We start from the raw sequence: 72,089 nt of genomic DNA on the forward strand, positions 1-72,089 counted from the left end.
CAACTATGTATAATTAATACATATACATGCACGATTAATCCAGATGCAAGGAAAACATATAGCGTTAAAGAGTACATTTCTCAGTTGATTCCAGGTCTTTACTGAATTATGTTAGATATAATGCATTATTATACAATTTATTCTTAACTGTTTATTCACTGCTTGTTAGGATTTCTTTGCCGATAAATCCGCCACACAGAAAGAAAAATAAATGTGCTTATTTTTGCTTATTTTGGTGAGGCAAGTGGCTTATTTTGGGCTTGTTTTCCAGAACATGTTGCTTGTTTGGCCAGTGAAACCTGGCAACACTGCAATAGGACTTTCACCAACCCATTAGCACAGTGTATTGTCATTTAAAAAAGAACATTATTAACCTTTATTTTATTTTGCTCTAACTGGTAACCTTTTGGAAAGGAAGGTGTGGAACTTCTGAACTAGAATGAAAAAATACTTTAAGTGTATATCAAGAAATGTAAAAATCAGGATGAATTATTTGTCAATAAAAAAAAAACTAAAAAAAAAAAAATCAGGATGTATATCGTGTACTCTCTCTCTCTCTCTCTCTCTCATCACACACACACACACACACACACACACACACACACACACACACACACACACACACAGTGAACGTTACGCATAGCTGGCATATCAAGAAATGCATGTATTTTATATATGTGTTATATATAATATATACGATTTTGTTAATATATCTTCATTAGATATTATTATACAAAATTCAGTAGTCAAAACACAGAACATATAACAGAACATAAGTTGTTTATTTTTTACAACATTATGTGCTTATTTTTTTATGTGCAATCTTCATCTTTATAACAGAAGATACAATACAACAATCCTTTACCTTTTCATTGTGGTAGGTTATATACAGCTTCCTTTGCTCGTCAAGTGCAAGGTCGATCCGAGATTTTCCAAAGGTTTTCAGTGTAATTTGACACTGGATGTGAGCTGACGACTTTTCATGCTTGGTTAAAGCTGCGGGCAGGTTGTTCAAATCACAATATCCCGCTGAAGTCCAAACAGTCTGACTGGTTGAAAAAAGCAGGCAGGGATAGCTGTACAGCCGCTGATTGTTAGCACAGCCACATAGCCAATCTTTTCTTACATACCATCAGTTTGAAATGATCGGATAATTTTTGTGCCCTTTTGCTGTACTAGTCAATCTAAGGCTGGCATAGACCTCCCTCTTGCAATTAACTAATATTTGGAATTAAAATCGAGCTTGGAAAAAATTCTTAATTCCGTGATTACGGCTGGTGCTGTCATTTTGATTTTGAATTTTGCGGGGATTAGGCATGTACGCTAGCTGTGGTATAATGACGTTAGCTACGCAAATGTCCAGGAATATCTCGATTTTAATTGGTCCATGTCTGATACGTAACGGAGATGATTACGGGCATAACATATTTACGTCAAAAGGCACAGCAGATTTGTGCTTTTTGCCGTACATGTTAAAGAATACAGGATCGAAGTGCGCATGCGCAACATGGGTTTTCCGCGTGTCGTCTGCAATGAATGGACCGTAAAACCACTGCTTATTCTACCATTTGTTTTTAGTTGATTATGCGTAACTGCTACATTTGTCATCATAACGTCTAAAACAATTGGAATAACACACATATTGCATATATAAATCACAAGAATAAAAAGTAAAAATACAAATACAAGTTTATTATTTAATAAACATTTTATTTTTGAATTTTGGCAGGGTAGGCAGTGCCTAGTTTGCCTACCCAGACCGCACGTCAGTGATTATTGTTAATGATTAATCTATTGTCATTCAAATAGTTAGCAATTGTCGATTTAGAAAATGTCCAAAAATGTGCTTCCCTACATCAAATATCCTCAAAAACAAGATTTTAAAGTTATGTTATGCCTTCAGAAGACTTGGAATATTAAACATTATGTCATATATGATTCATTAAAGAAAGAAAGCCAGGGTTTGGAACAGGTTTGGAACATCATGAGAGTGAGTAAATTATGTTTTTTTTTTTGAGTGAACTACATCTTTAAGAACACAATCTCTTGTTCTCCAACTAATTTTTATCTACCTTTTTCTAACTCTTTGTGTTGGATTTAAGTTCACTGAGAGGACAATAAAACAGTCCAGAAACATTACAGAGATACTATTGTGGAGTATTTTAGTGGCTTCATTAAGAGATTTCACTCTCTTTGGATTTCTGGACCTATAAAACCTTGTAGAACACTTTGTGAACTGTTTACAATACACAGTTAATTCATTTGATGTTCCTCATGGTGACAAATTTAACAATTGGACAATGTTGTTTGGGGCTGATAGTTCATTGCAATATGGCACAGATATTCTATTTAAAATCTCATATTTTCCATAACAGTAGCGCCGAATATAACCTAAAATGAGCTTCCAACCTGCGTCAGATCTGCAAAGGCCATCACAAACAATCTTTTTTAAAAAGACCTATAGTCTTTTGTGAGCTTCAAATGTATTAATTACCATAAACAAAGGTACATCATATAACTTCTACTTTTCTGCAGTTACATTTCTGTTCTAGCTTCTGTACTACTCTGGTTTACTCTTGAATCTCAGTATAGGGGTATTGATGGCCCCATCTGTTAAATTTATTGTATAGTTTTCTCATATGTAATCTGAAGTTGGAGGAAATTCTCCGCTAAATGCTATTCTGGATTACTTTTCTGAAGTTTTTTCCATTTATCTAAAATTTAAAGAACGTTTTTAAGCCTTTGGTAACCATTTAACAGTGCATATGTTGGTGCAGCTATCCTTCTGGCTCTCCATAGGCACAATGGTTTGTATACTGTATGAACTACAGATTCTATACCCTAACCGTAATCCTAAATCTAACCCTCACAAACATTTTCTGCATTTTTACATTTTCAAAAAACATTTTTTTTTTTTTTTTTTAGCGTTTTGAGTTATGGGGACACATTTATAGCATAATAATTTTGTAATTACCAGTTTGTTACCTAAAAAAAATGTTCCTCGTAAACCGCCCACACACACACACACAGAGAGAGAGAGAGAGAGAGAGAGAGAGAGAGAGAGCACTGAAGCGATGATAGCAAAGATTAATCTGCTAAAAGGAATGTGTAAAATGAGACCGTCTGTTTGCTCACTAACCTTCATTTTGAACATTGGTAATATTGTACAGTACGGTATTTGACAAATAGGCTTCTGGTTCCGTTTCCTTAACGGTTCTATTAACAATTATTTTAGTACTTATAAGCAATGCATACAGTATATAGAAAAAATAAATGCAATTATTACTGAATTTACTGCCCTCAGCTGGCCATTACTGAATGATGATTTCATATTTCATATTTCATAACAGAACATATTCTTGCATTTGTATTTACACAGACCTTTTAATACAAATATTTTCATTAACTTTTTAAATATACCACTAATTACAACCAAACTCATAATGTGTATCTTATCACTAGGGCTGCAACTAAAGATTATTTTGATAATCGAATAATCTTAGATTATGTCTTCGATTAATCGGATAAAAAAAATATTTTTATTTCCTGTATTTTATTTAAAAGTGGCTAAAAAAATTATAAAGGGTGTAAGGATTTGTTTCGATTTATACAACTGAATTCATGATTCTATATCTCACAAAACTTTAAACAATAGACTAAAACCTATTCATGAAAATGATACATGAAATGTTTTTATTATTATTATTCATTTCAGGAAATATACAAAACAGTTCCTTTCCTTTCCTTGTAAAACCATTCATTAAAGAGTAAAATGATCCATCAGGGATGGAGTGGGACTAACAATCAGTCCAGCAGAGAGCAATGGTGTCACCAGAATATAAATATGAATAATTCTGCCCAGCTGAAAATACACTCACCTAAAGGATTATTAGGAACACCTGTTCAATTTATCATTAATGCAATTATCTAATCAACCAATCACATGGCAGTTGCTTCAATGCATTTAGGGGTGTGGTCCTGGTCAAGACAATCTCCTGAACTCCAAACTGAATGTCAGAATGGGAAAGAAAGGTGATTTAAGCAATTTTGAGCGTGGCATGGTTGTTGGTGCCAGACGGGCCGGTCTGAGTATTTCACACTCTGCTCAGTTACTGGGATTTTCACGCACAACCATTTCTAGGGTTTACAAAGAATGGTGTGAAAAGGGAAAAACATCCAGTATGCGGCAGTCCTGTGGGTGAAAATGCCTTGTTGATGCTAGAGGTCAGAGGAGAATGGGCCGACTGATTCAAGCTGATAGAAGAGCAACTTTGCCTGAAATAACCACTCGTTACAACCGAGGTATGCAGCAAAGCATTTGTGAAGCCACAACACGCACAACCTTGAGGCGGATGGGCTACAAAAGCAGAAGACCCCACCGGATACCACTCATCTTCACTACAAATAGGAAACAGAGGCTACAATTTGCAAGAGCTCACCAAAATTGGACAGTTGAAGACTGGAAAAATGTTGCCTGGTCTGATGAGTCTCGATTTCTGTTGAGACATTCAGATGGTAGAGTCAGAATTTGGCGTGAACAGAATGAGAACATGGATCCATCATGCCTTGTTACCACTGTGCAGGCTGGTGATGGTGGTGTAATGGTGTAGGGGATGTTTTCTTGGCACACTTTAGGCCCCTTAGTGCCAAGAAAACATGCCTACCTGAGCATTGTTTCTGACCATGTCCATCCCTTTATGGCCACCATGTACCCATCCTCTGATGGCTACTTCCAGCAGGATAATGCACCATGTCACAAAGCTCGAATCATTTCAAATTGGTTTCTTGAACATGACAATGAGTTCACTGTACTAAAATGGCCCCCACAGTCACCAGATCTCAACCCAATAGAGCATCTTTGGGATGTGGTGGAACGGGAGCTTCGTGCCCTGGATGTGCATCCCACAAATCTCCATCTACTGCAAGTTGCTATCCTATCAATATGGGCCAACATTTCTAAAGAATGCTTTCAGCACCTTGTTGAATCAATGCCACGTAGAATTAAGGCAGTTCTGAAGGCGAAAGGGGGTCAAACACAGTATTAGTATGGTGTTCCTAATAATCCTTTAGGTGAGTGTTAGATACATATGCTTGTACACTATCGCTTATTATTTACATTTTAAGTATATTAAATTAACATTCAAGTTTTAAAATTTTATTGTCACTGATTAGGCTACATGTTTTTAAACTATTAATTTCAAGAATACATTTTTAATGGTAGTGTATGCTAATCCAGTAAAATAATATTTGCCATAGAAATACTGGTGAAATCAGACATTACATATTTGGCATTATCAGGGCTATCAAATAGGACCCTTAGCATTATTATACATTACATTCAGCTTTAAACACAGTTTAATATATCACAATCATCTGTAAAGGCAGTGCAGATTCACTCTCATGCTGAAAAGTCCCACTGGCGGGGATGAAACGTTTGCCACCGAATTCGTCACTCCCATTTCTTGCGAGATGCCGCCGGCGATCAGACGGCGGGCCGCCCGCTTCATTTTCTCTGGCGGTTGCCTCGGGCTGATCGACCGCGGAATACAAGGATTTCTACTCTCAAAATCGACCAGCCATGTTGGCTATTATTATTTTTTGCTCCAAAGCCATTAGGGTTTATAACAGAGTCTTGACTCTTGATTCCATGATAAGGTAAGGTTAAGGAAATGACATTTAAATTACTTTGAAACTCTGAAGCGCTTATACAGTAATATATGTAAAATATATTGAATTATTTTATGCACTTGAAAATTGTTTACATTTCTTTGATTGCTGCGCATTTGAGACATGCACCAATAAACCAAAAAGAATTACTTTTGTAAAACTTACTTGGCAATAAATATCTTTATGATTCTGATTAGGTTTTAAAATAGATATTTAATTCATGGTATGAACAATTTAGCAGAATAAATTGATGAAGTTAGACTTTTCACGAATGCCTGACTATCAGTGAACAGTGAAAGACATCTGCAACATGGCCAAAATCTCGGGTATACTTTAATTTTTTTTATTAATTTGCAACCATGGTGATATCTGTCATAAACATGAAAATCCCTGTTTTGACGTGAAGGATAAACTCAATGAAAAGCGAAATTATCCTCTGGTTTCACAGTTGCGTAGAAATTTCGTTTACGTCTACATTTTTTCCAACCTCGACTTTTTTTGTTATTTTACCTTTTACAGGTTTTGCAATTATGACCTGTACAAATGTTTAAGAAAGTGTTAAAGTCCCTGTAAAGGCAATAAAAAAATCTAAACCCATTATAAATGTTAAATGTATTGCTAAAACACATTACAAAGACTGAACTGTGAAGTTCCGCTGTCGCCATATCTGTTTCCGGTTTACTTGCGCGTACGCCTAAAATGTCTGTTTTTACTCGATGTCTCCAGAATCTTCCGAAAATACGCGTCAGCGATGTTCATCGCATTGTTGATGCCTGGTCACCTGCTCCGACAAGCAAGATGGACAAGGGCTTTAAACTCTACATATCGAAGTTATCTGCACAACTACAAGGGTAAGTATTTTAATCTAATGTGGTGTGTCGGCAGATAGCGGCTAAGCTAGTTCAGCCACGTGTTCATTTTTTATGTAAGGTTAGTATAGAAGCTTGTTTTTTCTTAGTTTTAAAGCAGACTGTTTGTTAATTTTTGTGATAATTGTAATATAAATTATATTAACTTGCTCTCCTCTCAGTTTCTAATAAAGATCAGGGCACAGGTGAAGTCACTGTCAGGGCATTGTGCTACAGGTCCACGAGGAAAACAGATAAACCTCACAGTTTGAGTGTATGGTGAAGCTAGAATTGATAAGACCGCAGTTACAGGCTTGTTACTTTAATAGCCCGGTGTTCCTGGGGACTCGGCTAAGGTTATTCATGTTTAATGTAACTCAAATCAAATGAAAACAGTTATTGTAGGCAGGTAAGTTTCCCTAACTGGTCCCCTCTAAAATGCAAAATGCGTTCTTATTCAAGTTTTCAACTCAGTCATTCGTTTAAGATGCAATCTTGTGTTATAAGTATTAGGCTATCATGAATATACAGTGAGCAAGCTATATAAATAAGTATTTAATATAATAAAAGTGTAGTGGTGTAGGTGGTGGTGTAGTGGTCTAAGCACCATAACTGGTAATCTGATAATCAGAAGGATGCTGGTTCGAGCCCCACGGCCACCACCATTGTGTCCTTGAGCAAGGCACTTAACTCCAGGTTGCTCCGGGGGGATTGTCCCTGTAATAAGTGCTCTGTAAGTCGCTTTGGATAAAAGCGTCTGCCAAATGCATAAATGTAAATGTAAATGTAAATGTAGTGCAACAACCGAGGGTGTAAGGTAAAGGCTGAATATTGTAGATTTATTACAATATGTTGCATGTTTGAATTAAAATACCTGTGGATATGCAGGAGCACACACTCTACAAAGGCCTGACTGGAGATTTGCCTGATCTATCCATCCTTCAGGTGAGTAGGGATACAACAATAGCAAATTTCACTGTACAGTAAGATATATCAACCAAAATCTGTATACCAATATTTCATTATTTTCTTTTTCCTCCCCTTTTACAAACAAATATTCTGCTTCAAAGAAAAAAAATGAAATTGATGTTATCATAAAGGTTCTTCATTATGAACTTGTATGCCATGCATAACATACTGTGGATAGAAATTACAGGGAAAGTTACTGGTATGATAAATGTGGTTATATTATATTACTATTATATTTAGTGTATTGCTAATCAATATATTGCTACTTCCCAGGTGACAGCGGCTCACTTCAAGAGCAGGTGAAGCAAGTTGGGACAATGTTGAAGACATTTGCTCACACTGGGCAATCGGATACAACTTGCAAACAACACCTGTGGTTGTTGGTTTAATTCCCACTGGGGCCACCTGTACATGTAGTAGACCTAGATATAAATGTCATAGTTTAGTAGTTGAAGGACCAGGACTGACTACTTTATTCTTTTATTCTGGGAACCACTGTAGGTGCAGATCAAACCCTAATGCTGCGACGTCTTGGAGTTTGGCGATGTTGTGCGTAGCATGGACAACAAAATGCTATGCTGCAACATTTCAGTGCCAATGTGTCTGTTGGAGAGTTATCCCTGCCAGGGGATCTGTTACTCCCCCTTAGACACCCAGGAAGATTTGGCGTTGCTTGACAACAGTTTGAGGCAGGATAAAGAGCTCCAGCAACGATTTGTAAGTGTGCTGATTTCGTTTATAACGCCATAGGGTTATAAAATTAAGATCGTACACTGCATATTCTACAGTCTGAATTCACAGCCTGTCACATTTTAAATTTATGAGAAGCTTCAGAGAAATGTAATTTGTAACATGTTTTTTTTGTATTTTCAGCTTTGGTTTTTGGCAATCAAATGTGGGAGGGACCTAAAGACAACCGTGTGGCGAATGCTTCAGAGTATCTTCTCTAATCACCTTTCCATCAATACAACCTGGACTGGTGTAGGGGATAAAGCATGTTTTAGAGACATGTTCCTGAAGACCATTGTTCAAAGTAAGTTGGATATTTTTTTTAAGTAGATGTGTATGACCTTATGCCATTCAAATGGAATGACAGATCTTTATTTTCTTCAGGAGCCATCCGGAAGAACCCGGCAACCCAGGATGCCACTGATGAGGCGATCCAGGTTAACGTTACGCGTTACCTGAAAGGAGCATCTGAACATGAAGGTGGAAAAAGGCGCCGCACAGCTGAGAGGGACCCACAGCCGACCCCTTAAACCTAGGCTGACTACTGACACCTCAGCATCACTGACAACTGGAACCCTTTCTTTATCCTGCAGTCAGTAACATCAAGACCCCTAAAAAAGCCTGCTAAAAGTGTCAGACTACACTCACCCAATCCACACTGTTCACTGTGGAAATTGCTTTTTTTTTTTCTCTCGTGACCCTGCTTTGAGGGCAGCTCCTTGGATGAATATGGGATGGTTTGTCCTTTTATACAGGCGCACGAGGAATCACTGAAGATATGCCAATTTGCACTGCCTCATTCTGGAGGTCGGGGAAAACCGGTGATTCTTAGCCCACTACACCACGCAGTCCCCAACCTCTCCAGACATTCTGATTGGCTGTGTTCTCTACAGCCAGGTTTTCTGCTGTTAATTATATTTATTCATACTTGTTGTCATGTGTAAGTTGAATGTCAAAATGTATATTATACCTGTTATCCTGCACATTCCTTGATACCAAATATCTCAATTATTTCATATACAATTTGCTGCTTATTTCATTGTTACAGTGCTTAACTATTCTATTTTTAAATATAGCTTGTAAATCCTAGATTATACATCTAATACTTTATATTTGCACATTATCTGGTATCAAATATTCTACTTACCGTGACTTTAGTATTGGCTTATTTCATTCCGTCAGTGCTTAACGATTCTATTATAGTTTGTAAATCCTATTTCATGCCTGATATTTGATATTGCACATTAACTAGTACCAAAAATTCTACTTTCATTCCGTCACAGTGCTTAACTGTTATTCTATTGTTAAATATAGCTTGTAAATCCTTGTGCCACAGGTCAGCATTGCAGTTATAATGGTATATTCTACTCCAGAGCTTTACTCTAAATTATTACCACTTAACCTATTGTTAGAAATGACTTGTAAATATGATGTTATACCTCAATTTATTTGGTATCCTGCACTTTATTTGGTACCAAATATCCTCATTGCTTATGTTTACTGGTAATTCTTTTCATCCCAGAGCTGACCTCTTTATATTATTAACAATTATTTTAAGTGTTACAATAGTGTTTTTAAAAAAAAAAATTTTTTTTTTTACCAAAATTGAATTGGAAACATGCATGTTCTTTAGTGTGTGTGTGTGTGTGTATATATAATGTTTGTATTTTTCTGTTATTTATATTTCAGTGATCTGACATCTTGTTTCAATAACAGTTACTGTACTTTGAAATGTGGAATTAAAACGCCAAATGGAAATTTGTCTGGTTTGATCAATCATTATTCTTGATAAACTGCATGCTATAAATATATATATATATATATAAAAAAAATTATATATATATATATATATATATATATATATATATATAATAAGCGGGCAGATCGCTCGAAAAAAGCGTTTGCCTCCGACGGTCTGCCTTCGATATAACGGCGGCGGAACGGCGGATAGCCAGCGGGCCGGCCGCGAAACGAAGGTGGTAGGAAGGCGGCTGCCGCCGGCGGTGCGCCGTCAAACGTGTTTGCGATATCGCCATTCTGCCGCTTCTACTGCCGCCGGAGCACCGCCAGCGGCCCGCCGACTTATTGCTATCTGGGAAGGTGTGCATGCTAACATTTACACGTTCACATGTCAAATTATGTAATAAAAAATGGATTAAAGATATTGCAATGCTCACCGTCAAGTCTCCACAGCAAGGATGCATAGATTTATGGGCGTGGTAACGCAGAACAAAACTGTGAGTCTGCACATGCGCATAACCAGTAAGTAGCACATATCGATGGGTAGCACAAATCGTCAGAACACCGGCACACTTTGACATCTCAGAAATCAGTGTGACATCCATGAAAGCTGCACAATATATTACATTGAAACTAAAATCGAGGTATGCTGTTGCAAGGTTACTAAATCGCAATGCACAGTTGATTCAAAATGATTTCGCTCCCTTTCTCTTTTGCAGTCGATTTGATTGACGCGGATGTGCGCGCTAACTTGCTCATTTAAAGGGATAGTACACCCTAAAATTAAAATTCACTCATCATTTCCTCACCCTCATGTCATCCCAAGTGTATGACTTTCTTTATCCTGCAGAACACAAATTAACATTTCTAAAATAATATTTCAGCTCTGTAGGTCCAAACAATGCAAGTGAATTGTGCCAAATCCTTGATGCTCCAAAAAGCACATAAAGGCACCATAAAAGTAATCCATATGACTCCAGTGTTTTAATCCATATCGTCAGAAGCAAATGGCAGTGATGGGTGAGAAACAGATCAATATTTTAGTCCTTTTTTTGCTTTAAATTCGTCTCCTGGCGATATGCATGAAGAATGTGAATCTCCAAAGAAACAAGAAAAAGTGTAAGTTATGTGCGGGAGAGAAACAACTCTTAAGCATATCAAACAGCACACGCACTCTGTCAACGCACCTAAAGCAGCAACCAGTCCATATAAATCTGTATGCTTATTATGATCTTATATTAAGTGTTTATAAAGTGCTCTCATGCGCTGGACAACTCAGGTCATGTTTTTCCACTTCACGTTGTCTACACTTTGTCTTCTGTCATTTTTCATACGAGTTTCATCTTGCAACACATATTCACTAGGCTGTAAAGTGAGGTCACAGACGGAGCTTCTCATTGCTTGAAATATCCAACTGATCAATAATGAAATTTCTTGTCAATGATTTTATTATTGATTTTATCGATTCGTTGTTGCACTAAACACCTTGTCATATCAACATTCATTCAGTCATTAAGTCTCATGAGCCATAACCAAATGTTACAAAGTAACAATGACTTGCAGTTCAATAATTTTTTCTTTCATTAATAAGAAACAGCTGATAAGAGGCATTTTATTCGGCAAGTAGCGCTGAATGTTTTTTGGTGTATATTTCAAGAACCGGCCCATAAGAGACATTAGTTTGGAAGTCGGACTACACTGAATGTACTGTATGTTTCGTGCTGATGATTTAGTAGCATTGTAGCACTTTTGGAATGACATGAGGGTAAAAGATGACAGAATTGTCATATTTGAGTCAACTACTAATTTAAAACTAGTTGACAGCTAACAGATCTTTTTAGGTTTCAAAATAATATTTATCAAAAGCAACTCAAATTCTGGCTATCCTGACTGACTGAACTATAGTCTTCTAACAACTGACATTAGTGACAGTCCCTCAGATAAGAATACTTCAAGGTTGAAATCAAGAACAGATTCATAAAGATTATCAGGAAGAGGACTTCACATTCAAATTCCAATCACTATTCTGTAGTCTATCACCTAACAATATTTAATTGTAATATGTTCGCTATTGACTTGTTTCATGTGACGTCACTGTATGACGAAGGAAATTCCATATACCTTTAACGTGCTGTGCTGTGGGATGCAACAAAAGCCTTCTTCAGGAGTTAAAAGGAGCTCTTACATTCAACCAGACAGGATCATCTCAGACATTTTGTTATATTGTGACCAAATCATAAGACTTGAAAACCACACAAAAATATTTGTAACGTCTGTATGAGAGATGTTTATGGTGATGTACCGGTGGGAACACTGTCACACATAAGATTTGCCGTGTACAGAGATGAAACATGGATAAAATATATTCAAATATCAACGAAAGTCTAATTTGGCAATATCTTCAGACCTTCATGAACTTTCCTGGGATTTGCTATGGATAAAAAGCAATTATGTATGTTTTTTCATTCACTGCCATTGATTCCTCCCGCTGATGGTAACAAATATGGCGGCTTTGTGGAGAAGTGATGTCACTGAAACATGTATTCCATGAAAAAGGAACTAATAGGCCTACTTCATTTATAGAACTTCCTTTCTTCCTCATTCCAATACAAATAAATAAATAATCAAATAAAATAAACAAGTTTGTGTTCTTTGATGCCAAATCTAGGCTTATTTTGGAGTCAGTTGAAGAGGTCGCACAATGAGAGAGCAAGTGAAATAAAAGCATGTTGAGATGTTGTAAATGCAGAACAAGGCCACCTCTCATGCGTGCAGCGTCCTTCACACAGTTCAAATGGGTTGGCCACTCATCCGTAAATACAAGAGAGAGAGGTGAGTGAGAAAGAGATAGATAGATAGATAGATAGATAGATAGATAGATAGATAGATAGATAGATAGATAGATAGATAGATAGATAGATAGATAGATAGATAGATAGATAGATAGATAAAAAAATCTATTGTGCCATAATTACATTATTATAGCTCTTATCATCCATCACAAGAAATCCATAGCATCCTATAATCCATCGAAAATGCATCTCAGAAAATGCCGGCTTCCTCTAAAACGTCCATCCGATGCAGAAAGGCTTCAGTTTATCATTTTACATGCTGTCATATCACTTTATTAAATTACATGTGTTTGAGAACGTTTACTGTGGTGTGTGGGGTTTTAATCTATCCCTGAGATCATAATTATCTCCACGATTCTCGCTCACTCTCTCATTTTCTTCGGTAGGTGCCGGGTCTGCTTCTGGCCTAAGGTATAGAATTCTTTTACAGTAGTTCAGCAAAATCACTTTATTCTGGGACTTCAGTGAGAGCCTTCAAATGGACACATGCAATGAAAAAAATAGCTTCCATCCATGAGAAGTTATCACAAATGCACAATAATTGTAGATTATAGGCATTAAAAGACAATGTTGAGAAACATTCTCACAGATGTGTACTACATTAATCGTGAAATCAAAATTGGAGTTTTGTAGCTCCTTTAGGCCAAGCTTTGAAGTCATCGATATGCTGGTGTGCTCCTAAAAGTTATTACATTTAAATGGGAACAAAGTGATTTTAAATTGTTCTGGAGAGAAAACGTAATTTTTAAATGCGGGTAACTGGTTATAACCGGTTAGTTTCATTTCACAAAAGTTTTTTATGAAGCCAAAGGGTTTATCACAGTAAAATTTTCTTCAACTACACCACTTCATGTTGCCCGACAAAATTAAACATGTGCTTTGATCCTGAAGAAACCTCTGCATCACACATTTCTTTGCCAAACTGCCTGCTGGTTCACATTCTCTGAATGAAGACCTTTTTAACAACTATGTATAATTACTTCATATACATGCAAGGCTAATCCAGATACAAGGAAAACTTAGAATTAAAAAGTACTTTTCTCAGTTGTTTCCAAATCTTCACTGAATTATTGTTAGATATAATGCATTAATATAGATCTGATGCTGTCAGGTTTTGACTGAGAAACAGATTTGTAATTCAAATTATACTTAACTGTTAACTAACAGCATGCTTGTTATGATTTCTATGATGATATATCTACCACACAGGAAAAAAGTCCCTGTTTGTAAATTAATTATTAGTCATTAATGAACCCCCTTTATAAACTCTTAACAACGGGAAAATTAATGTACATATCAGTGATACGCAATAGCATGTCACACCTCAAATTCCGATTTTAATAGAAAATATTTCACAACGGGACAGAACAAAGTGTGTTTATCAAACACTTTCACAGTGTAATGTTTGCTGAGAAATGAGACGAGTGAGACTGGATCTAAATGCAGGCTATTTAATAAAGACAGAAAATAAACACTGGAAACACAAGAAACTAAAGAACACTAGAAAACTAAACAACCCATTACTGCCAGGGCATATATATACAAAAGGACTAATAGGGTTAACAAGACACACCTGGGAGTAATACACACAAGATTAACTGAACAAAGACAAGGAAAAGAACTACAATACCCAAAATGCAACCATTTTGGGTTTTGAGCGCTGGAGACCACAGGGGACCGGAGGGTGCTGGAGACAATGGAGGACCTGATGGGTCTGGAGACCACAGGGGACCAGAGGGTGCTGGAGACCGGCGTGAACCAGGAGACCTGGTCGAAGCCAATGGAGGACCCAGAGACCAGTGTGAAACAGGAGGCCAGAGGGAGTCGGCGTAGGACCCAGAGACGACATGGTCCAGGTAAGACAGGGCATAGAGCATGGCCTGGTGAGACAGGGTGTGTAGCATGGCCTGGCGAAACTGTGTGTGGCTGGCATGGAGGCCTTAAAGGATTCAGCCATGGCATCTTGTGGACCATGGCCGGCATGGAGGCCATGATGGGGGATTCAGAGGTCACAGCAACCGGAGAAGCAGAGGGATAAGTCAAGTCAAGTGGTTTTTATTATCGTTTCAACCATATACAGTTAGTACAGTACACAGCAAAACGAGACAACGTTCCTCCAGGACCATGGTGCTACATAAAAACAACAAAGGACCAACACAGGACCACATGAGACAACACAACGAAATAAAATACCTATATAAAAAAAACCTACATATACCTATATAAAGTGCACGTGCAAACATGTGCAAAAAGTACAGGACAGTACAACAAATTTCTGACAATGAACAGGACAATAGACAGTGCAGCACCGACCAGTACTCAGTAGTGCAAAAAGATGACAGTTTCTAAAAATGTAAACATAACATACTATGAGATAATGTTCTATGCACATAGCAGTTATTGAGGTAGCAGACAGTTATAAAGTGACAGTAATTAAAGTGCAACTCAGGACACGTGTGTGTCAAACCAGTCTCTGAGTATTGAGGAGTCTGATGGCTTGGGGAAGAAGCTGTTACACAGTCTGGCCGTGAGGGCCCGAATGCTTCGGTACCTCTTGCCAGACGGGAGGAGGGTAAAGAGTTTGTGTGAGGGGTGTGTGGGGTCGTCCACAATGCTGGTTGCTTTGCGGATACAGTGGTCAGGGCAGCTGGGGATTCAAAGGGCACCGAGATCCAGGCAACAGGAAACTCAAAGGCCAAGACAACATGGGACTCAGAGGGCTTAGAGGTCTGGACAACAGGGAACTCAGAGGGTGGTGCAACAGGGCACTCATGGCAACAGAGGACTTAAAGGTCTCCGCAATGGAAAACTCAGCTGTCAGGAGTACAGGGGATTCATATGGCACAGAGGCCATGGCAGCTAGTAACGCAGAGGGCTCAGAGGTCAGGGAAGCTAGGGACTCAGAGTGCTCAGAAGCCAAGGGCAATAGAGAGCCAGGCATGAGGGGACTCAGAGAGCAAAACACTAAATAGCAAGGTTCAAGACAGCAAGATACTAGGGGACTCTGAGGGCAAGGCACTAGAGAGCATAGTGCTAAGGGATTCAGGGAGCAAAACGCTAAAGAGTAAAATGCTAGGGGACTAAACGGAGAGAGCTACTGGAGATTTAGTGGACAGAGCCACTGGGGATGACAGGGTCTTTATCAGGTGGTCCTCCATCCACACCTTGATTGACCTGGCTGTGTGGCATGGAGTATTGTCCTGCTGGAAAAAACAATCCTCAGAGTTGGGGAACACTGTCAGAGCAGAAGGAAGCAAGTTTTCTTCCAGGGTAACCTTGTACGTGGCTTCCTTCACAAAGATGAATCTGACCGATTCCAGCCTTGCTGAAGCACCAACAGATCATCACTGATCCTCCACCTGGTCATCTAATGGTTAGACTGAGACCTGGGGAGGCCTTCAAGCAATAGTGTATCGCACCCACTGTGAAATTTGGTGGAGGGCCTGTGATGAAATGGGGGTGCTTCAGCAAGTCTGTAATCAGGCAGATTCGTCTTTGTGAAAAAAACAAGTTCAAGTTCTTTTATTTATATAGCACATTTAAAAACAGCATCAAGGCTGACCAAAGTGCTGTACAATACAAAATTATAAAAACACACAACAATTTAAGACCAGGACATTACATACTATTAAAAGCCAGTGAAAAGAGATGAGTTTTAAGAGAAGATTTAAAAACAGATAATGAATCTGATACTGATAGGCAAACCTTTCCATAAAATAGGACCCACAATAGAAAAGGCTCTCCCTTTAGCCTCGAGGGTGGGACATCGAGGAGATATTGATCACAGGATCTCAGACTTCTAGGTGGATTGTAAGAATGTAATAAGTCAGACAAGTAACTGGGAGCTTGGTTGTGTAATGATTTATAAATAAACAATAACATTTTAAAATCAATACTAGCTTGAACCGGCAGCCAGTGAAGTGATTTTAAAATGGGGGTAACTTGATCGTACTTCCGACCACCTTTTAGAAATTTTGCTGCTGCATTCTGAACTAATTGAAGTCGAGCATTGAGTGATTTGGAAATTCCACAATAGAGAAAATTAAAGTAGTCCAGACGAGACGTGATGAAAGCATGAACTGCTATCTCCAATGATTTCTCAGACAAAAAGGGTTTAACTTCACTGAGTAGATGTTGCTGAAAGAAACTGGAACCTATGACAGCACTAATGTGTTTGTCAAATTTCAGCAGGCTGTCAAACTGGACACCCAGGTTTCATACTTGAGGCAAGACAAAAGCATTGAGATTTCCACAATCAGTGTTACTGACATCAAAATTGTCTGTAGGACCAAACACAATCACCTCTGTCTTGTCTTTATTCAGAAACATAAAGTTTATATTAATCAAGCCACGTACAAGGTTATGCTGGAAGAACTCTGAACACTTCATAAGTTAAAACATTAGTATTTTGTTGTTTAAAAATTAATATGAATGTTCTTTACATTATTGGATGTCTGAAAACACTGCATCTTTTTTGTTACTTTGACCAGTTGTCTTTTTCAAGAAAAAATGCTCTAAATTACAGTATTTTTATTTGGAATTTGGGAGAAACATTGTCAGTAGTTTATAGAATAAAACAAAAATGTAAATTTTACTCAAACACATACCTATAAATAGTAAGTCCAGAGAAACTCATAATTTTTCAGTAGTCTCTTAATATATTTCCAGTGGATATACACAAGGACTAAAAGGCTTATTAACAAGACATCCCTGGGAGTAATAAACACAAGAACCAATGAACAAAGACATGGAAAAGAACTACAAAACCCAAAATGGAACCAAACTCACAAAGAGCACACTGAACATATATGGCGGCCCCTGGTGGTCGCCGGGGAACCCCTGACACACATGATCTTCACTAATAATTCATTAATAGTTCAGACAAAAATTAAAACTCTGTCATCTGAGGGGATGCTTTTCCGGAAATAATGACTTGCAAATTACTAAGCAAATTAATGTCTGTTCCTCACACAAAGCTTTTTTATGACTTTAGAAGACTTGGAATATAGCACATGGGCAGCTTTATAGCGCTTTTAGGGTGTTTTTTGGAGCCTAACAGTTCATTGTATGCTTTCATTTTATAGAAACGAGTGCAATCAATACTCTTCAAAATATCTACTTTTGAGAAGAACACAGAATTATGTTTGATAGCGTCAGGGGTGAAGTTAAAAACCTCTGAGATGGTTTCTTTCTAATCTAAAGCTCCACAGAGCTGAGAAATCAGATGGATAGTGGGGTTTGTCAGATAATTAATAGCTGGTTTAATAGCTAATTGCTGGTGATACTCAGGTGCTTCTCTAACAGTGTATTTATGTATTCACCATGTAGGTGAAACACAGAGGAACTGAATGCTCCCAACTGTTTAGTGGAGAAACAGCATATTTGAGTCTTGCACGTACTATTCAAAATGCACTCTAAAAGATAATACAGTGTACCTGAAGACAGCCATGTCAGGACAGCAATTCAAACAGAATCTCCACACAGATACCTCTGTTTTCTTCTTAAAATGTGATTATCGATGTGAGACTCAATAAGATGTTCACGTAATGCTCAAAAAATTTTGTTTTAAAAACCTTACAGCCCCCTGCTTCAAAATGATACATCTTAAACATCTAGAAAATGGCTCAAATATAGTGTGAAACATGCTGAACATTATTTTTGCATTCTGTAATGCTTCTTGTCTAATGATTTACATTATTGTAACCATATCTGTTTAAAATGGTTTAATTGTGCACTATCTTGCACCTGAACGTAATGGAGTACAAATATCTATCTTCTGTCTTGGTCAAACAGATCCACACAATCCCTTCATGCATTAGTAAGTGTTCACTGCTCTGATATTCTCCGTGTGAGAGTTACCTGTCCTGACCCTCAAATAAGCCTAGGGTTAACTACATGTGATATGGCCATCTTTTATTCTTTTATTCATAAATTAGTTATTTCTACAGTGAATGTGGTGTGCTCTGTACATGTTGTCTGGATTTGTTCAGACTGTGTGTGTGCCAACACTACGCTTTTTTGTTTTACCTCTCTGGCCACCTACACCACCTCCTCATATTGTGGGATGAAACGTCTTCCTCTCTCTTTCTCCCTCTCTCATTCTCTCTCTCTCTCTCTCTCTCGCTGGCACTCACGCGGTGTAGGATATTCAGTGTCACCAAAGAGGATCTTCACTGACTGAGCTTCCTAATGACTCTTTAGGTATCTATGATTTTTATTTTTTTATTTTTTTGGGGGTGCTTCATAAAGGTCTCTACTAAAATATTTAATCAATTACATTTTCAAGAATACTCAGTTGCATTCATTTCTTCGTATACTGAAATCAATCATTGCAAAAGTGCCAGTTAAAAAAGATAAATAGCAAACAAACATTACATACCGGTTTCTGCAACCTTGAGGATGGTCTCTTTTGACTTAGGCCTGTAAGAAACACCCCAGCGACACCCTAGTAATCACTCTAAACACCCTGAAATTGCACAAATATAAATAAGTATCATAAAAATGTAATACAATTTTTCTTTTACTTATTGATTTATTATTGGTGTGGAAAATCTAAAGGCATTTTGACCAAATACAAATACAAGATTAAGATTTGTTATTATTTTTTTACTCTTAAATGGGTCAAAAATGACCCAAACATAACAGGAGGGTTAATCATATATAGGCACATAAAAAGCATTAGGACAATCCACAGTTGAAACCATTTGGAATGTAATTGCATTAAATAAATAAAATATCAACCACGTGGTTTTCAAAGGTAGATGGTACTAGCACATTTTGTGAGCAAAACATTTCACAAAAAGAAGTTTGTTAGGTTTTATGGCGGGTTAAATTCAATCGACAGCATATGTGGCATAATGTTGATTACTTGTCCCCTCATTTTCTTAAGGAAAAAAAAAAAAGAAGCAGCTAAATCTGGGGTTACAGTGTACTTCGTTGCCATGACGACACAACTCCTTAAACCCTAAAACAACCATAAAAACAATTATTTAAAGTAATATTACAGGTTCCATACAAGTAGCGATAGCATTTGTGGCATAATGTCAATTACCGTAAAAATGTATTTCGATTCATCCATTCTTTTCTTTAAAAAAGCAAAAATCTGGGTTACAACGAGGCACTTACAATGGAAATTAATGGGGCCAATCTATAAATGTTAAAATACACACTTTTTCAAAAGTATATCCACAAGACATAAACAATATGTGAGTTACTATGATTTTAGTGTGATACAATCGCTTACTAACCTTTTCTGTGAGAAGTTATTGCCAATTTTATCACTTTGTTGCCATGACGATGCTTTCTTGTGAAGAAATACCCTTTTCACTGACGTCAAACTGTTCAGGTAATAAAAGCTCACAGTTTACAATGAGTGCCATAACTGAATTTTTCATCTGTTTAATCCACTTACGAATGAGAGAGCCATTTGCAATATGACTATACTTAGCAACTGGAGTAAATAGGGAAAGGCTGCATAGTGATGATCTATAAGTAAATTAAAGAGCATGTCTCCGTGGACCAATGATAAGAATTGTATTTCCATTAGGTCGATTGCTAAGAGTACCAATCGCATAAAAAATGGGTTTCACATGCTCTTCCTGTCTCTCTACCCCTCTTTATATCTTTCCTTCTGGATCTGGATGCAAAAAGTGCATTGTTTCATCATACATGTTTAAGTCGTTGAATGTGTTTGTATTATCCACCTCCACACATTCGTGGGACAATAAAACGGTGATGAAAAACGACACAAAAGAATTCAAACTTCTTAACGACTCCAGCCTAAAGCTCTGCGTGTGCTGGTATTGATCCGTCCCTTGCAGCTCCCGTGGCACGCCCCTGACCTTGTCCCAAGTTAATGTAATTAATTAAAATCTGGAAAGGCGTTGACGCTTGATGGATTGTTCCTTCTTGTTTGTTACAGCTGCGGCAGTAATCTCACAGTAGCGTTTCCCCTGAAGCTGCCTGCCTCACTCTTATGTATCTACTGTATTTACTGTCATGACAGCATTGAAAGTCTCTCATTGACTGAGAGCAGGAGCCACTTCATTAAAACATTTTTATAAGAAACTTCCCAAAACACATGTGAAAACGTTCCCTAAAGGTCTGGTTTTGTTAAAATGTTAAAATGTTCTGGTTCACTCTATCTATTGGAATCATTTCAAGTGGTGCAAGTCACATTAAACATCATAAACACCCACAGCCCCTCACTGCACATCACTACATCAGAATGCATTCAAAAGAGGATTCGCTATTCATCAACGGATCACTTATGCTGAGCAAAATCACAGAGAGCCCACTCCAACAGCCAAAAGCCAATTAACTTGTACATTTATGCAATCATTGACAACTATATAGATCCTAGACCTTGGGCAAGAATGAAATCTGTAATGAAGTCTTATTCAGTCCAACGCTTTGCGGCTTTTGTCAAATGTAATAGCTCACTTACTGGAGAATCGGTCCAGCTTAGTGTCAGTAAACTCCGACTTCAGTCTCATTGTTCTCACATCATATTTGAACAACACCAGTATTCCATGTCGAGCAGTGTAAGGTTGGATTTATGAGGGCTGAGTGAGGTTTACACTTTTTAAATTGTTTGATAGTCACTGTCCAAAATCAAACACACCAAGGCCAAACTCATTCCAGATATCATTTTGCAGAATGATGTTACTGAGCGAGACAGAGATGAATAGAGAACAATTATGGGTTGACGGGAGAATCAACAGATTCTCATAATATCTTGGCAAATATCATTTAATTTCTTAAAATGGCAAAATATCATTACCTCTGTCCTCCTCTCCAACACATTGGCACTGATTTCATGTAATAGATGTGTTTATAGTGTAAGGTCAGGGGGCAAGAGAAAAAGGGGTTAGTCCAACTCCCGTCATCTTCATGCTGCTGCTTGACATACTGATTGATGTAAGGAACACAAATTGATCTATCAAAGAGAAAGAGAGTGTGAGATAAACATATATTGAAAACCCTAATAAGTTGATGCTACTCTATTAATTGAGTAAACCCATTCTCTCAATTTAATTAAGTAATCACGTTTTTAAATCTTGTGCAATTAAGTTCACCTAACTTGGTGTTCATATAGAATGAACTTAACTATTTAAGATAAGGTAGCTAGATGCAAGTACACTTACAGGGATAGTTCACCCAAAAATTAAAATTCTCTCATCTTCTGCAGAACACAAATTATGATTTTTAGAAGAATATTTCAGCTCTGTAGTCTGTATACAATGAAAGTGAATAGGTAACAACTTTTTTACACTCCAAAAAGCACATAAAATCATCTTAAAAGTAATCCATACGACTCCAGTTTTTTTATTCATATCTTCAGAAGAGATATATGATAGATGTGGGTGGGAAACAGATCAATATTTAATTCCTTTTTTTTTTTTTTGCTAGAAATTATTATCTCTTTAATCTTCTAAAAATAGCAGATTACAACAGTCTCTCTGATCAATCTGTAAATCTTTTGTAAAACTGTCAATATTGTTTATTCTTTTGTGTAAATCAGAATCTCTGTTTATGAAAGAAGCATCTCGTTATTTTCTTAAATTGTCTGTTTTATGGCTGTCTCTTAAAACTGTACCAATCATCTTCAAACTAGTGGAGTTAGTAGTCATAAATGCATATTTTACAGCCCCTGAAAATTACTTTCGCATTATAGCTCTTTAATTATACATATCTCTCTTTACAGCCTTGATAATCATATCCAAGTACAGCCAGGGCAGGGAGGAAATTGCCAGACTTAAGAAACCGCTGGGCGGCGCTGTTGTCTGTTAAAAAATGTATGTGGAGTTGAGAAACCTGAAGCCTTTGCGGAATTTCCAGATGTTTTATTTTATTTTATCTGAGGCCAATTGTAAATTATGCATAGTAAGGAGCAAATTCTAGCTTTATGTTCTATATGGCATGAAATATGTTGCTCTTTTTTTAGTATTGCAATATTTGCTGAGTCTTCCCCCTCAACGTGATACTGTACAGGCTCCCAGAATCAGTACTAAGAGCAAGCATTCGCCTAACACAAGCTCTCTCCACGACATTCCTCAAACAAGGGACGTTAAACCATAGGGAAAATAAATATAGAAGTATATTATGCATTCTTCGTCATATTTGCCCATTTGGGATGGACTTCAAACGAGACAGCATCTGTCATTGCCTCGAAATCAATAAATGTCCGCTAGAGGGCGTATAGTGAATGTCGGAGAGGCGAACAGAACAGCCAAAGCTTTCACGGGCCAACAACTCATTGCGACACGAACGGAGACCGTCAGAGAACTCGGAATTTATATGACAAGAGCTTAACGCAGCAACACATACCAGGGTTCATAACAGAGGAACGGAGATACGTGCAGAAAGGGTGCGTTCTGAGATGACAGTTGTTGTTGTTTTTATGTCAAACAATCAGTTAGCCTGTCGCAGGCATGCAGCAGTCAGTCAAAAGGGAAACGTAGGAAATGACGGATTAAGAGACAAATCTTGAATCTATGAAACTCCCCGGTAAACAATCGGATGCATGACTAAATCTCATTAGCTTCAGACTTGACCGGCGCACGAGCCAGGATTCCTTCACATACACACGCGCCCGGCATGCGCGCGTGGACTGCATACTAAAACACACACACACACACACACACACACACACACACACACACACACACACACACACACACACACACACACACACACACACACACACACACGATACACTATGAGTAGCCCAAACATTATGGAATCATTATAGAAAATTATATAAGCTTTGCTAATGATCGCATTCACTGAAGTCGTGTAAAATTTATATAATTATATAATTAATAAAATTAATAAAACGCTAAAAATGGCCACTACTTGCAAAAAAAAGACTGAAAACAACAGAAGGATTTTCTAAGCTCCGGGAATCGTGTTCTCTCGTGCAAATATTTACCTTGAGTGCTACTGTTTGACTTTATAAGACATGTAAATCAATTCTCATTCTCCCTTAAAGAGAGGAGCTCTGGAGTGGGGATGTGAGAGCTCACTAAGGAGGGAGCTCTGATTGACATTCCCGTGCTCTAATCAGGTGGCGCAGCTCTGGCAGTCCGGGACGTCCATTGGCTGCTGGTGGCAAGAGCTCTGCGCAAAACAACGCGCTGACGCTCACTCTCTTTGCAGAACTCGAGAAGAGGAGACCCACGGATTTCTAAGCATTCCCTATATATTATGTTCCATTTGAAATGTGTTTAGATAAAAATACTATTTATTTGCATTAAATCGCGTTCGGGATTGTATTAATTTATTTAGGCCTATACCAGAGGAACAGATTCATCCACTTTCTGGACAAAATAGTTTTGGAAAGATTTTCCTCCCCACTATTAAGGACTGGGGCATCTGTAGGTTTTGCAATGTCTTGTTCTGACGCATGGACTACTAAATTGTTCTCTCCCTGAGACAGTGCTGTTTCAAATGGCTAAAGATCTTGCGCATATGGCGACGTGGTTTCAGGCTGACACCATACGACACAGGAGCTTTCTCGTTCATTTGAGAAGTTGTACATTGCATATGTTTTCCTGGACAAAAGCAATGGGAAATTCCTAAGCTGCGACTGGAGAATTAACTGTGTAAAGACAGACGCGAAGAGCACGCGCGCAAGAGAGAGAGGGAAAAAAGAGGAGTGCACTTGTTGTTTGGAAATGATTTTGATATTTCTCTTTTTCTCGATCTTGGATGGAGGGCTATCGCAGCTGCACTTCTCGGTACCGGAGGAGCAGGAGCGCGGGACGATTGTGGGAAATATCGCCGAAGATCTGGGGCTGGACATCACCAAACTTTCCGCGCGCCGTTTCCAGACCGTGCCTAGCTCACGCACGCCGTACCTGGAGGTAAACTTGGAGAACGGCGCGCTGGTAGTGAACGAGCGCATTGACAGAGAGGAGATATGTCGCCAGACCGTCCCGTGCCTCCTGCACCTCGAAGTGTTTTTGGAGAACCCGCTCGAGCTGTTCCGCGTCGAAATTGAGGTGATGGATATTAACGACAATCCTCCAAGTTTCCCGGAGACGGACATCACCGTGGAGATCACCGAGAGCGCCACACCGGGCACCCGGTTCCCGGTGGAGAACGCCTTCGATCCAGATGTGGGGACTAATGCCCTGAGCACCTACGCCATCACCACCAACAACTACTTTTACTTGGACGTACAGACACAAGGCGACGGCAATCGCTTCGCGGAGCTCGTGCTGGATAAACCCTTGGACCGGGAGCAGCAGGCGGTGCATAGGTACGTGCTTACCGCCGTGGACGGAGGGCAGCCGCAGAGGACCGGCACCGCATTGCTGGTGGTTAAAGTACTGGACTCCAACGACAACGCGCCCACGTTCGATCAGTCTGTGTACTCCGTGAGCTTGCGCGAGAACTCTCCCGTTGGCACGCTCGTTATTCAGCTGAACGCCACCGATATGGACGAGGGCCAAAACGGAGAGATTGTTTATTCTTTAAGTAGTCACAATCCGCCGCGCATTCGGGATCTGTTTAACATTGACTCGCGCACCGGGAGGATTGAAGTGACCGGCGAGGTGGATTACGAGGAGAGCAGCACCCATCAGATATACGTGCAGGCGAAAGACATGGGAGCTAACTCGGTGCCAGCGCACTGCAAAGTTCTGGTCAAACTCATCGACGTGAATGACAACACTCCGGAAATCAGTTTCAGCACCGTCACCGAGTCGGTGAGCGAACAGGCTGTCGCAGGCACGGTGATCGCTCTGCTGAGCGTCACAGACCGTGACTCCGTCGAGAACGGACAGATGACCTGCGAGCTGCACGGCGAGGTGCCGTTCAAACTCAAATCGTCTTTCAAAAACTATTACACCATCGTCACGGACGGTCCGCTGGACCGCGAAAAAGCGGAGTCGTACACGCTCACGGTGGTGGCGAAAGATAAGGGAGTGCCCTCTCTCTCCACGAGCAAGTCCATCAAAGTTCACGTTTCGGACGAAAATGACAATGCCCCTAGGTTCATGCAATCGGTTTACGACGTGTACGTGACGGAGAATAACGTCCCGGGCGCTTACATTTATGCGGTAAGTGCCGTGGACCCTGATGTTGGACAGAACGCCTTTGTCACTTATTCCATATTGGAGTGCGAAATACAGGGTATGTCCATTTTAACCTACGTGTCAATCAATTCTGAGAACGGCTATCTGTACGCGCTGCGCTCTTTCGATTACGAGCAGATCAAAGAGTTCAGTTTCATGGTGCATGCCAAAGACTCTGGTGCCCCCGAGTTAACGGCCAATGCCACCGTTAATGTCATCATAGTGGACCAAAACGACAATGCGCCGTCTATAATTTCGCCTGTTGGCAAAAACGGCACCGCGAGGGAACATTTACCCCGGTCAGCCGAACCGGGCTACCTGGTGAGCCGTATAGTAGCCACAGACGCGGATGATGGCGAGAATGCCCGCCTGTCTTACAGCATCCTCCGGGGTAACGAGCTCGGGATGTACCGGATGGACTGGAGAACCGGCGAGCTGCGCACAGCACGTCGTGTGTCCGGCAAACGGGACCCCCCGCACCCATACGACCTGTTGATTGAGGTGCGCGATCACGGGCAGCCGCCGCTCTCCTCTTCGGCAAGCATTAACGTGGTGCTCGTGGACAGTGTGGTGGAGGGCCGGAGTGGCAATCGGGGGTCTGTAAAGTCCAAAGAAGGCTCTCTGGATCTAACACTCATCCTCATCATCGCGCTCGGCTCCGTGTCCTTCATCTTCCTCCTCGCGATGATTGTGCTGGCAGTGCGCTGCCAGAAGGACAAAAAACTCAATATCTATACATGCATGGCTGGAGACTCGTGCTGTCAGTGTTGCAGTCGCCAGGCGCGCGGGCGCAAGAAGAAGCTCAGTAAATCGGACATCATGCTCGTGCAGAGCACTAACGTGACCAGCACGGCGCAAGTGCCGGTGGAGGAGTCCGGGAGCTTCGGCTCGCACCACCAGAACCAAAACTACTGCTACCAGGTGTGCCTGACACCGGAGTCCGCCAAAACCGACCTGATGTTTCTCAAACCTTGCAGCCCATCCCGGAGCACAGACACAGATCACAACCCGTGCGGGGCCATTGTTACAGGATACGCGGATCAGCAACCAGATATCATCTCCAACGGGAGCATTTTATCAAGCGAGGTGAAAACATCTTTCATTACTTTGATGGGTAACACTTCATATTACCTTAATTGATAACATGAACATATTTATGCATACTTTATATCACTCTTATGTCATTAGGTATCATTAGCATATCAACATTGATCACAGACATATTTGTATGCATTCAAATGTATATTTATATTGGAATGCATAACTGACTGATCTGTTAAGCATTGTGTAATGTTTGTAAATCATAATGACAGTTATTATAGTGTTGACATTTGTTGACATCGTTTTACATGCTGTGATTGCAAAATGACACAAATGATTAAATTCATCAAATTAAGTTGTTACAGTTCACCTTCCCATGTTTGTAATTGTCAGATTGCAGTCAACTGCTTGCTTGTGACTCATGTAGAGCTTCTAATGCTGAACCTTAAGCTCAGGGCTGTGGCGTGCTATTTTCAGGCATTTTAATTACACTGCAATGCTTCAGGGTCAGTTACATATGATGCCTCATAACCTGCCAACATATTCCTCCTCTTCTTCTACCAACTTTTCTCTTAGGCAGCAGACAAGCCATGTTATTTTAAGGAAGCCCTCATATCCTACATGTACTATATTACTATCTGTTGGCACTCTCTGAAAGGTGGAGTCTGCTGGATCTAAGTCCGACGAGGGAGGGGGCGAGTGCAATGGATGGGGTTTAAGTATGCTAAGCACACAGTCACTGGGTATCAGCGGAACAAAGGTGGTTCTATGGTTGAGGTGCTCTGGTCAGAGCAGAACATGGAGCTGACCTGTTTATCAATGAAAAACACAGAATGTTAAATACACTTTTTAATAATTTTTATTGATACTATTGTCTTTCAGACCAAACACCAGAGAACTGAGCTCAGCTACCTGGTGGATAGACCACGTCGCGTAAACAGGTAAGATTGATTTCCCCAACTGATCCTACACACCAGGGTTAGAAATGAACTTTTTCCATTAAGGGGTAATATTTGCCAACTGGATTATATTCTTAGGGGCATATTGTACCTGTTATAAGGCATTTTTTTCTAACCTAATAAAAACTATAAGGTGTTACTCTTTCATATCAAAAACTTAAATGTAATCATTGATTAACACAAATGTGAATAACAAGATTGAGAATTAATTACCTCTTACCCATACAATTTTATCAACATTAACTCATACTGTATACATCAATGGGTATAATTAGGCCTAAATAGTGGAATAATTTATGGGACATTTTGTACCCCAATATTTTGGATATTGGGGCCATTTTTGTCACTTTCAGAAGCAGTTTTGCCAAGAGCACCCCTACATTTCTAACCCTGATGTACACACACACACACACACAGAAAGAGAGAGGGAGAGAGAGAGTAAGAGATTAGAATAACTCAGTTCTGCATGTTTCATAGTTGTTTTGATACTACATTATTGTCTGATTCAGAATTTGATATCGAATTTAATTAGCAGTTTAAACTGTAAAACTTTGATTGCCAAAACGGTACAAGAATGAACAATCAATACTCATAAGCTGTGAAAAACTGCACTGTTAGAAAAAATGTACATAGCTCCAATTATCAATGACATTAATTGACTAAATTACATCAATTCTTTTACAGTTCAGCATTTCAAGAGGCAGATATTGTCAGTTCTAAAGACAGTGGACACGGTGATAGTGAACAAGGCGACAGCGACCATGATGCCACCAACCGCGGCCACACAGCTGGTGAGTTGATTTTCAGTTTCTCATCTGCTGTCGACCCCAAAATTGTATAAATAATAGATTATATGGTGAAAGACCGAAGGGCCTGAATGCTGAGGGGAATTAAGGCAGAGATAGGCATTGGAAAATTGTTTGGAGTGCCTTGTGCATATTGTGGTTATGAAAGAAATGCGACAAGCCTTCAACCGAATTCAGAAGTGGATCAATATGGGGGTGTATTGGAAATTATACATCTTTTAACAGAGCTGAACAGATTTCAGTCAATGCCGCGAAAGAGTCTGTTCTGTCTGATGGACAGGCTTTCTGAAGCATTTAATGAGCATTTGAAAGCTTCCACGGTAACAAACCCGAGCAGCTGCCGTCACCCACCCTGCCTCCACGCGCAAACACAATTATTTTTCCATTCATATCAAATGCCATAAACGTTTGATTTAAGCACAGAGAAATGGCATTCATTCATCTCAGGCAAATTTGATTTTGTTTATTCTTTATTTATTTATGAGCTTTTATTACTTTCAGGTTCTATCTTTTATTTCTGCTTGTTTATTGATTAAGGCGAAGCCAGAGATTAGCATTACGGCTTCAACTGGATAAGGCTCTGACCTTTTCTCCAAAGAATCATGACATTCAGCCTTCGGTTTGGCAAACAGCTAGAAGATGGGTTGCCAGATATTACATACGTGCCACACACAATGGAATACATATGCAATTGGTGGTTTGCAATGAGCGTGGGTTTGGAGATCGCATTTGAGGCAGCTACAGAATGAAGCAACTTTACAGTAGGAGGGTCTTTGATGTAATCCTTTCTGGGGAAAAAAGTAGGAAGGAAGGGCAATAGGGAGAGACATTGAGAATTTTTGAAAACTTATTAGAGCGTCAAAGAGGTGTGTGTGTGTGTGTGTGTAAGTCCATTCCATTTCTGCTCTCCTCTGGGTGTGTTTTGGCAAGCTCGCTTGCTTTTGCACTCCCATTTCATGCCTGTCTCCGCATGGCCAATTATCACAGCAAGGTTAATATGAAGGCATGGGACATTGACAGGAGTTGTACCACTGCATTAACAACCACTTACATACACACCAAGACACACACCCACTATCTCCTTCACACATCCCTACCTTGCCTCCTTTTGTTCTTACAAGATCAATTTGGAGATATCAGTCTAAATTAAGAGATGCCAAGCCAAGAGACACAGCAAGATAGCGAGAGAGGAAACTGGAGAGTGTGGTTTTAAGTGAGAAGAGCTGGGGCCAAGGGGAGGGGTCCCCCTTTTAGATGACTGTTACATCTGCATTTGTTTGCAAAGAGACAGGGGCGTGACAAATTGTACAATTAGATTAACATGAGTGAGCGACAGATTGATGATCATCTATAAATGAGGGATGCATGGTGATGACGTTAATCAAATCACTCCTGTCAATGTAATGTAATGCTATCAGATCCCTATCAGAGCAACTCCTTCCACCAAACACGTACACACACAAGCACAGATGGTTGTAGCAATAGTGAAAGCCAGTGTTGGGGAAGGTACTTTGAAACTCTAGCCTCCCAAAATACAAGCGACTCATATTAAACTACAATATAGCTATCATTAGCTACAATACAAGTTACTGCTAAAATAATAAAAAGTAATTATTTTAAGCAATTTAAGGCCAGAAACATACTTTTACGCAAGTAAGCGCACACAAATTCGAGTGCATGGCCAACGCATTGTCAATGCACAGTTGAACTGAACATGCTCAACGTGTGTTCTTGCATTACTGTGGCATTAACAAACCTCAGTACTCAAGGGGGTGATAGAGTTACCTTAAAATGTGTGTGCCATTAAACTGGATGTGTTATTATTCAGTCAAGTTGCTATAAATATATTGACTTGACTTCAAACTATTTTTTCCACTATGATAGAAGTTGACTTGAAAGAGAAAACTCACCATACATTTACATATTTGGCAGACGCTTTTATCCAAAGCGACTTACAGTGCACTTATTACAGGGACAATCCCCCCGGAGCAACCTGGAGTTAAGTGCCTTGCTCAAGGACACAGTGGTGGTAGCTGTGGGGATCTAACCTACAACATTCTGATTACCAGTTCAGCGCTATAGCCCACTACGCCACCATCGCACCATAGAAGCGGTGTCCCTTGTGGCAACGTTGAGAATATACTTGTATTGTGTCATGAATTGTGGTCTGATTTATTTTGGAACGTATCAACACACAAAACCCAGCCTCTGTAACTAGAAGCATTCGCATTCATATACCACAGTAAAAATGTATTAGTATTATTAATAATGAAGGCAGGAGGTGTCAAACAAAACATTTTAACTTTTTTTCAGAGTAAAGCCTTAACAAGATAATTTCCTTAATTGCTGATGTGGATATAAATGTGGTCAACTTTAAAAGACACATAGACGAGTTCCGACGTGAATTCATCACTTGAGGTCAGAAATGTAACATTGCGCTCAGGTTAGGCAATAAATGAATAAATGGGAATCGTGTGTGAATCTTGTGACACATTAACATTGGTATTCCAAGAAGTGGAAAGTGTATATGATGTCGTATATTAATGTATATTAACACATATTAATGTATACCAAATGTCATGTAAATTTAAGCATTCCAAGTGCCTCAAAACACGCCTTTAACATTATAAAAGATATCAATAAATCCTTACCAATTTCACATCAGCATTGTTCTGACATTGTCCTCTTGTGATACATTAACATAGACTTTCCAAGAAGTGGAAGGACGATGTTGTATATTAATATAACACTTGATAAACTGCTGATGTGCACAATTTACATAGACCGCAAACAGAGTTAAGAGACCACACCCATCCGATTTGAAATCACAACATGTGCATTTTCATTCATAAGGTTTACACTTTAGGAATATTGGCTGCACAGATTCAAACATTCTTTGTTATTATGTGTACGCTTACTTAAAATATCACTTTATCCTTGTGACTCTTGGATAATCAGTCATACGAATATTTTCTATATTATTCGTATGAAACCATTATTCGTTTTGAAGTCATTATTCGTGCCTTTCCGAATGAGGTATTCAGCTTCGGGCACATCCATAGTAAAAAGTATGATTTTACTGAATAATTAATGTTAACAATTTGCAGTTGTTTAACAACAGCATACATGTACTTTTACTGTAAACTGTAAAATATGAGGGTGAGTCAATGATGACAGAATTAAATGATTAGATTGCAAAAAGAGTGTCTTTACAAGTCTTTTCAGTTGCTAGAAGTTTATTCTGAGTAAAATCCCATTCAGATGTTTCGTAAACCCTCATTCCGTGCTCTTGCATTCTCTGAAAGGTATTTACTAAACCTCAATTGTACAGATTTTCACTGAACCTCAAGCAGAATCTCTCGTCCTCTACGTGTGAGCTCAGCTCTTTGGCCGACCTGACGACAGGTGTTCAGAAGGCAAATTCTGCTCATCAGTGCTTTGCCAGTGTTTTTCATCTTCGTACTGATGCTTTTGCACACCATTGATAAAAGATGTGATGAGGTCTCAAGAAGGGAAAATGCTATAGATGCGGAAACAGATGAAAATAAAGCACACTGTGGGATGCGGATCACATCCTGATAGGGAACAGCTTAGTTAGTCAGTGTGTTTGTACTCAACACAGCATCTCTGTCTTTCACACACACTCTCTTTCACACAATTTCTCTTGGTGTTTGCAGCCCCAGACTCCAGTATCCACTCAAATCATTAATGGTTTCAATAAAGCACCTGGCCAGTGGCCACACAGAGGATATCTAATATCTAATTGAATACAGGTCTAAAATTGTAGGATGCAATTATGTAAATATCCTGCAGTGGGATTTAATGAACGAATTAATTAATTTATTTATCTGCAGCGAAGTGCAGGTTTTAAAGCTGATGTGTGTAATTGTTTCGATGTTAAAATTATCTCTCGTATTCCGTCTTAATATGCAGAGGCATCTGTAAGCAAGCCATTTGATTGTTGTTTTCACCTAAAAGTTTAAACACTGGCTCTGTGGTGCTATTAAAACATTCCTGTTTGTTTGAGCATTGGTTTGGTTTAACCGATGGTGTGATTTTTATCTGTTTATAAAACCAATGCAAGGCAAAAAGTTTGATGGCATTAGTTTGAGAACAGCAATTATTTTATTCAATTCCTTTTGGTGTTGATAGTGGTGCAAACAATTACAGTTTTAAGCTATAGCATACAACCTGCCACATGTATTGTATTCCATAACAATGGGATGACCTGTGCAACTGCGAGTTCTGTAATAATACAACAGCTTTTCCTCAATTTCATGTAGCTGTTAATGCAACTCAGAAAGCTCATATTTAGCTTGACAGCTCGAATGACTGAAATGTAATCTGCACTCAGTCAAACTAAAATCAATTTTGTTTGATTTTTGTATTTTTATTTTGTAAATTGAATAATAAATTCCTTAAGGGCTCCTACATTTTGTATTGCATGATAGATGACACATCTGTATGTTCTTTTTATCAAATGAGCACTAATGCTGAACAACAAACAGATAAGGTCAATCACATCAGCCAGAATGTCTGTATTTAACTCAGCTTGATCTGTTTCCTGCAAAGTTTCCATTCAATTTATTTTTCAGCCTTTAGGGTTCCAACAGTGATAGAAAACCTGGACATAACTGGGAAGATTAAAATAGTGATTTCCAGGATCTTATTTATTCAATTTAAGATTAATGTTTAGAAATCTCATCGTAATATCATCACTGTCAATGAAAGTCAATTGGAGATTGACAGTGACAGTGATGATCTCATCGTAATATTTGCATACTGCATACTAAATTGTGATCGTTCTTTCTTTCTTACATCTAATCAACAAAGTTGAAGAAAGTTAGATGCGTAATGAGTGTCATGACAACAGCTAAATTTAATGTGGCTCTGATGCAGCATTTCATTAATGCAAAATTAAAGCCTAACACTTAAGCTTAACGAAAACATTTTTTGCTATCTTGCTATTTCCATCAGAATATGCTAATCTTCTTGTTTATTCACATGCTGTTGATTTCATCTACAAAAGAAAGCTGGCCATGTCCCGGTTCTCTGTCTGATTGTGATATCGATGTGTACTTCATGCTGTGAGTTTCTGTCTGCTCACTCTGTGGGTATATTTAGAGATCACTGGTCTAATTACATTGAGTTTGATTGTATAATGTCACGTTTATCTTTGTACTTGATATTGATGATGTCACTAAGGGCATGGATCCATGCTTTAAAAAGATTCAAGATTTATTTCTCCATGAACACTTGCGTATCTCTGTCCATATATTGATATAATGGTCAAATGGCGGAGTTAGCAAGTTGTGGAAGTGATCAATGGACGTCGCAACACATCTGAGCTGTTGTGAGAGTTGTTAGTTGAGTCTGAGCTCAGATGTTGAGTCTGTAAGATTAAAAGGGTTGATCAATTTCAAGAGAGTAATTTCAAATGTTTTTTTTATATATCTCAATTGTTTCTTTGGACAGCATTGAGATGGAGAGGAAATTGAGACTTTTTCCTAAATCTCGTACTTCTCAGATTTTTCTGAGAAGAAAAAGACCCAAATAATCTTATGTCACTTCTAGAGTTTTAAAAGAGATCTCAACAAGGTCACAAATTGTGCTCAGATTTGCAATGCCTGCAATCAAAAGTCAGAGGTATTAATCTAAACTCAAACATTTCTTATCAAATATTTCCAAGACCAAATAATCTGAGCTATGTTATCCACATCAGTTTTATTGCTTTTCGTGTCAACAATGGTGTCATTTGTGTATATTCCCTAAATAATTGTAGGAGAAACATTTTAGACCAAGCTGATACCTGAAGGAAACATAACTGTCAATTGTGTCTATTAAGCTATCAAAGAGCTACTGTGAGCACTAAACTGTCCACTGGGAAGTGATTTTGAATTTAACTCAGAGTGTATGTGTTTTAGCATGTAAAGCAAAGAGACTGTGTTTATGTTGCGCAACTAACTTCATGATTCCCTCAAGCTCAATTTATCAATGCACAACATAACCAAACACTTTAATCATGAATCAACGCTTCGTTGTTTTTTAAGTCCCCTATCTGGGCCAGTGCATTTATTCTAATGTGCTTTATGTACCTGTATATACTGTATCTGCAGGTTTCAAAGCCACACTTTAATAACATGTTTCCTGGTATCCTATGCAAATCATTACAATAGTTTGGCACTAATAAAACATTATTACCCAGCATGTTTTATAAGGATCCCTGCACACACATTTCGAATGGTCAGGTTTATCAGTAGGCCAGATTTGTTTTACTAGGTCCTTTGATCTCACTCAGAAAAGCCTTCTGCCACAAGGAATTAGAGATTAGAGATTGGCCTGACATGCATCCACCCCCATCTCTATCATTTTTAGCCCTCTGTCTCACATTTCCCATTAGGCATGTGATGGTATTCGGTTAAACGGTATATCACGGTAAATAAAATGGACAATATTGTTATCATGGGCACTTCAAAATACCGTAAATAATTCTAGATAAACTTTTGGCCATTTTTGTATTTTATTTTTCTGATTGAACAGCAGTTTTCCCATGAACGAATCAAGATTCACAACACTGCGTGAACATGGCACAAATGACACATGGGTACTCTGATGTAAACAAACCACCGTGGAAGAGAAACGTAGCTAAAGCAGGAACGCAGCCGACCCTTTATCCACATTCTAATGTTAAGTCGGTAGAGTGGAAGTATTTTGGGTTCCATAAAAATTGTTGAAAACAATTTTTAACCAAGGGATTGTTGGTTGGAGATGGTTTCAATTTGTGTTAAACATGTGGGAGAAAAGTGGCCGCAAAACTGCTGTGGACAACATGTCCGCTCATCCATGTGACAATCATTGCATTCAATTCAGCAAGATAAAGGTAAGTTGTGGCAGTTCTTCTTGTTTTTCCAAACAGAGACAACTAGCTAAGAGACAACTAAGATGACAAAGTGAACTTTTGTTGCCATTTGTAGATAATGTGTTGCTTGATTTCTAGTGGCCAGAGAGTAGTTAGCTAAAACTATGCTAGCTACACAGTAGCGTTTGCGTCTTTTAGTAACAACTAAAATACAGTTGGAATCAGATAATACTAAGTTCTGTAATTAATAACGGCAATGTGGCACATTGATGATTTCAATATTAATTTCAAGTTAGAACTCCATGCAATCATACATTGCCATACAATGTGAGTGAATTTACAGTCATTAAAGTTGTAGCTAGTGCCTAGCTATATATTAGCAACTGGTTTGCTATCCAGAAGAGAATAACAAATGGGACAGATAAAGCAGAGAGGGGAGAGAGAGGAGAGAGAGTTGGGCTCGCCAGACATGCCGTCAACTGGCCCTCGGCTCACTGTCGTGCTTCCGTCTGTTACGCCGGGCGATGGCACTGGACCCTCAGCCGCCCCTTCCAGTTGCTGGTTGATGCAGTGTTCCAGCGGCACTGGATCGAGCACTCCCTCTGCTTTTTGATCCTCAGTCAGTGGCCAGGACTCCTTGACGGTGCGTCTTTCCTCCTACCCGGGTTTTGGCACCAGTGGAACAATTAACGATGGCAGGAACGAAGGAGGAAGCTGGGACCGGCTTGACAAACACATAGACATTTCTTAACACTTTTCAGTGTATAAAGAAACATAAACATGCACTGCTTTTCAGCCAGCTACGTCAAATCATAAAACAAGCACACAAGAATGCGGACAAGCTTTGTGCATGTCTCTCCCATCTGCCGCTGTCTCTTTTCCTTAAATACTCTCACCTCCCCTCACTGGAACATGAGGCTGGTTTGCCCAGATGCCACTCAGCTCCGTCCTGCTAACCACACCGTGAGAAAAGCTTCAGCAATTGTCATGACTTGAACATTTTATACCGTCACATGCCTATTTCCCATATCAGCTTACAAACTCTTTCATCCTCTACTTTATATATTTTGCCCTCACCCTCTCCTCCTAAAAACCAACACTTCACTCTCTTGTTGTCATTACTTTCCTTGTTTTACCTCTCTGAGGCTGACCTTGGAACATAACTCCACCAACATTACTTCTGTTTAATTCAGGCCCAGATGAACTCTGCTGATAAATGAGGTAAAATCTTCAGAAATCTGTGGAAGGGAACTAAACATAGTAAAACGGAGCTGAGAGTACTGCACTGTTATTGGTACCTGACACATAATTTGTAAAAATAAGCACAGGATGTGATGGCATATATTTTAATGAATGACAGATGTTTTCTGCTGAGAACTGATCCTGATGCCACTCTTTCTCTTTTATGTGCTAACCATGAATGAACAAGAATGAACATGAACATGTTTGTTCTGGAAATGTAAGCACAGCGTAGTTCTAGCCAGAAGACTAGCAGCTGTACTTCATCGCACCATTAGCTGGGTAATTCCCAGCCAATCACATGTAAGCCATTGCTTTATAAGTCTGCTCACAATCTATCACATTGCTGCTTCAGTGTGCTAACACGGCAACCTCCACAACCTCCACCACCCAAAAGTTGAGTCCCGTACTGCACGGGGGTAGGCTCCTTGCCCCTGCCTTCTATCTCCGGCAGGATATGACAGTTCCGAGTACAACTTCTTCGGACCGCCAGACGGGGCACCAAAGAGCGAGATTCATTTTCTGATTTATATTCATCAAATAAATGTCATCATAAATTTCACTCTAGTCTGCAAGTCTTCCTGATAGAACAACATTTCTGCCAAACTCTATCCTTAAACCCAACACATACCCCGATCCCATCCCTTTTCCCTAGTTCAGATTTCTAACATGAATCCCCAACCCACATCCAAAGCCAAGAGAGGAAACCACACATTGCCAGTGCCACATTAAGAGTTGACATTAAAACAATGCTAATACTCTAATTTCACCTATTTTGTAACTACAACATGATGTAAAAAAAAATTGAAAAATGTAGTGTGGGACTTGATTTTTTTCCAATGAGGATCATTTACCTTAAATTGTGGTATTTAGTGCTTGGTGGCGTCATCTGAAGAAGAACGTTTCAGAGGCGAGTAAGCTATTAAGATCAAAATTGCAAAAAAAAATATTTTTTTCCTTTTGCACCATGAACCGTTAAAAAAAAGACAAGGAACGTGTATTAAGAATGTGTAATAAGAATGTAAAAAGGGTCAATTTTGATTTAATTTTGAATTTAAGATACCCTACATTTATAGAAATGTTCTGGGTTCAATACAACAAGTTAAGCTCAATTGACCAGATTATTATTATTATTTACTTTGATTTTCTTTGCATAATGTTGATTACCACAAAAAATTATTTCAAATTGTCCCTTGTTTATTTAAAAAAAATGCACTTAATTGGAATGAAATGTTAAAAGAAACACCTTTTCACAAGTATAGACACATGACTTAATCATTATATATGTTAACATGATTTTAGTTTGTTAAAATATGTGATTTAACAACATTACAGCATTTAACAGATTAGAGGGTTTACTGGAATTGTATATCCAGTTTGTAACATTGGATATAACTTTACACAGAGAAGGTTAGTCAGTCATTTTATCACACTAAAATCATGTAAATATATCTAATATTTACGTCTTGTGGCTTTACTTATGAAACATTGGGTATTTTAACATTTGGACTGGCTTTATTCACTTCCTTTGTAAGTGCCTTACTGTAACTGCAATTTTGCTTTCTTTTAAATAAATTGTTTTTGTATTAATCAACATGAAGTTTGAGCTCAAACATAGCATTCCTTTAAATACACCTAAAATCAACCCCCGCCCTTACCACACCCATTACCTTGAAATCTGATTGTTGATGAAATTTTGCTATTGACCAACAAAAAACGTTGGTCCAGAAATGTCCAGCTAGATGAAATTACAGTGAGTAGAGTACATGGGAACTTAACGTGGGACAGACTCGAACCTGTGTCGCCCAAATGAGCACCACAGCTACATGTATTAGAGCAAGCACCAACAGGCCACAGCTCCAACCTAATTTCTCCCTTTTTCATTTTTATTCATGCACTCATCTTCTCCTTGCCCAATTCTGAGTTTGCCTAAATGCTCTAAATGGCCGAAAGGTTTTACTGAGCCAGCATTATATTTGGTCTGTAACCAAAGCCACAGCTCTAGGATTTTATAAGGGTTCACTGTGACACCACACTCCTCTTTGCCCTTCTCTTTCATTTATTTCTCTTTCAAACAGCCTCTTTCTTTTCCTCTGATTCCAGCTAATTATCATGCTCTGTGTAGTCATTAGCCAGAAAGGGTGAGTGTGTACACGAAAATGTGTGTTTTGGAGGACGGTTTCTTCCCATGTTGTTAGTTTTGTTGTTATGCCGAGCGTTTGAACGATGGACTTGAGAGGGCCGTGAATGAGAGACATGGTGAAATTAACAGCATGAAAAGAGCATGAAAACATCACAGCATATTCGTTTAATAATGGGCAGTGGGAGGGACAAGTAGAGGCAGAATGGGAGAAACAAAATGCTAGAGAGTTCACTGCTTTGTTTATTTAACTATCCTTATTTCAGAAGGCCGCCTTCCAGTCAATTACCATGCTTTGCTGAACCCTGACAATGACTGCAGTGGTTGATTATAAAACGAGTGAAAAGCTTGCAATGCTTCTCTGTCTGTCTGTTTAAATAATGATCTCCATTCAAATATGAATAATTTCAGACTCTGTGCTCCGGATAATTTATAGTCATTTTGCCTTTATCTATTTTCTCTCTCTTTGTGCTACTGTTGACACTGAATTGTTAAACAGAAGATCAACGGATAAAGTGAAAGTACAAAATCTGGGAGTGTGTGAAAGTGTGTGGCCTCGCAGAGCATCTATTGGCTAAACAGAGCTCAGAACATGGACACAGGGACACAGGGACAATGACGCACCCATGTAAATGTTCATTTAGTTTGTTTTAGCATAATGTATGGTTTCAGAGTCTTTTTTTTTAGTATTATATCATCAGAGAAGATGATATATTGCAGTATTACAAAACTAGATATTTGGTTGTGCTAGGGTGGGTGTTTGTCAAGGCATTGCTATGCTGTCGCTAAGGTGTTCTAAATGGTTTTAGTGTGTTGCTATGTGGTTGTTAGGGTGTTTTGAATGGTTGCTATGACTTTGCTAGGTGGTTTTTAGAGTGTTATGGGTGGTTGCTTACTGGCCTAAGTAAAGTCAAAAGTAGCCACCACCAAGTCTGGCCACTACATAAACCCTTTCCTCAACAATCCACATCATTTGAGACATCATGTCAATAGCACTAATGGTGTGGGAAGAATTACACCCAAAATTTGTATACTTCACCAAAAATGAAAATTTTGTCATTGGTTACGTGAATGATGACAAAATGTACGTTTTAAGGTAAACTATCCATTTAAGTTTTTCAAACCTACTAAATTTAAAGCTGAAATGTGTAATTTATGTGCCATGGAACATAATTGCCACAATAAAAAAGCTTTCCAAATATACCCCCGTCTGCTGATTGAACAAACAAATAGTCCCGCCCCAACTCATGCCATTGATTGTGTCAGTTTTGTTGTATCAGGCTGGATGGGCGAACAGGAATTTTTATAGCACAGCGTCTACAGTTTTAGAGAAAGTTTTAACCTTTTAGCTTCCCAATATATGTCTCTGCATATTAAGATGGGTATAAGCAATAGTAATAGTGATGTTTTCTTTAGCAAGCACCATTAATTATACATTCTTTTTGCTAGTGCAAATCAAACCTTTCATTTTTCTCTCTCTCCTTAGGAGCTGATCTTTTCTCCAACTGTACTGAAGAGTGCAAGGCACTGGGTCACTCTGACCGTTGCTGGATGCCCTCCTTCATGCCTGGCGACAGTCGCCAGGGCGCTGATTACCGTAGCAACCTGCACGTCCCGGGAATGGATGCGGTGCCAGACACTGAGGTACAGGAGAGCGTGGTTCCTGGTGATGCGTGCAATCGGCCCGATGATAGATCATTCTCTACGTTTGGCAAAGACAAGTCACACCACGGCACGCTTACACGCCACGAGCTACACACACTCTTACCAAGCGCCCGAGCGCCTTACAAACCCAACTATCTGTGTGAGTACTCACTCAAAGTGTATGATTTCTGAAACTCCCAGATCTGATCTGTTCCAAAGCTAACCTATGGCTCTGTTTGTACAGAATTATTTATATTTAAAAAAAAAAAAAAAAAAGTAAAAATGTAATCCTATTGCTCAAAATACACTTTCATAACCTATTCTGTCACGATCTAATTTGTTTTCCCCTTTCCTTAAAAAAAAAAAAAAAAAAGATTTCGATAAATGTTTAATATATGGACATATCAATAAAGGACTTTTTTGAGTGAAATTGTGGAGTTGTGTCCAACATTTTGTACTCCCTCTGCCCTCTAAATTCTCCCACCCAAATCATTTTATGACAATGGTTAACGAATGTGCCATTGCAGGTTTGCTTGTGCCATTACATGTTTGCTTACTGGCAAATAAAGGCTGAGCTTCCAACTAAAACACTTCATCCTAGTTTACATAACACACACTGTGTGCTGTGACTTTTCCTTAAGCTGAAATCTATTTACATCATCTTTGATAATGCCTATGCATTATACAGTATGTCTCACCACATAGGTAACACTTTTGTATATCTGTATTTAGAATGCACAAGTCAATGTATAGATATACATTTATTTTATGCATTATAATGCATTCATTATCACTTATAAAACATATTATTATTATTAGTTGTATGTTCTTGTATCATTGTATCAACAGTTATAATACATTATAATACTTACCTATTCGTAGGTATATGTTTTAAAGAGTATAATGCATTAAAACACATGATCAACACCCAATTTCATGTTTTATTGTGTTTTAATGCTTAGTTGTGTAAACATAAGGTAAGTATTATAATGTGTTATAACTGTGGTAACAATTACGTGTGAAAAAGATAGTACATAACAATGTGCATTATAAGGCATTTAAAATACATTTATAATTGAATAAATATATATATATATATATATATATATATATATATATATATATATATATATATATATATATATATATATATATTTATATAAAGGCCGCAAGTAAAGTGTTACCTTAACATCATTACATGGTTTAACATCTCATATAGCCACTATTTAGCACATTTACATCAGTTGTATCCACCATGATGCATGTTTATGTCATTATACACATAAAACACAACATGTCATTTGGAATGCTATATTACTGTAATTACAGATATATAACATGTTTATTGCTCTGTTATAAGCATTATCCAGCATGCATATGCAGCAGTGATCAAATCCTACAATATTTACCTTTGTGTCTGTTATATCATCATACATTATCCATGTCTGTTCTAATAACCATATGTCACAGCTCGACTGTAATCACACTTATGACAGCAGTCAAAGCTTCCTGCCTCCTCGCCTCTGATTACAGCATGCAAACTGTGGTAGTGTACGCTCATTGCGGCTGAGATTATCTAGCACTTTGGCTTTTCTATGACATCTGTTTTAATTTAGTACGTACTACATACACACTGGGGAAAGTTTACAGCATGTGCTGTCCTGTGGGTGAGATCAAGTGTGCATGTGCATGTATTAATTTCCATTCAAAGATGCGCATATAATGTACCTTACATTCACAAGCCCCCCTCCATCCTATTTGCATAACTGCATCTTTATGAATATTTCATACTAATAATAATAAATAAGTGGTGAAATTTGTGTAATACACTCTTGCAAGGAAACTTCACTTTATCAACGTCTATCCATGCACCACCAATATATATGTATATGTGTGTGATTTATAATATAATGTAATTAGATTTAAAATACATATACTGTAAATTATCATAATTTTGAATTTACCTACATTGCATGGTATCATGCATCATCTGCCTGCTATATTCAATTGTACAGTGTACAGGACAATCACAAAAACGTATAGAATTCAAACAGTACCTGTTCACTCAAACACATCACAGCATATGACGTGCAAGTCATAACAAAAATCTTCAGAAAAGTGATTTGCTGGTGCACAGATAAACCACTATATTGACGTTTCCTTGTGAAATTGGGCTAATTTTAAGAAAAATAATACATGAACATTGGTAAGAATGAAGAGTGCAATCTGATTTAATCATCCTCATGTTCTCTGCCTGTTCTCTGTCTTGTAGCACGCAAAAGGATTTCCTAGCACCTTCTGTGTGGACATTCCTGAAAAAGCGTGAGTTTGCACAGAATGCAGCCGACCAAAAGCATCAAGTGTTTCTTTTCTTTAAATTTCCTCTTTTTATTTTTTTAAACTGAACTTAATAATCACGGCCGATCTGGTCGTTCACAGCTCTTTTGGACATCTGGAAACCGATTAAATCAGATGCAATCCGATGACGTATAGACCCTGAGAATTCTCAGCAGGACTGAGAAGCCTCACCAAATCTCCTCCAAAAAACTGGATGAGAAGAGGGAAGAACAGAGGGAGAGCGCTCAAAGGGGGATTTAGAGCGATGGAGAGACAAAAGGAGAAACATTTATGATCAATGGACATGGCTGTTTTCTCTCACTCTGTACACTCTGTGATCATTGTGTCTTCGTTTACAGTCCACTGTAAACTGTCTGAGCCCTTTACACATTTCAACACACACACACACACACACACACACACACACACACACACACACACACACACACACCAACACACCCCAACATATTGTACAAATGAACTGTACAAAGTGTACCCAAATGATGTGCATTATAAACTCAACTATCCATTTTAGATTTTACTATTTTCTATAGTCGTTTATTTTATTTTTTTCTTCCTAATCAGTGTGGTCAAGTGTTCTTCTGGAGCTACTTTCTTTAGAAAAAGTGTGAAAGTGGGGGACAAAAAAAAAAAAAGAAAGAAAAAAAGGTAAAAAACAAAACAAAAAAACAACAACAACTGATGATTCTGTCCTCTCATTGGCCTATGAATACTTCATCAGACATTGTGGTTATCTTCAAGTGTGCAAATGTGTACTGTTCTGTTTTAAAGCTTCAAATAAAGATAAATATACATATATTTATGAGCATATATATATATATATATATATATATATATATATATATATATATATATATATATATATACTTTTTTCTGAACCTGTATAGCCCTTTGCATAGTTCCCTAAACACCATATTGCCATAAACCAATACAAAGTGCTGAAAAGTCTTGCATTAAAATCGGGGCTTCAAATTGTGTGGCCTCTCTGTCAATCAGTGCAGAATCATTTTATGTTGTAGTTCATTTTACCTAATTCAATCTCAAATGCACACATAGCAGATTATTTATGCAGTATATGGGAGACCGGGGCAAGTTGTCACACTTTTTACTCGAGCAAATATTTCTCAGGGTAGGTTTGTCTTTGAAAGTCCATTTCTGTACAGCCCCATTCCATAAAGTATTGGCAACAACACAACAAAAATAACCAAGGCTTCTAAACATTATTTTCAGGAAAAATTATACATTTAATTTGAACTTTTATGAATTACCTTTTGTCACAACATGCCCCTGTAGTTGAATATAGAATATAGAAGACTACATTTTATTGAAATTTCTAAAGTGAAAACAAGCCATGTTTCATGCAATGTGTTTAAAATGTATTATTGGCTATTTATGGGATTCCAGCTGAATTAAAATGGAAAAAACAATTATGAAACAAAAACCCATTCATGAAACAGCAAAAATGAAAAACATACCAAACATATCTAACAATTGTTTTTTTGCTAACAAAATCTGTGATTAATAAACGGTTTAAAAAATAACAGAACATGTGTCACAACTTGCCCTAACCAGACAATTATGAAAAATATCTATTTAACCTTTCGGTTAAATAGATATTTAACCGAATATCTATTTAACCTTTAAAATTAACCTTTCGGTTAAAATCTATTCTTAGTTTATAGTTGACCCCTGCCTTATTTTATCCCATGTGGTTTAATTATGTTCACTTGTTACCCCCTGGCGTTCGCGAGTTCGAATCCCAGGGAGCGCTGAGTGATTCCAGCCGCGTCTAATAAACAACCAAATTGGCCCGGTTGCTAAGGAGGGTAGAGTGGGGTAACCTCGCTATAATGTGATTGTCTCGGTGGGGAGCCTGTGAGCAGTGTGTGGATGCCGCGGTGGATGGCATGACGCCTCCACACGCGCAATATCTCCGCGGTAATGCGCCCAACAAGCCACGTGATAAGATGCGCGGGTTTAAGTTCTCAGACGCATAGGCAGCTGAGATTCGTCCTCCGCCACCCGGATTGAGGAGGGTCACAACGCCACCACGAGGACTTAGAGCACATTGGGAATTCCAAATTCATTTGTTTACCCAATATGATATTGGAGCATATAACAACTGCTTTTATATCTAGCTACTGGTACAGTATACTGTATATGAAGTAGAGCATGTTGAAGTAGAGCATGTTGAATTGTTTTGAAAGCCACTATGAGCCTGTAAGCTTGTGTGTATATATACAGTATATAGATTTATACACACAGTATCTATCTATCTATCTATCTATCTATCTATCTATCTATCTATCTATCTATCTATCTATCTATCTATCTATCTATCTATCTATCTATCTATCTATCTCCTAACCCAACCCCTAAACCTACACCTCACAGAAAACTTTCTGCATTTTATAATATTCAAAAAAACATAATTTAGTATGATTTATAAGCTGTTTTCCTCATGGGGACTAGGTCAAAAATGTCGGGTTTTGCTATCCTTATGGGGACATTTGGTCCCAACAAAGTGATAAATACACACACATGCATGCACGCGCACACACACACACACACACACACACACACACACACACACACACACACACACACACACACACAACATAAAATACATAAGCTCACAGGCTCATTGTGTCTTTCAAAGCAATTCAGAACATCTACTTCATGGCCCAAAATGATAAGCAGAGTATGAAAGACTTTGATTGCTGATGTTTATTCAGTCCTGCCACAGTGACTGTGATTAGAGAGCTGTTTTGAACATTAAACTTCTCTGGCCTTGTCTCCAGTAATCCTGATTGGCCATTAGCAAAAAACAAAACAAAAAAAAAAACTCATGCTTTTTATGCCATCTGTAAAATCAGCATATAAAAACTAGGCTTTGAAATGAAATCTGCCGCATGACTAATCAGCAACAGAACAACATCAAGCTCTCCATTAACTAAGGTGATAAATATGGTAGAAATTACTTTTCACTTGCACAAAATGGACAAAATGAGTTCTCATAATAATACAACGAGGGCTTTTAGCTAAAAACAAGCTATCCATTTAGACCAGCCTGTGTGGTTTTATATACACATCACTGGATTAATACAGTAATTTCACTTTATAGGATCAAACCAAACAACATTATTTAACGATAAAAAGATCTGTATTGTTTCGGTTAATGTGCATTTTATTATTACTTATACAATATATATACACACAATTATTTCCAATGTACAGGGATTCATCTGTATTCTTTATTATTACTACTGTTTCCTACATTATAGAAAACTAGTCATCAAATCTTAAATTTCAGCTTTTTGAAAGATCCTCTGTTCAATCGCCCAACCAACTATGAGGTATCTGCCCTTTTTAATGAAAAGTTGAGTTTTGTAAAGAACTGTGTTGGCACAATTCATATTTGTATAGTAAAATACATTTCAAGCATTTAGCATAAACAGAAAATCAAATGTGTCCAAACTTGTGACTTGTGTTGTGTAAACAGTATACCTTTTTGTTGCCAGTAAGTTACTGTTGATTTTAAGACAAACATTTTACAGTGTAATGACAATTATACGGTCAGTGTGGTTCTCAGAGACTCCCAGAGAGTGTGAAACTGGCCTTTGGAGAACTGTGACAGATTTAGATTCCCAATAATTTCTCTCAGGACAGGCCTGTGTTGTTTGAAGTTATGACTATTATGCCTTGAGGGATGTCTGAACATGATCAGTTTGATTCCAAGTACATAATCGTGACTCCGATGGAAAACCGCTGAGTTAAGTTTCAACATTCTCCAAATACCAAGAATAAGATATTTGCTTTCTTTCAAGTCACACGACAGCTGGGGGGGTCGGTACCACAAAATGTCAGACAGGCACAGTGCAGAGATAAAAACAAGGTCAAGAGATAGCAGAAAAAGACTGAATGACCACAGACAATGGCATGTTATCAGGCAATCTACCCCCTCCTCTGGACAGCAGCTCTATTCCACACAGACTCTGTCAGAGAGCTAGAGAATATCATACCAAAAAGTAAACGATTGTACAAGGTCCTTCTTATCTGGTTTCACTCTGGAGATCGTCATGGGATGCACCACTGAGCAGAAAGTCTATCTTCATTTTAAACGATGTGCACAGCATGTGATGAGGGAGGGGGTTGAGTGGGGTGGATTTGGAATAGATAGGAATGAGTGTAAAAAGCAAACACACAAAGAACAAATTCTTCTTAAACTCGACATCGACATAAAAAAACATTCCCAACACATTTTTCTTGCATAATAAAATGATCAGCCACAACATTAAAACCCCCTGCCTAATATTGGATAGGTCTTCCTCATGCCGCCAAAACAGCTCCAACCTGCATCTCAGAAAAGCATACTTTAATAAATGTAAGAATTTAAAAGGGTCCACACACTTGAGTGCTATAATGTCTAACACCTCTTTCTGATTGCAGCAGCACTGGGGAGAATGATATAAGGAGAAACCACGCCAAAGACAATGAGAGAGAGTCACCCTTAAACTGCCAAAAGTTATCTGTCTGTGTTATGCTGAAAAGCTACTCTTGAGTTGTCTGAATAAACATTTACCTTTAGAGTTGAAGTCCCACGTTTCCGGGTTTCCTCCTTTCCCTCACAACAAACACCTTTACAACACCGATCACAACATTAAAACTACCTGCCTAATATCATGTAGGTCCCACTTCTGCCACCAAAACAGCTCTGACCCATCGAGGCATGAACTCCACAAGACCTCTGAAGGTGTTCTGTGGTATCTGGCACCAAGACATTAGCTGCAGATCCTATAAGTTGCTAGGTGGGGCCTCCATGGATTGGGCTTGTTGGTTCAGCATAGATACTCAATCGGTTTGAGATCTGGGGAATTTGGAGGACAAGTCAACACTTTGAAATCTTTGTCATGTTCCTCAAACCATTCATGAAGATTTTTTTGCAGTGTGGCATGGTGCATTATCTGTCTGAAAGAGGCCTAGGCAATCAGGGCATATCATTGCCATGAAGGGGTGTACGTGGTCTGCAACAAACTTTCGGTAGGTGGTACGTGTCAAAGTAACATCCAGATGAATGCCAGGACCCAGGGTTTCCAAGCAGAACATTGCCCAGAGCATCACACTGCCTCTCAATGTTGTGGCTGATCTAACTGCTCAAAAAAAATTAAGGGAACAGTTAAATCACACATTGGATCTCGAAGATCAAAATCTTTACTGTACATTGTGTAATTCTTTGAGAACAAAATGAAGTAACAACGGTCAATGGAAAATCAAATCACCAACCGATTGAGGACTGGATTCAAACTCACACCGAAAATCAATTGAAATCACAGGCTGTTCCAACTTGGGTGAATTTCATCATGACAAATTAATGTGATTCAGTAGTGTGTATGGCCCCCATGTGCCTGTATACACTCCCGACAATGCCTGGGCATGCTTCTGATGAGATGGCGGATGGTGTCCTGGGGGATCTCCTCCCAGATTTGGATCAGGGCATCAGTGAGCTCCTGGACAGTCTGTGGCGCTACTTGGTGGCATTGGATGCACCGATACATAATATCCCAAAGGTTCTCAATTGGAATCAGGTCTGGGAAATGTGAGGGCCAATCAATGGCATCAATGTCTTAATCATCCAGAAACTGCCTACACACTCTGGGCACATGAGGCCGGGCATTGTCCTGCACCATCAGGAACCCAGGGCCCACTGCACCAGCTTAAGATCTGACGATGGGTCTGAGGATTTCATCCCGGTACCTAACAGCAGTCAGGATGTTTGATTATTGGCTAGCATGTGGAGGTCTGTGCGACCCTCCAAGGATATGTGTCCCCAGACCATCACTGACAGACCTCCAAACCGGTCATGCTGGATGATGTTGCCGGCAACATAACGTTCACCACAAAGTCTCCAGACTCTTTCACGTCTGTCACATGTGCTCAGTGTGAACCTGCTTTCAACTGTGAAGAGAACCGGGCGCCAGTGGCGGACCTGCCAATTCTGGTGTACTCTTGCAAATGCCAATCAAGCTGCACGTGTTGGGCTGTGAGCACAGTTCCCACTAAAGGATGTCGGGCCCTCATGCCACCTGCATGGCGTCTGTTTCTGACAGTTTGGTCAGAAACATGCACACCAGTAGCCAGCTGGAGGTCATTTTGTAGGGCTCTGGCAGTGCTCCTCCTGTTCCTTCTAGCACAAAGGAGTAGATACCGGTCCTGCTGCTGGGTTGATGCCCTTTTATGGCCCTGTCCAGCTCTCCTCATGTAATGGCCCATCTCTTGGTATCTCCTCCATGCTATTGAGACTGTACTGGGAGACACAGCAAACCTTCTTGCAATGGCAAGTATGGATGTGCCATCCTGGAAAATCTGGACTAAGTGCAACCTGAATGGGCTGCATGTACTGCCTCATGCTACCAGCAGTGACAAGGACACTAGAAAAATGCAAAATTAGAGAAGGATATGTCAGAAAGGATAAGGAGAGAACAATTGTCTGTGGCCACCACCTGCAAAACCATTCCCTTTTTGGGGGTTGTCTTGCTTTTGCCTCTCCAGTGCACCTGTCATCACTTTCATTTGCACCAAAACAGGTGACATTGATTCACAATCTCGTAACATCAGACGAGCAAGCATGCTATACGGCCCTACATCAGCACTGCTGTGATTCGGCCGCAGGCTGAGTGCCGTAGGTAATTACAGCAGTGCTGATGTAGGGCCATATAGCACAAATGCGAATGTGATATTGCTTATATACAACAGTTCAATGAACAAGTACATTGAAAAAAATTTGGAAATAGTAAGGTCATAACAATGCATTTGTGCATGGAACTACTTTATTACGCTACAGATCAGAATCTGCCGTTGTTGGTTCAAAACAAATGTGTCCAAACCTCCGTCAGTAATTAAAAAAATTCACTTCAGAAATAGTATCAGGGCTTGTGCTGTTTCTAACAAGTTATTGGATAAACAAGGATGGATTGATGTGTGTGTGTGTGTGTGTGTGTGTGTGTGTGATAGAGATGAGAGAGAGAGAGAGAGAGAGAGAGAGAGAGAGAGAGAGACGGAGTGTGTGTGATCACCTGTTGCCACTCCCAAGCAGATCATGTCAGCTTTCTGAGTGGAAAAATAGCATTCAAGCAGAGGTATTTCTCCCTATTTTGTGGTAGACGCGCAAGAGTCAATCACTATAGAAACAGCGATGTCCTCCGCCATTTTTAAACAGTGTGTATCCAATGGGGAATCTCTGTAAGCACCTCGAGTTCTGTAATCAAACAGTCAGTTGTGTGTCTCAGCTGTGATAAGCCTTAATCCTGTAATTGTTAATTTAAAGCTGTTTAAAACAATGTCCTATCTTAAGTAATGTAGTGGTATACCAGAGGGCGCAGTTCTGTGCAAACAATGACTAACAATTCACATTTTTGTCACCAACTGGCTCATATTACATACAAAAATGATCTTTTGCCACCACCTGCTGGCTAACATATGTAGTTTCAAAAATAAAGACAGTAACTCCTAATAGATATGCACTGCTCTTACACCTTAGTTTAGAACGGCATGAACACAAGCGGAGTGATACACACAGTGAAGCGTCCGAGTGCTGATGCTGTCAGGCCATCAGTGCTCATGGAACATCTCTCGTCCAATCAGATTTGAGGACGAGAGATCTCAAATCTGATTGGAAGAGAGACGTTCCATGAGCATTATATATATATATATATATATATATATATATATATATATATATATATATATATATATATATATATATATATATATATATATAAAATAGTATATAATCTAGGTGATTGCCAAAAAACAAAACTGACTATTTTTCCCTAACATCCCATATATGCCTTTTTACATGTTTTAATAATATTTACAACAAATGAATTGATATTTATAGCTTTCCTTTTATGCTATGATTGGCCAAGTACCTATCATAATGTGTTGATGTTTTATGTTCACCTTTCCGACAACCTTAATTTGTTTCCAGTGTTTTTTCCAAACCCCAACTAAGAGAATGCGGGACACAGAGCTATTCTGGAGAAAGACAAACCTAAAACCAAACATTGTATTTTAACCCTCCCAAGGGAGAATACAAGCAGATCCATGATGCAGTGCCTGTCCAATGACAAGAATAGGGAGCGGGCTGCAGAAATAACCCCTGTAGCAGCACCGCAGAAAGAGTGCCCACAGAGTCAGTCTGATGCTCCACACATCAGCTACTTTACACACACCTGGTGAGAGCACAGTCTCTGAACATTGATTCTGCATCCACCTAGTCACACATGCTATAAAAATCTGCTATACAGTCAAAATGTAATTACACTGACCTACGCTAACCTACTGTGCTCTTAAATTACAATACTATAAAAGGCAGAGTGTAGTGACTGACCAGTACTTCCTGCAGTATAAAGGCTGTTGCTGTACTCTGGATCTATGAAATAAAAGGTCTCCTGTATGAGATTTGAAATCACAGTGGGGAAAAGCTGGAATTAAAAGTGTGTTTTTAGATAAGAATCTAGTTGAGGGGGTTTAACTTGGCCAGGTGGATGGCAATATTGTTAAATCACATTTGGTGGAAGACTTGGACTCTTGAATTGACAAGTACCTGCAACATTGCAAGGCAGATAGATGATTTATATTTCCTTTATTAAAGTGCCCTCTATTTAAATGCATCAAATTTGTGGCAAATTATAATGGAAGCTTATGGACAATTTTATATTAAAATGCCATAACAGTATCTCCTACTTGGTGTAAAGTCCGCAATCAGGCAAATGTCTACCTCTCTGTGTCTAACACAGTATAATTTATCTGCAGTTACTTTATGCTGTTTGATGACCAGTCAGTTAGCCTGCATCCAACAAAAACAAATTAAATCAGGTCAATTATAGTAATTACTTTGAGTAAATTGAGTAATTTCTGAGTATCTTTGTACCAAAAAATGAAAATAAATAAATTATAAAGCAATTATACTCATTATTTTCAATTATATTGTGCACAAGCTGTATGGGCAACTTTTATGACACTATTAAGGTGTTTTTTTGTGCATATTGAAGTTTAAAAGATTCAGTTCCTTTTAAATATATTACATGTAAAAGCGAATGGAAAACAAATAATCTACTTTTCTATTCTGTCATATGGGTTTTTAACTATGTAATTGGGAAAATAATGAAAGAATTGTCATTTTTGGGTGAACTATTTTCACGTTTAGTGTTTACATTCACTACCGCTCCAAGCCTCCGACACAAGAATGAAATTACGCTACATCTGATCAAAATAAGACTTACTCAAATGCTTCCTCAAAGACTTCTATATATATTTAGGCAATTTCCCCATAAGTGATGATTTGGTTCTCTTGGTAACGCTGCTTTATTCACATATTGTTATTGTGATATTTAGAATTTCTGCATAAAGTAAATTCGTAATTTGGATAGAAACCTGTCTAGTGACTAGTAATGACGCTGACTAGTAACCTCCTGATGCAGTTCAATGTAGCAGTCAAGAAGAAATACTTAGCAGCAAACAACAATAAGGTAACCTCCGGTAATGTTCAAGTGTTAACTTAAGGAGCTATTTCTACTTGATCTAACTCTTAAAAATTTTTATGTTTGTGTGACCTAATATATGAAGGTTGATTCAGTAATTTTAAATGATATCTTATATCTCTGTATGTGTGTGTGTGTGTATATATATATATATATATATATATATATATATATATATATATACACACACACACATATATATATATAAATATTCAGATAATTAAAATGCATTACATTCTTGTGGCAGAAAAGTTAATCATTACTAAGACAATAAACAATAAACAAACGGCTTTAGAATACAATGTATTGTTTACTACTATATTATTGAACATAAGTCAATCATTGGCACACAGTTCACAGCAATCCATTTTACAAGTGAATTTGTCAATCAGTTTGAGATTTATTATGAGGGCTTGTTTAAGGACCCGTCAATTTCAACAAGCGTCAGACATGCTTGTGTTGCATCTCAGGTGCGTTGTGTCATATGTTTAGGTCACTGTGTCAAGTTAAATATAGTTTAATACTTAGAACACATCTTGAGATCCCTTAGTTCGAATTTGCGCTCCATCAAATGTTTTGAACGCAAGAAAGTAATGAATGTGTGTTTTGTGCTGTCTGGTTGTTTTCTTCATTGTATAAACTGTGCGTTTGCTTTACAGCTGAAATTTCAATTACTGCCCTCTGGAGTAAACAGGTGGTACAACAAGCTTGCATTTCTCAGGAATCTTCCTAATTAAAATCCGGGGGCATTGTGATTAATTGCTTTAATTTTTTTAGCAAGTTATTTTTAATTAAATTAATCGCTCTGAATTAACACGTTAAAATCTACAGCCCTTATATATATATATATATATATATATATATATATATATATATATATATGAATTACACCAGTGAAACTTTCATGTAGGGCTTTGATCAAGTACATAAGATCCTTTATTGCCGGTTACCATTTTCTTTTCTTTTTTTCCAATGGTTAACATTGTTAAATTAAACAACAAATATAAAATGTTAAGCATTCATTAATCTTGGATCATGTTTTTACACATGAATACATTTAATGTTAATACATGCCATTTCTATATACAATTTGTTTTTTAAATTAAACGTTTAATATGTTAACATTCGTTTACATTGTGTTATGCTGTAACAACGAATAACTGTGTTTTCATAATTTAACATTGAGAAATAATAATACATGTTTAAATTTATTAATAAATGTAAAAAATATATTGTTTATTGTTAGTTTTAATTTTTACTATAAAGTAGCTGCTACTTAAATCTCTCTCACACAACATCAAGTATGAAATGCTAGCTAAAAGAAAAGTAATGCTGTCATTGACATATGTCACCATCATAAATGAATTGGTAAATGCATCTACCATAACCCATATGTGAAGCTTTCCACTAAGGAAGACACGGGAACCAGCGTTGGCTTCGAGGTAAGATTTTTTAATTATACACTTTCCGTTCGACACACAATCGTATAACACACGCTGTTTTAGTTGCTACTCTGGGTGTAGACACTTCCCCTGAGGCTCTGTGGCTGCTGCTCTTTTATGCCGCTCTCCTCATGCTTACTGCAATTAGACACAGGTGTTAGACATAATTTAGCTCAGGTGTAAGCGCCCTTACCGCTTTTCTCTCCCGGACGGGCGCTTGACCACGCCCCCGCTGCCACACCATACTTACTAATATCAGCAATACACACTGTTAATGTTTGGAGCGTGCTGTAAAATTGACAACATACCTTTAATTAGCAGATAAGTTGTTTGTGAATATGTGTGAGTTAATGTGTTATGAGTGTGTCTGACAGGTGTAGTTCATACCTGTCCTGTGTTTCTCTCCGGATACAATTACTGCATGAACCACACAACACTACAGCAGGGGGACAGTGGTATGTGTGATCAACATACAAAGAAAACCACACAGAAAAAAATGTAACCATAACACACATACACAGTACACCCAACAGATCAATTGTTTGAGATAAGAGAGGAGTAAAAGTAATATTGATCTTTATGATTTTGAATCTCCGCTGATTATATTTTCTATCCACTATTCCTCATAAAAACTTTTTTGTATGTTTAAATTTTCATTAGAACATTTGTTTTTCTTTTGCTGGGCCTTCTTTTCAGCCACAGGCAAATTCCAGCCACAGCCCAATTTATGTCACGGGGGACAACAAATGCACACAAATATTCAAAAACTAGTTCACTGTTTGAACTGCATTACAGCAAGTTCGACATCCATAATTCAGCAATTTCCAATGGTTGTGTCTTTTTAGTAAGTGTGCAAAAAAAAAAAATCAACAGGAATACATTTTCACACATTCACAAAAAAAAGGGTAGATTAACACAAAACAACAAAGGAAAAAAAGTCAAGGGAAAGAAAGGGAAAGAAAGAGAATAAAAACTGGTCTTGCTTCCGTACCGAAGAATAAAACAAACTCCAACCATCTCTGACAGCTTTCCACAACGATTACACAACAAAGGAGATACAAGTCTTGTCCTTCTATTTGTGTGCTGATGCACACAAACACAATCTCTCTTTCTCTAGGGGACGTTCACACTGAATGTATTTTAGCTTCCGGCCTGCTCCGTTTTGTAATTGTTTGTATATGTAAATATGACTAGATGGACTTTTGACCATTGCACCACGTCTCCGTGGTTTTTTCAGCAACTTTCAAAATGTAAATGCTGCAACTAGCTTTTTTAAATACAAGACAAAGTTCAGTCTGAACTAGGAGGAATATTTTGGGTCATACACACACTGCACACTAGGGTTACACGCTGGTTAATATATCAAACACGTATTTATGAAATATTTGCAATGATTTTGTTGCCGGTATAAAATTGAGCAACATTATTTATATTATAATGATTATATAATTTAATGCATCTATTATTTGGCTCTCTCTCTGTTTCATGGTTCACTAGTATGGAAGCATTAAGACAGATATAATTAAGAGACCTTAATCATTGAAGACAGCAAATTTTATTTAATGGGAATGGAAAAGAGGCTGAGAGGAATACATTTACAGTCTGTTTAATAGGTTGTACTGCTTCATGTCTTGGTGGCAATTGTTCAGCTGACAAAACACTGAAAATACGTCTTTCCAAAAAAATTCCAGAGGACAAAAAAACTCTTGGATGTGAAAATTAGACGTGAGCTGGACATGAGCTGTAACAATGCAAACTATTAACTTTTAACTCTCAGCATCTCTGATATATACTTTTGTAGAAAAAATAATGTTAGCATTTATTTCCATTTTTAAATTCCTTTGAACTGTTAATTTAAATGAACCGATTCAAAACACTGATTCAAAGATTTGTTTGCATCATTTTTATAAGCTTAAAAAGGTTTTAGTAAAACACACAGTATCTGTTGGAAAGCGCTATATTGGTGCATATACAGTATACATACAGAAATTATATACTTATGATTGAACATAATCCTGCCTTGTGAAAAATAATACATGAAAAACTTCTCTTTAATATATTAATGATATTTTTACTTAAAAATAAAAAATAAAAGTTTACAATATATTTTTTTTGACAGTATAGGGCCTAGTAAATTTGCGGTCATTATTTAGAAATATCAGACTGCTGGATGGCACGATTGACCTATAAGAATCAAGTATTCCAGAGAGCCTGTAATAATGAAATATGTATAGAATATAGTCAGAAAGACTAAACATACAGAAATATAATTTATCATCAATGTAGCCAAGCCATCGAACACACACACATTCAAAGAGACTGATTGCTAGGCTGAAAAAGACTGACCAGGTAGGGTACTATTGACTTACTGCAGAGTGAGTGATTCAGGCCAAATAAATCAAGGCAATCGTCTGTTATTGTTTGCATTGTGTTCCCTTCTGATGAAACATCAATGTTGCCTAATTAAGATAATGGGACTACGTCAGTGGGTCACGTGGTCTGAAGCCTGTATACAATCATAGCAATTTATTGGCTGATGGCGCTAAAGCGACACCCATACGGGGTGCCACCGGCATGACCAACTCTTCCCATCTCTGGAGTGGAGACGCTGCCCTTCCGGCTGTTCTGTCAGCTAGTGGTTCACCCCGCCTCCTGGGAACCTGTGGGAGAGAAGAGGGGAGGCATGAGGAGAGGGAAAGGACGAGCGGAGACACACAGATAGAGGAGAGAGAGAGAGAGAGAGAGAGAGAGAGAGAGAGAGAAGAACTTGCTTGCCGGCACCTGGACGTGCTGTCAACCAGTCCTCAACCACTCCTCTGGCGGATGCCAGATCGCTCCTCCCCCGATGGGCAGCATTGAGTCCTCTGGCCCCTGATGGATGGAATCACTCCTCCCCTTCTTCGGCGGACAGCAGCATTTCCTCTGGCTATCAGCGGCTGGCAGCGACCTCTCTGTCCCCAGGCAGACAGCCGCAGCTACTCCCCTGGCAAATGGCAGTGGCGAGGACTCCACGATAGCGCATCCCTCCTCCCTCCTGGGTTTCGGAACCACTGTAACAGATAAAGGAAGGGCAAGGAGGAGGCAGGAACTGCCTGAAGAGTAAACAATTTTTAAAAAGAATCTCAACATAAAACAAACATAAACACAGATACACATGTAACGTGGCCGTGTGCATCTCTCTTGAATTGGCACCTCTAATTCCCTTTATCAGCTGATTCAGCACACATCACTGAAGACTAAGTTCTCCCTTTTGACAACAATGAGTAGTTTGCTTGTGGGTTCAACTGCATCGTTAAACAGGACCAATGGCGCTTTATCGAGGGTCAGCCGAACCATGCGGATGCCTGGAGGCTCTGGCTCTTGTCATAAGAAGAAGGACTGCGTTACATGTCATGCAGGCCATTTTACATCAAGCAAAAGCTGATTTGGAGGTGTTAAATAATCACAGAAATTATGGAAAAGGTAGGCACTTGTTGAAAAATACCTAATTTTTGTCACCCTAGAGAGTTCACAAAAATATAATGAGGAACGGGGCACGGCACTCTTTCTTTCTCTCCCATTTTTGAAGCGCCGTTGCGCTGCAGGTGAGCTCCCGCGTGATTGGTGCTCAAGCCCGGGGACTCGATTATAATATTGTGAACTGACGTGCTGAGTTGGCATTACTATTCTCCCTGGGTCCCATAAGGAGATGACGAGTGTTTGAAACTCAAATGGTTGCACAGCCATCTTGTCTTTGACCGGTGAAGAGATGCCAATGCTATCTCTCTCCCTGTTCAATGGCGACACATACTTCATGCTCCTCGCTCCTGTTAAGATGTGCTAGTGTACTCATTGATTTGTCTGCCTTTCTGTTGTTAAGGAGTTTAGAGTGACCTAGTGGTTGAGTTCTCCATCGGTTAAGCTCTTGCTTCTCCTTGTGCAAGTAATTTGCAGTCCTTTTCTCCTCCACCATTTGAGTCGGAAGAGTTGCATATGCTGTGCCCAGTACCGGCTCTGCAGGTTTATGTTTACCTTGCTAGCCAATGGTGTAATTCAGATCAGTTGTTTGTATGCTTTGGTGGCCGCAACAGGGGTGTTTCAGTGTCCAAGCAGAGACTGTCTTATTGCATTTTGGATGCAATCTCGTGTGCTTATGAGGCACATGGGTTGCCTTCACCTCATTCTACGAGAAGCATGGCATCCTCTGGGGCATTGATTAAAGGTGTGTCTTTGGAAGACATTTGTTTGGAAGCAGGAGGGTCCTTCTCTGCATTCTTTGTTAGGTTTTATCATTTGGACAAAAGTTTGACTCCTGCTTCCCAAGTTCTTTCTGTTGGATCAGGAGTAAGTTCTCTATGATTTATATTTCTTTAGGTCACTTGTTCACAACTTACCACACAGGCTAAGAGAGTTGGCAGATACATTTTGCATGGCATGATTGTATCTCTTCTCATTTACATAATTACGTAACATCAATGTTTCAAGAAAGGGAACGTCTCGATTACATACATAACCTTGAAAGCGAACAAGGCGTTACGTAGCTAGCCATAAGCTCTAGTTGCTGCATAAGTATGTGCCTCTTGCAGAAAATCTGGCGAAATGGCACCAAGTAGCGTAATTACACAATGTCTCGTTCCTTCTCAGTGAACCAAGGTTACGTTCCTAAAAGAGACGTTTTACATACTTTCACACCATTAGCAGTTACACACATTTTCAGAAGATTACTCTGAAATCTAAGTTATTATAGAGAAAGTTACAATAACAGTCCCATTTAGACCCACACAATCAACAAAACACAGGCCTTTGTATGAGTTGCTTCCAACTTTAGCAGCAACAACCGCAACCAAACGCTTCCATTAACTGGAGATCAGTCTTTCACAAAGCTGTGGTCTAATCTTCTTTGCATAACTGCTTTAGTTCAGCCACATTGGAGGGTTTTCAAGCATGAACTGCCCGTTTAAGGTCCTGCTACAGCATCTTAATCAGGTTCAAGTCAGGAATTAGACTAGGCCACTCCAAAACTTACATTTTGCTCCTTTTGAGCCATTCAGAGGTGGACATACTCCTATGCTTTTGATCATTGTCTTGCTGCATAATCCAGTTGCACTTGAGCTTCAACTCATGGACTGATGACGGATGTTCTTCTTTACGATTTTCAGGTAGAGAGCAGAATGTTTCCCTTAATTATAGCAAGTCACCCTGGCCTTGAAGCTGCAAAGCATCCCCACACCATCACACTACCACCACCATGCTCGACCATAGGTCTGATGTTCTTTTTGTGGAATTCTGTGTTTGATTTACGCCAGATGTAACAGGACCCCTGTCTTCCAAACAGTTCCACTTTTGACTCTTTAGCCCACAGAACATTCTCCTAAAAGTTTTGAGGATCATCAAGGTGTATTTTTGCAAAATTCAGACGAGCCATAATGTTCCTCTGGGTTAGCAGTGGTTTTCGCCTTGCCACTCTTCCATGGATGACATTTTTGGCTAGTGTCTTTCTGATAGTGGAGTCATGAACAGTGAACTTGATCGATGTGAGAGAGGCTTGCAGTTCCTTGGATGTTATCCTTGGCTTTTTTGTGACTTCATGGATGAGTCGTTGCTTTGCTCTTTGAGGAATGTTGGTTGGTCGGACACTTCTGGGAAGGTTTACCACTGTGCCAAGTTTTCTTAATATGCAGATAATGGCTCTCTCGTGTTTTTTTGAGTCCCAGAGCCTTTGAAATAGCTTTGTAACCCTTCCCAGACTAATGTATTTCAATCACCTTTTCCTCATAATTTCTGGAATTTCTTTCAACCTTGGCATAATGTGCTTCTGGGTGAGACCTTTTAGCCAAATTCATGCTGATGAAAAATTATATTTAGGTGTTGATCTGATTGAACAGGGCTGGCAGTAATCAGGCCTGAGTGTGTCTAGTCCAACTTATCCCAGGAGAGTTGGCATTGGGTAACATTTTGTTTAAAGGGGTCATGACATGGTTTTTTTTTATTGTATTATTATGTTCCCTTAGGTGCAATTATAGTATTAATATATTTTTTTTTAAGAAAAACTTTTAAAATCTAGTGATTTATGACCTTTTCCCACCCTGTTTCTCATCCTCTGATTCAAACAGTCTGTTTTGGGGGCGTTTTCCATTTAAGACTTCAGTGTTAACGCCCAGTGTTATGATTGGCTAACGTCAGTGCCTATGTATCAATTATTGACGCCCCCAGCCAGAACAATATCAAGTAAACTAAGTAAAAACACTGTGATTATTCATAATGAATGAAAATTGCGCTTGAATGAAATAGATTACTTACAGTTTGCGTCGTCGTTGTTCCCATAATAGTCGGCACGGACTTATCTTTCAGCAACAGTTTTCTGGCAAAGCCAGCATCATATTGAGATTTGTTCTCAAAACAGTCATCCTTAAAATGTACAGAACAAACGCTTAAGTTAACCTTGCTGTGACTGGGACGTCCGCAAAAAATAAACTGCATCCATTTTTCCCTGACGTCTGGATCTTTCGGCAGCTTATTCAGAGTTTTTGTTTGACCACAGCCAGGAACAGCACATCTGTGTGGCATCGTAATTTTTTCTGTTCACAAGTAGTCTCTGTCAGAGCTCGCTGTCCATCGACTGAACACTTGTGAGGCGCGCGGCGATACTGAAATGAGCGTAGTTGTCTTGCGCTTAAAGCGTAGTTATCTTGTGCTGGAGGCGGTCATATGCAAACGCTGTTACGTCACTTCTAACCGACACGTCACTTCTAACCATGAATCCAGAACGAGCTGTATTTTGAGCTTGATTAAATAAATGATTCGTTTAGAATGGGGAGGACGTCTTAAAATATTAAACTTGCAGGACGTTTTAATGATACAAAGACCTCTTATATACCAAAAGATCAAGGCAAATTTGGTTTCTCATGTCATGACCCCTTTAAATAAATAACAAAATAATTTAAAAACATGTATTTTGTGTTTACTCAGATTGCCTTTGTTTTATGTTAGATTTAGTTTGAATTTTTTAAACAGTTTATTATGAGATATACACAAAAACAGAAGAAATTAGGATGGGGCAAATACTTTTCCACAGCACTGTATATACATATAATTTTCCCACATGTTAGAGGATGTTCGGCCCCAAGTCAAAGCAAATACATAAATTATAGCCTTATGGTTGCTAAACAAAAAACAACACATGGAACGGACACCGGAAGCATTTCCGTAAATGAAATTTCTGCAGGGCCAATCAGAGATGGCTGTATCTGTGAAGGCTCATGGTTATGACTTCTGGGGTACTTCCACTTACCCTATCATTAATTTGCCCTCCTTTTATATCCTCTACTTCTGACCTCACACAAAAACCTCCACAGGTCTGTAAATGGTGGAGAATGAGAGAGAAAGAGAGAGAGAGAGAGAGAGAGAGAGAGAGAGAGAGAGAGAACAAGGGTGTAAATAAATGAGTGGAGTACCTCATATTGCTCATTAGTGGTTAGCCAGAAGTAAGGTGCTGTGTCAGGTTAGGACAGGACTTTCTCATTAGTGATACAGAGACACAGTTCGACCAAACACTAAGAGAGAGAGAGAGAGAGAGAGGAGTGGGTGAGAGAACAAGGACAAACAATTTAAACCCCCAGAGGGTGAGAAAGAGAGAGGTAGAAAGGACAAATAATTTAAACCTACCACAGGGGAAGAGCAAGAAAGAGAGAGATAGACCCTGTGCCTTCATAATTATTATCCCAGTAAACAAATTTTACTTGTGTGTTGTTTTTGTTGCTATATGCACTTGCTTGTTTTATTTATGGTGTATTGCAATGCCATTAAGGGTCATGGAACCTCATAAGTGACTGATCTGAAACACTCCATATAGGCAGCAAGACTGCACAGCACACAAATAGTGGCTCACAGTTGATTTTTTTTAACGTTAGCATGTTGCTAAGCTAACAGTTCCATAAACGTCTCATGGAACCTCATAAGTGACTGATTTGGAACTTTCTACATAGACAGAAACACTACGTGCCACAAAAATTGTGCTCCATACAAGAGACAGTTGATTTAAAGAGTTTGACATTAGCATGTTGTTAAGCTCATGGTGTCATTTAAGTGCTATTTAACCTAATAAGTTACTTATTTAAAATGTAAAAGTTTAAGAACTGGTCATTGAAAAACCCATTTTGATTGACCACCAGTGGAAAAATACATACTAATCATCGTCATCTGATTATGCTTTAAAACTGAGGGTGCTTCACCCTCAATATATACAGTAAGGTGATTACAGTCCTGATTTTGAGCATGACTCTGTATGTGTGTGTTTATCAATATGATTGAAAATATGGGTCTAATTGGTCACAACCCAGTTACATGTTTGACTTTTCCTGCTGCCCAAAGCGACGATGGACCTCAGATCCGATTTATGGTACTTAATTTGCCAACTGAGGTCAACTTTTTAAGGGGGACTTATTTTACTATCACACCAGAAGGCCAGGACCCTCCTGATAGGCCAGATGCTCCCTCTCTAATCACAGTGTCCCTCTAAACCAAACTTTAAGTCTTTTATCTTCACCTCAAAATATTTACACTGACCCATGCCCCTCAAAAGAGGATAAACATGCACAAAGAAGATTTTAAAACATGCACAAAAAACAGTTATTCACCCAAAACAAAGCTGTTGCAAACCACACAAATTCACGCGAATACACACACACACACACATTATTATCTTAAAGGAATGTGTCATGTTAAATTCAACTTAAGCTCTATCAACAGCATCAGTGGCACGCTGCCTGTAATTCACTGCACATTAATGCACTTTGCACCTAGGGGTTTAAAAGTAGAAACGTGGAGCTTGTATTTTTGTTGAAGCAATAAATAAATTAGATTTAGTAAAGGAATATGTATTTGAGCTGCAAAGTTGTCTAAATTGTCCTTTTGAAGTGGAACTACTTAGGCAGATGAACATATAGTTATGTCATACTATCATAATTCCAACTGGTGGAGTTTTTCCTCCAATAAAAAGTGCTTTATGCTTAGTTACATCCTTTGCTTCTTTGGTATTCTTACATGGATGTCATGCAGAATGAATCGACTTAAAGGGTAACTAAACACCTGCTCAGAGTCTGACTCCACCCACTAGAAATATTTGAAAATGCAGGAAAAGTGGGCAGACCCCGGCGGGGATAGAGGGAACGAACCGAGTGCGGGGCTGAGCGGGGGGCACCTGAGACTCCTAGTGACGGATTAATTGACAGCTGCTGTCAGACTCTATGTTATTATTATTCCTTGCACGGTCGCAAGACGACATGTACATGAATCTGCCGTGGTGAGCTGGAACCTGCTAACGTCAGCTGTCACCGCTTACGTCACGAAGTACCGCAACAGCCAATAGGAACATTCAACTGCAGTAGCCACCGTTCAACCTGAAGAGGGCAGCACTCAGACGTTTTTACACCATATATTGTAGAATTAAAACACTTTATACACAAATGTTAAAAAAATTACTTGAACCAATGACCAGTACTAATAAAGCCCCATGCTTACAGATCATTAACTAAAAAAGTTGGTTTAGGGTTTAGTTACCCTTTAACATGGTCATGACATGAGTTGAAAATTTAGATTTGAACTTTGCACAGATAAGCAATTATATCACACCAGTCCCAGGATTATACATGTAATGTTTTAAAGATAAACTTTCTAAGCTTAAAAAAAAATTCTTAGAGCTATACATTTAACCCATAGACTTCCACTGTAAGAGCATTACTGTGCACACTTTTTCAGTGATTCTTCCGTCTTTTACAAAATAAGCCAAAACCTTTCAAATCAATAAAGAAATGAAAGAGATGAGCATATGAAAAATATAGGTCTTTAATAACTATTCAACAGCTTCCACTAACAGTGACAAATCCACACAATAACCACTCACACTCACAATCAATTACCACTCACTTCCAGATGTGATGACAAGCTTCAACAAACATGCTTAAGCCTGAGAATTACACAAAATAATATTACAACAAGCGTTTAAAGCCTCATGCTTTTGTCAAAGGGTATAAACAGCTTGTTCTGAAAGCTGTAATGCAAAGATGCAGCTAACAATGCCTTAAAGCAGGCTTGTCAAAGACAAGGCCCATGGACTGAAAACGATTTGAAGAAAAAAGTAAAATATGAAGAAAAAAAAAAAAAAAGAGAGAAAAGAAACAGACATTTCCATTTATTTTATCAGTGAGATATATTCATAATATTCTGATTTTAGCTATGGCAGAACAGATACATTTTAATTTGTGGAGGCTATTTAAAGGTATTTAGCCAAGAGCAGTTTTCTCTTTTGATTATTATTTCGTTAATATCAATTTAATCTGTATATACAGTATAATCTATTAAATAATAATAATAATAAAAAGCTATGTGCTCCCTTTTGTATGACTCCAATATTGGTTATTAAGATGGCATAAAGTATAGTTGATTCTAGACTTTATAAGCTCCAGAAGAACATGAGTTGTTCAAGTGCTCTCCTTGGATACATCTCAGCCTAAAAAACAACTGACACCGCTGCCTTAACATATACAGCTAAACTGAAAGTGCACAAAACAATATATATACAGATCTTGCTCTTGAAGTTTTCATAATATACATTATCAACCGCATCAGATCTTCAGAGGGAAGGTATAAATATCACCTGCAGTAAAAAATGTTTTAACCATTCCAACAAGTTCCACCCACTTTAAGCTCCTTTCAGATTTCTAACAATGTATTACTGTAATTAGCATCCACAGGTGGTTACAGGCCAGTCCCTTTGTGAACAACTAAACATACTCTTCATGAGTTCTTTAAAAATCTGAAATTCAAGTGGAAAACACAATTCAAATATCGGGCACTAAATGATTTTCACACACTATTATGAATCAAGGTCTCTTATGTTCAATGTTAAATAATTCATGAGATGACTGAATTTACCATAAGAACCTTTAGCTGTATCAGATAGGTTGCTGTGTTAAACTAACCTAACAAGGAGCTATTCAAATATGATTGAATCTATACTAAGAGATAAGTATTACTGCCAGGATGTGGCTGTTGGCTTTTTGCATTTTTTTCTATCTGTCTGTGTCTCCCCCTGTGTGTTTGAGGTGGTCTGTTCCAATGATGTGGCAGCTCTCTCCCCACTGATTACTTCTCACCTGCAAGTCATCTCATCACCAGCCTGCTCTATTTATACCCAGAGTTCTCAGTCATTCATCGACAGATTGTTCAGTCTGGAGTGGTACATTGCTAGGCCAACTTTGATTTTAGTTTCTTTGTTTTCTCATTTAGTATTTGTTTTTGTGCTCATGTGTTTACTTATTCTTCAGATCCACCATCCAACCCACCTACCTGTATTCAACCACTTACCTCTTCAGTCATATTCAGATCCACTCTCCTTCAAGCCTGCCACACCCAACAATGTCTCTATGTCTGTGTTCAGCACAAACCATTGTTCAGGCATATTTACATTGCAGTCTGACTATGGATTCATTTGGTGGGTCACCAGAATTATGGTGGTGTGATTAATTAATAAATGAATCGATGACCTTCATACAAGGTTGTTATTGCTTATTAAAAAATCTTGTTCAATCTTAAGAGGTGATAAATTAATTATCTCCTCACAGCCCAGAATGAAAGAGTGAAACTGAGTGCATGAGGGTCTTGATCTTGTGGTCTCGCCTCCCTATAGGTGAAAAGAAAACATGTCTCATCCCAGCTCTGTTAATCCCGGGACGACTTCCATTTAGCTGGGTTAGGGCAAACTGGCTGCCGCATGATCACTGGCCTTGCTCGTGCATACTCTTCGGTAATAGCTTTCAGATTGATAGATCTGTCTTTAGCATATGATGTGGTGTCCTATTTACTGGGGCTTTGGGTCAACACTGAACTACATATCAGCAAAGAACACAGGCAAATATTGCACCAGAGAAGGCTGGTTGAAACTCCTTAAGCAGTTGGTGTTTATATGCTTAAATGAATAATGTGAAATTGGTTGTCAGATAATTTAATAATGGCCCTGTGTATTGAAATAAAAGAGAGCCAAAATCATGGCAGAAGGTCAGAAACATTTACGATTATGAAGCTGCATTAGGAAGAGTAATTAGCACAGTTGTGTTTCAATTGGGAACACATATGTCAGGATTATGAAAGGGAAAGGAATATTCAGATCTCATTTACAGTGCTGTAAAGGGCCTGTAACAGAGGAGAGTTCTGAAATAAAACAAGCCTATGAAGTGTGGCACAAATATATCACCATCCAACATAAAGGGGACAGATAGCCAAAGAGATAAACCTCACAAAATGTATGAATCTCAGCCAGGGTCATAAATAAAGGGGGGCTTGGGGCAAAACAAAATGTGGACTATAAACCCTAATGTTGCCATTACTGGAAAAATCAAGTTGTCCTAACTTAACATTACTTCAAATGTCAAATTTTGGGTTCATCAAATATCTGTGTCTACAGACTTTTTTTTTTTTGGGTTTTTAAATGTTAATCAAACAATTTAGTTAAAAAAATGGGACTATGGGGATTACCCATCATTTCTGCTTGAACTATTTAATTATGTTTTCACAGACAAAGGGAACATATAGGGCCATTTAAATAGTTGTTATTGTGAATTCATAGAGGTTTTAGCTGTTTTGGAGTATTATTTATGTTGTTTTGTTGCAAATAGTTGTTTCATGCAGTGACATCATTAAGGTGATCTGTGTCCCCTTCAGTTGGACCCTGTGAACTCTATTTCAGTTCACCTTGTGCATATGCAAGTGATGTAAAATACATGTGTCTATAAATTTCAGTAAATAATTATTTTATTTAGTGATCTAGATTCTGTCATAATATTCTTTATTTGAGTTGTGTAATTTAATTATCAAATTATGAGCCAATTGAGCTCAAAATATTAAGTAGAAATAACAATATATAAATAACAATTGTAATGAGGTCTACTTGCATCTAGTTAGCTTAATATAGATACATACAGGTGAAACTCGAAAAATTTGACTATCGTGCAGAAGTTCATTAATTTCAGTAATTCAACTTAAAAGGTGAAACTAATATATTATATAGAGTCATTACAAGCAAAGTAAGATATTTCAAGCCTTTATTTGATATAATTTTGATGATTATGGCTTACAGCTTATGAAAACCCCAAATTCAGAATCTCAGAAAATTAGAATATTGTGAAAAGTTCAGTATTGTAGGCTCAAAGTGTCACACTCTAATCAGCTAAACACCTGCAAAGGGTTCCTGAGCCTTTAAATGGTCTCTCAGTCTGGTTCAGTTGAATTCACAATCATAGGGAAGACTGCTGACCTGACAGTTGTGCAGAAAACCATCATTGACACCCTCCACAAGGAGGGAAAGCCTCAAAAGCTAATTGCAAAAGAAGTTGGATGTTCTCAAAGTGCTGTATCAAAGCACATTAATAGAAAGTTAAGTGGAAGGGAAAAGTGTGGAAGAAAAAGGCGCACAAGCAACAGGGATGACCGTAGCCTGGAGAGGATTGTCAGGAAAAGGCCATTCAAATGTGTGGGGGAGCTTCACAAGGAGTGGACTGAGGCTGGAGTTACTGCATCAAGAGCCACCACACACAGACGGGTCCTGGACATGGGCTTCAAATGTCAAACGTCTTACCTGGGCTAAAGAAAAAAAGAACTGGTCTGTTGCTCAGTGGTCCAAAGTCCTCTTTTCTGATGAGAGCAAATTTTGCATCTCATTTGGAAACCAAGGTCCCAGAGTCTGGAGGAAGAATGGAGAGGCACACAATCCAAGATGCTTGAAGTCCAGTGTGAAGTTTCCACAGTATGTGTTGGTTTGGGGAGCCATGTCATCAGCTGGTGTTGGTCCACTGTGCTTTATTAAGTCCAGAGTCAACGCAGCCATCTACCGGGACATTTTAGAGCACTTCATGCTTCCTTCAGCAGACAAGCTTTATGGAGATGCTGACTTCATTTTCCAGCAGGACTTTGCACCTGCCCACACTGCCAAAAGTACCAAAACCTGGTTCAATGACCATGGTATTACTGTGCTTGATTGGCCAGCAAACTCGCCTGACCTGAACCCCATAGAGAATCTATGGGGTATTGCCAAGAGAAAGATGAGAGACATGAGACCAAACAATGCAGAAGAGCTGAAGGCCGCTATTGAAGCATCTTGGTCTTCCATAACACCTCAGCAGTGCCACAGGCTGATAGCATCCATGCCACGCCGCATTGAGGCAGTAATTAATGCAAAAGGGGCCCAAACCAAGTACTGAGTACATATGCATGATTATACTTTTCAGAGGGCCGACATTTCTGTATTTAAAATCCTTTTTTTATTGATTTCATGTAATATTCTAATTTTCTGAGATTCTGAATTTGGGGTTTTCATAAGCTGTAAGCCATAATCATCAAAATTATATCAAATAAAGGCTTGAAATATCTTACTTTGCTTGTAATGAGTCTATATAATATATTAGTTTCACATTTTAAGTTGAATTACTGAAATTAATGAACTTTTGCACGATATTCTAATTTTTCGAGTTTCACCTGTAATTTCCATATGAACTGCACGTTAAGTGAACTTTACTCAATCAATTAAGTAAAGTCGACTCATTAGTGTTTTCGGTGTGGGGGGAAAATGCCCTCGTAATCCTTTTTCAAATAGCTCTGATATAGATCTGATATTTGTCTTAATATTCTATTATAGTCCAATAATACATATTCTGATATAAAATATGAGATCATGTTGATTTAAATCTAGGGAAATAAATGCTCATTCTTGAAGATTTGTTTTTATGGATTGATTAAATTGAAATATTTGACATAAACGATGACACGGTGTGAAAATAAACATAAAAAATGACCCTGAAAATCCAATCCAGGCGTAAACCCAATGAAAATTCATAATTTTCCAAATTAGCAGAGTGTATCAATGAAAACAAAGATTGGATGGACAGAAACTTCCTTCAACTAATTTCTGAAGAAAGAGAGGTACTAATTATTGGACCAAAAACGTCTAAAAATAAGCAGCCACAATATAAATTGACTCTTGATGGATGTACTGTTATGTCGTTGTAGAGCGGAGGAGAGCGGGGCCGGGCTGGAATGATGCACGCCCTGTCCCTGATGTGGGGATATATATACAGTATATATATATATATATATATATATATATATATATATATATATATATAAACATTTGGGAAAACGTGGTTTAAGCAATCAGAAATCGTTGTGAATCCTTGGACATCCCAGCCAAAAGCTGCACAGATTATTAAAGTTCAATGACATTTTACAAAAGACACATTTTTTTTTTCTTTGGAACAATGTATACTGATGAATTATGCAGAATGAATCTGCTTATAAATAAAGTAAATTCTAAAGTGGGTCCATTTTTATATCATGCTGACTTACAACCTAAGAAAAATCACTATCCTTACCCTCAAGTGGTTTCTTGAAATTAGAAACAGCGGGTACACCAAAAGGGGCACAAAATAAGTGTTGATGATATCAGCGTAACTATCGTCAGGCCATCACTTTATGTCATCTACCCACTTGGGTGAGGCACTGTGAAAAGAAGGTCATGGTGACTCTGTAAAGTATCAACACTGTGAACCCAAATGTTTTTTGTTCTTTTTTGTTTATGTTGCAATTTTTATAAATTTAATATGATAACATCACATTATACACTAAAAACATATGCCGATGCGAGAGAAAACACTAAATACAGAAAAACTAAAACAGGCTTCTGTAATGAATCGTGGAACACTTCTGTGTTCAGGAAAAAGGTGGATATTGGAATTTTTGCAACATCTTTGAATATGACTAATCCAATCTGATTTTAGGGTCTGAATTATTCACTTACAATTAATCGATCGAAAACAATAACTGTGAGAGCTCTAGAATTTGTTGATAACTTCCAGAATTTTAATCAAACTTAACTTAAATGTGTTGTCTGGACATGAGCGTGTACACTGAGGGCTCTGTCCTATCTTTGTGCCCTAGAGATTACTCGTCCTCCTCAGTGAGGTCAGCACGGCTGATCCTGATGCTGTAAAGCCCCATGTCCTGACATGGACCTTAAAGGCAGACCACAGGAGAGGTAAGCTGTCTGATCAGACCATATGCACCCATGAAGGTTGCTAGGTTACCAGAGAGAAAACCAAGAGCACACATGGCAGACTGCAGGCCAGTAACAGATAATGGACTAGAACATTGTGTAATGGGGCCAGTCATTTACAGTTCAATTTGTGGTCACAGACAAATTTAGTGGCTAGAAAACTTTATATTTAATCTTGGAAAAAATATTAAGCCACTTAAACTACTTTCATATTCAAACACTGGTTAGGTAATAGCTACTAACTAGTTACTAATGGTTCTAATGTACCACAATTGACACGAATAACTCATGACACCAAAACAGAATAATCTGGAGGACTGGATCAAGACTCCGTGCTCACAGTCTCTTTGAAACAACTCCTTTAGTGTTCCATTGGAAAAAGAACTGCTTTAAAATGCTGCCTCCATAGACAGCACACTAGGTTTTGGAACAGAGCTTTAAAAAAAAAAAAAAGAGCCTTGTGAGGTGAGCAGATATTTTTGGAGTGATTAAATCTCACGAAAATCGTATATTTGAAATTGAGGAATGTTTTTTTCTTTACAAGATGGAATGAACATATGGTCATGTTTCCGCTCCTAGAAAACAGGTCATCTCAAGCCCAACCTACAGGAGAGTGATGTGCAGCTGTCACTCACACCACTCCTCATGGCACAGTATAGACAGACCGAAAAAGACTAACAACGTGTTATCCTTTAAAATGCTCCATGATTTGTCTCTAAAAGCAGTAAATAACTGAAGCTCTGCATCAAAGAAAATTTCATATATATATATATATATATATATATATATATATATATATATATATATATACTGTTTTACATACACTGTTTTTTCCCCAGTGGAACACAAAGAAAACTTCTGAATAGTACTGATTCTAAAACTAAGTCTACATTCTAAAACTGCTGCAGCATGGCATGTGCGAGAACACACACTCATGTGCGAGAACACATAATTCTCTGGCCTTACACGTGCTGTCAGAGATGCCCTGTCCATGTCAAATGGTAATTACAGTTTTTGAACAAATTAAAACATTTGCTCCTGTAAAGCTCTTCCTTTCTGTTACTATGCAACTCAACCCCCAGGCCCTCTGGATAGAAACCCATATTTCTGTTATGTTGCTTGAAATTTTCACAAGAACAAGGGGGAGGGGAGAAATGGGATAGAGAGAGAGAAATACAGAGAAAGAGGTTAAAGGCATCCGCAGAAGCTGCCAGGTTGGAAATTGGCGGAGTGATTTTATTCAGAGAGAGAACAGAACATTTAACCTCTGCATAGCCAATCACTTTATATAAAGAATGCTTCTTTTAAGAAAAAGTCAGCTTGCTTTCCAGCTCTCCTCTCTCTCATTTCTTTCCCTGCCTCTGTAAGCATCTCTCAAAATACTCTTTTCTCTATTTCCATCTTTCTCCTCTGGATTTTCAACACTATCTCCATATACTATGCTCTTTACCTCTCTCTCTCTTTTTACATTAACTTTTTGTCCATTTATTTCTTATTACAAAAACATTTGAGAGTTGGTGGTTAATTCTGAAAGATCTTACAGATTATTAAAAGACACAATATTTTGTAATTTATCACATTGGTTCTCAACTAGTGGGTCATGACCCGTTTGGCAGGTGAAAAAAAAAGCTAAGTGTAAATAGTCAAATGCACCTTTGTAATTGATCAGAATTATGATAAATAGGGTCATTCACTTTTTAAAGGGAAGAAAAAAGGCATTCCATATCTTGTGTTGTTGATGTCAAAGGCCATACATCTAATCAAGCCAGCCATGATGAAAATTTTAGAGTGCACCAATTATGAAAATGACAGCAATCTCAACTGTTACATGCTGATAGAGTTTGAATGAGCAGTCACATGAACTACATCATTATGCTTTTCAATGGCAATGACTGAAGAGATTGGTATGTGTGACTGTCCTATATTTGGAGATTTTATTACTATTATTAGGGCTCGGTATTGCAGATTTCCCAGTTTGATTCAATTCCGATTCACAAGCTGTCGATTCGATTCCAATTCCTTTCAATTCTATTCAATATCATATTGGTTCATTATTTACAGTTATAATGTTCCTTTTGCTTATATATTAAATAC

The 72,089-nt window shown here is 38.4% G+C and overlaps 1 protein-coding gene across 5 annotated transcripts; it reads left to right on the plus strand.

Annotated features, from left to right (window-relative positions):
- Window positions 1–23,875: 23,875 nt before the first annotated feature.
- Window positions 23,876–43,731, plus strand: LOC127652161 (protocadherin-10-like). Of its 5 annotated transcripts, none has more exons than XM_052138222.1 (6): window positions 23,886–26,973; window positions 27,811–27,869; window positions 28,572–28,678; window positions 40,418–40,735; window positions 42,848–42,897; window positions 43,015–43,731. In XM_052138222.1, the coding sequence occupies exons 1-5, from the start codon at window positions 24,484–24,486 to the stop codon at window positions 42,865–42,867; spliced, it is 2,994 nt and encodes a 997-aa protein (XP_051994182.1). In that variant the 5' UTR covers window positions 23,886–24,483; the 3' UTR covers window positions 42,868–42,897; window positions 43,015–43,731. The 5 variants fall into 5 exon arrangements, with proteins under 5 accessions (XP_051994184.1, XP_051994182.1, XP_051994180.1 ...); XM_052138223.1 differs by having other exon boundaries at window positions 23,887–26,973; window positions 40,418–40,575; XM_052138221.1 differs by having other exon boundaries at window positions 23,887–26,973; window positions 42,848–43,731.
- The last annotated feature ends 28,358 nt before the right edge of the window (window positions 43,732–72,089 follow it).

Source organism: Xyrauchen texanus, chromosome 11 (assembly GCF_025860055.1).
Source record: "Xyrauchen texanus isolate HMW12.3.18 chromosome 11, RBS_HiC_50CHRs, whole genome shotgun sequence".
Classification (NCBI taxonomy): domain Eukaryota; kingdom Metazoa; phylum Chordata; class Actinopteri; order Cypriniformes; family Catostomidae; genus Xyrauchen; species Xyrauchen texanus.

Coding starts and splice junctions, on each gene's coding strand:
- LOC127652161 (XM_052138220.1), top strand. CDS start 24,484: ATGATTTTGATATTTCTCTTTTTCTCGATCTTGGATGGAGGGCTATCG. Junction 26,974..27,810: donor GGAGCATTTTATCAAGCGAG/GTGAAAACATCT, acceptor ATTGTCTTTCAG/ACCAAACACCAGAGAACTGA. Junction 28,679..40,417: donor CAACCGCGGCCACACAGCTG/GTGAGTTGATTT, acceptor CTCTCTCCTTAG/GAGCTGATCTTTTCTCCAAC.